Source organism: Zea mays, chromosome 2 (assembly GCF_902167145.1).
Source record: "Zea mays cultivar B73 chromosome 2, Zm-B73-REFERENCE-NAM-5.0, whole genome shotgun sequence".
In the NCBI taxonomy this organism is placed as follows: Eukaryota; Viridiplantae; Streptophyta; class Magnoliopsida; order Poales; family Poaceae; genus Zea; species Zea mays.
In genome coordinates, this window is record NC_050097.1 from 210,733,871 (window position 1) to 210,805,344 (window position 71,474).

At 47.6% G+C, this 71,474-nt stretch overlaps 4 protein-coding genes and 1 non-coding gene across 5 annotated transcripts; 3 read left to right on the forward strand and 2 right to left on the reverse strand.

Moving 5' to 3' along the window:
* The first annotated feature begins 11,972 nt into the window (after positions 1-11,972).
* Positions 11,973-14,726, forward strand: LOC103647733 (glucan endo-1,3-beta-glucosidase 7). Its single transcript, XM_008672248.3, has 5 exons — positions 11,973-12,095; positions 12,270-13,613; positions 13,709-13,966; positions 14,150-14,404; positions 14,494-14,726. Exons 1-5 carry the CDS (start codon positions 12,038-12,040, stop codon positions 14,526-14,528), a joined length of 1,950 nt encoding a protein of 649 aa, XP_008670470.1. The 5' UTR covers positions 11,973-12,037; the 3' UTR covers positions 14,529-14,726.
* Positions 14,727-16,225: 1,499 nt separating this feature from the next.
* On the forward strand, positions 16,226-19,112 carry LOC100382206 (beta-amylase). The gene is made up of 7 exons (NM_001174965.1): positions 16,226-16,477; positions 16,560-16,634; positions 16,731-17,132; positions 17,231-17,395; positions 17,501-17,767; positions 17,857-18,321; positions 18,456-19,112. Exons 1-7 carry the CDS (start codon positions 16,271-16,273, stop codon positions 18,660-18,662), a joined length of 1,788 nt encoding a protein of 595 aa, NP_001168436.1. The 5' UTR covers positions 16,226-16,270; the 3' UTR covers positions 18,663-19,112.
* Positions 19,113-20,115: 1,003 nt separating this feature from the next.
* LOC103647735 (oxygen-evolving enhancer protein 3-1, chloroplastic-like) lies at positions 20,116-21,122 on the forward strand. The gene is made up of 3 exons (NM_001397552.1): positions 20,116-20,435; positions 20,534-20,829; positions 20,909-21,122. Exons 1-3 carry the CDS (start codon positions 20,180-20,182, stop codon positions 21,005-21,007), a joined length of 651 nt encoding a protein of 216 aa, NP_001384481.1. The 5' UTR covers positions 20,116-20,179; the 3' UTR covers positions 21,008-21,122.
* A 231-nt stretch (positions 21,123-21,353) lies between these two features.
* LOC100382712 (50S ribosomal protein L28, chloroplastic) lies at positions 21,354-24,543 on the reverse strand. Its single transcript, NM_001175435.1, has 3 exons — positions 24,244-24,543; positions 21,798-22,249; positions 21,354-21,664 (listed from the first exon to the last, which is right to left on the reverse strand). Exons 1-2 carry the CDS (start codon positions 24,441-24,443, stop codon positions 21,826-21,828), a joined length of 624 nt encoding a protein of 207 aa, NP_001168906.1. The 5' UTR covers positions 24,444-24,543; the 3' UTR covers positions 21,354-21,664; positions 21,798-21,825.
* Positions 24,544-42,546: 18,003 nt separating this feature from the next.
* Positions 42,547-42,642, reverse strand: LOC111591072 (small nucleolar RNA snoR31). Its single transcript, XR_004856834.1, has one exon. It is a non-coding gene; the product is annotated as a small nucleolar RNA snoR31 (small nucleolar RNA).
* Positions 42,643-71,474: the final 28,832 nt, after the last annotated feature.

The following is a 71,474-nucleotide window of genomic DNA, read 5'->3' on the forward strand; positions in this document are numbered from 1 at the left end:
TTGAACTTGAGTAGGGTTAAGGAAAATAAGAGATCTTAGAATAACCTTAACCACCTCGTGGTCATCCCACTTTTTGCTCCCGAGGTTGCGCACTTGGTTCACCAAGGTTTTGAGCCGGTTGTACATGTCTTGTGCCTCCTCTCCTTGGCGAAGACGGAAGCGACCGAGCTCCCCCTTGATCGTTTCCCGCTTGGTGATCTTGGTGAGTTCATCACCCTCGTGCGCGGTCTTGAGTAAGTCCCAAATCTCCTTCGCACTCTTCAACCCTTGCACCTTGTTATATTCCTCTCTACTTAGAGAGGCAAGGAGTATGGTTGTGGCTTGGGAGTTGAAGTGCTCGATTTGGGCCACCTCATCCTCATCATAGTCTTCATCCCCTACGGATGGTGTTAGAAATATGCCCTAGAGATAATCATAGAGATGAGCATATTTCTTTGTATCCATGATATATATATTGCTTAATTGAATATCCATGGAAGGCACCTTGTATTGATTAGCAATTATGTGAATTGTTTGTGAGATTCTTTACTTATATGGTTATTCTAAATGATGTCCCTAGTCAGAGTCGATGACTAGCACATGTATTAGTTGATGACTACATTTCACAAGTCATGAACATGGAGATGTTAAACTAATAATGTGGGCGCATGTATGACATGAGGCTGGACCGACCCAACGTGAGATATTGTAATATAGTTCTCTTCTTGCAACATGAATATTGTATCCTTAGACCTGAGATTGTCGCATGTTCTCAAGATGTGAATTGACTTACTTAGGGACTATCAAACGCTATCCCGTAACTGAGTAGTTATAAAGGTAGTTTTGGGTTTGTCAGGAAGCATGCTATGAGGCATGGTCAGTCAAGATGGAATTTGTCCCTCTCTTTGTGAGAGAGATATCTCTGGGCCCCTCGAGTGATTGGATCAAGAAATGCATGGCCGTGCTAGGGTTAAGACTTAACCATTGAAAGGATTCCAATTCACAGTATCGAGAAAGAGAGGTCAGCTTAGAGCCAGACCAAATATCGTGAGACAAAGGGAACAGCATGTACATAATGTCGCAATGGTTCGTCTGATATGATCTTTACATACACATAGGAGTTGACATGTCTTGCTAGAGGCCGCTGTCAATTATTGGGCCAAGTAAGAGTACTCGGGCTATGTCTATTTGTACGTGAACCTATAGGGTCACACACTTAAGGGGAAGGAAGCCTAATTCGGATTAGATCCGAAATTAGACTGGGCTTTAGGGTTAATGATGGGCCTCGGCGTCAGAAGCCCACCATAACGCCTATATAATGAGGGGCGGGGGCGCGGTTAAGAGATAACCTAATTCGCCACCTGCAAACCAGCAGCCGCCGCTCACCTCTCGCCCTCGCCAAGCCGCCGTCGCGAACCTAGCAGTTCGGTACGCGGCGCTTCCTCCCTGTACGTGTGGATACCTCGGAGGTGCTGCATCTGGAGCACTTGGACGAACCGTGCGAGGACGTGAAGGACGCCGGCGACTGCACGGCACTGCTCGACGCGTTCGTCTACATCGAGACATCTTCCGCTGCTCTGCGCGTCTAGTGGTAATTCCATGACCTATAACCGCAGTAGTTCTTGGTATTATGGGGTTGAAAATTTTGTTTTGCGCTAGTGTAGCCTCCCCGTAATCCTACAGTGGTATCGGAGCCAGGTTCTGCGTAGTTTTAGGTCTGGATCTAGGTTCATGAGATGGATCTACTTGATGCACGGTTTGATTAGATCAATTGGTAATAAAGGGTTGAAGTAGATTATATCGGATATGACTGGAGAGATCAGTTCGTCCTTCTCTGTTGTATGTGCGACTTGCCCCTACCGGCTGGAATCACCATCGGGGCTAACTGCATACACAACCAGCAGATTGACGTAACAGATCAACGTCATGAGTGTAATCTTCTTCGGGTCGAAAGTCTCGGATTTGGGTTGATTTGATCAACCGCATGAGATTTCCAGTGGAATTTCCATACATACGATGCATGGAATCCTGTGAGGTGGCGAACGTGGCTATCTACTGAAGTGGCGAACGTATAGAAACGTGTTTGTCTAACCTGTTTTTTGCAGGACATCTTGTGATCGGTATGGCTATTGTGTATATGATGCATGTTAATAAATTATTCATGACCTGCGTGTCGTGACCAGGGCAATACGGCTGGAGCCACATGTATTGTCCAAATTTAATGTAATGACCTGCGTGTCAACATGTGATGATCCAAAGCGTATATGTAATTTGTTTACCAGCATACGTTAGATAGGTCTTGAAGGACTCATCACCTGGAGGATGGCATACCTATATCATGGAGATGGAGATCATCGTGATGGACAGATTATTGGAGATGGGGATCACCATGTGAAAGCAAGCCATACCGAATCACAACTGTTGTGTGAATGCCATTCTTTATGTTCTACTTGTTCATATTGCATATATGTCCTTGCGTGCAATGATATAAGTAGGATGATCCCTCATAAATGTTTAAGCTTTAATGCCTCTCCAAACCTTGCACTATCATAAGTCTTGTACAATTGGTGGTGGGTCTATGAAATTAGGGTGCCACCAGTTTTCCTTGACTAGATAGGTTTGTATCGGATACGAACTGCAGAAAGGGTTGGTTAACTTAAACAAAGTCAGCTTAATGGTTAAGGACTTTGGGGCATAAGGTTGGGAGCCGAGACATAGAGATGTCACCCAACAACAGAAGTCATATATATGATATGATTAGCAAGGAGTTGCTTACCGATCTACCTTGTCTTCTAGCGGTGATGCTAAAGCTCACTAGTAGACTTGTTAGTTGTGGATTTTGAATCACTAAGTATCAATAGAGGGATATTGATTTTAGTGGGAGTAGACTATTAAATGTTTAATATGATTTACTCTGTCATGGATATTTTTGTCTTAGTATTTTGCATTATTTTGTTGTAGATAAATGGCACCTAGCACACCAACATTTACTTTGCGATCGATTCTTGAAAAGGATAAGTTAAATGGAACAAACTATACGGATTGGATCCGTAACCTGAGAATTGTTCTCAGGGCTGAAAAAAAGGAAGACGTTCTAGACACCCCACTGCCAGAGGATCCTGGTGAAAATGCAACTGCTGCAGCTAAAACCGCTTACAAGAAAGCAATGGATGCTAATCTTGAAGTGAGTTGCCTAATGCTTGCTTGCATGGAGCCTGAGCTCCAGATGCAGTTTGAGACAAACCATGAGGTGCACGATATGATCGTGGCGCTCAAGGATATGTTCCAGACTCAGGCTAGGACTGAAAGGTTCAATGTGTCCAAAGCCTTTCTGGAATGCAAGCTAGCAGAAGGCGCAGCAGTTGGGCCACACGTAATCAAAATGGTTGGTTACAGTCAGAGGTTGGAGAAGCTAGGCTTCCCAATAAGCCAAGAGTTGGCCACTGACTTCATTTTGGCATCTCTTCCGCCCAGCTATGGAAACTTCATCATGAACTACCATATGCATGGGGCGGAGAGGGGCCTCAATGAACTATGTGGCATGCTGAAAACAGCAGAGGGGGACATAAAGAAAAGCGCTGGCAGCAGCGGCCATGTGATGGCGGTCCAAAACAAACCCAACTTTAAGAAGAAGGGTAAGTCTCAAAAGAAGAAGGGCAAGGCAAAGGATACAGTATCCAAGCCAAATCAAAAGCCCAAGGCTGGACCAGCTGCAGATGCAGAGTGCTTTTATTGCAAAGAACTTGGTCACTGGAAAAGGAATTGCAAGCAGTACTTGGCCTCTATTAAGGATCGCGGCGGTAAGGGTACAGCCGCAGCAGGTACACTTGCTATTCACATTACAGAAATTTTTCTTGCTGATTCTTATATTAATTCTTGGGTATTTGATACCGGATCGGTTGCCCATATTTGCAATTCGATGCAGGGAATGATAAGAAGTAGAAGCGTGAAAAGAGAAGTTGATTTCCGGGTAGGCAATAATGCAAGAGTTGCTGCGTTGACCGTCGGGACGATGCAACTCCACCTCCCATCAGGATTTATTTTGGAGTTAAATAATTGTTATCTAGTTCCTAGTATGAGTCGAAACATTATGTCTCCTTCATGTTTGATGAAGGATGGTTATTCATTTGCGAGTGAAAACAATGGTTGTGTGATCTCTAAGAATGGCATGTTTGTGGCTTTTGCATCCATTATGAATGGGTTATTCATTTTAAATCTTGATGATGCACCTATCTGTAATATTAGTGCTAAAAGGCCTCGGCCTAATGATTTAAGTCCTACCTACATGTGGCACTGTCGTTTGGGTCATATAAGTGAGAATCGCATGAAGAAGCTTCATTCTGATGGGCTTTTAACTTCGTTTGATTTTGAATCATACGAGACATGTGAAGCTTGCTTACTTGGTAAGATGACCAAGGTGCCTTTCACGGGTTTACCGGAGAGGACATTAGATTTATTGGAACTCATACATACTAATGTGTGCGGACCAATGAGTACGACAGCTAGGGGAGGATTCCAATACTTCATAACCTTCACTGATGATTTTAGTAGATATGGGTATGTCTACTTAATGAAACACAAGTCTGAATCCTTAGAAAAGTTCAAAGAGTTTCAGAATGAAGTAGAAAATCAGTGTGCCAAGAAAATTAAAGCACTGCGATCAGATCGTGGTGGTGAATATTTGAGTCATGAGTTTAGCAATCATCTAAAGAGTTGTGGAATTGTTCCACAACTTACGCCGCCTGGAACGCCTCAGAGGAATGGCGTGTCTGAGCGACGTAATCGGACTTTATTGGATATGGTTCGATCAATGATGAGCCAGTCGGACCTACCTTTGTCGTTTTGGGGATACGCTCTAGAAACAGCAGCTTTCACACTAAATAGGGTACCGTCTAAGTCCGTAGTTAAGACACCATATGAGATGTGGACTGGGAAGACTCCCAGTTTGTCTTTTCTGAAGATTTGGGGTTGTGAGGTTTACGTCAAGCGACTACAGTCGGATAAACTCACTCCAAAATCGGACAAGTGCATGTTCGTGGGATATCCAAAGGAAACTTTAGGATATTACTTTTACCACCGGTCAGAGGGAAAAGTGTTTGTCGCCCGGAACGGTGTGTTCTTAGATAAAGAGTTTCTCAAAAGAGAGAAAAGTAAACAAAAGGTGTATCTTGAAGAAGTTCAGGATGAGCCAGTGGGACAAGATTCAACAAGTGATGCTAATGTAGCAGAACAAGTTGAGACGTCTATGGCAAGAGAAACACCACCACAACCACGAAGGTCAGCAAGGCTTCGTGAGGCACGAGGAGAAGTGCTATTGTTGGGCAATGGGGAAGTGTTGTTGTTAGACAACGACGAACCTGCAACATATTCAGAAGCGATGATGGACCCAGATTCCGAGAAATGGCATGTCGCCATGAGATCCGAGATAGATTCCATGGGAGAAAATCAAGTTTGGAACTTGGTTGACCCGCCTGATGGTGTTAGACCTATAGAATGCAAATGGATCTATAAGAAGAAGAAAGACATGGATGGAAATGTTCACATCTATAAGGCTCGACTTGTTGCAAAGGGTTTTCGACAAGTTCAAGGAGTTGACTATGACGAGACATTCTCGCCAGTAGCGATGCTTAAATCTATTCGGATCATTCTAGCTATTGCCGCATATTTCGATTATGAGATTTGGCAGATGGATGTCAAAACAGCTTTCCTTAATGGAAACCTAGATGAGGACGTGTATATGATACAGCCCGAGGGTTTTGTCGATCCGATCAATGCTGGAAAGATATGCAAACTTCAGAAATCCATTTATGGGTTGAAGCAAGCATCTCAGAGTTGGAACATTCGTTTTGATGAAGTGATCAAAGGGCTTGGTTTTCATCAGAATGAAGAAGAAGCTTGTGTTTACAAGAAGGAAAGTGGGAGCGTTGTTGTATTTCTGATCTTGTATGTGGATGACATATTATTGATTGGGAATGACATTCCTATGCTGGAGTCCGTCAAGGCTTCACTGAAAAAGAGTTTTTCTATGAAGGACTTAGGGGAAGCAGCATATATTTTGGGCATAAGGATCTATAGAGATAGGTCGAAGAGGCTTATAGGATTAAGTCAAGATACGTACATTGACAAGGTTTTGAAACGGTTCAACATGGAACAGTCCAAGAAAGGGTTCATACCTATGTCACATGGTAAACACCTTAGCCAGATGCAATGTCCTGCAACGGCAAATGAGCGGGAGCGCATGAGTAAGGTACCATACGCCTCAGCAATTGGTTCAATCATGTATGCCATGATAAGTACACGCCCAGATGTTTCATACGCTATAAGTGCTACGAGTAGATACCAGGCTGATCCAGGTGAGGATCACTAGACAGCGGTAAAAGGCATTCTTAAGTACTTAAGAAGGACTAAAGATATGTTCCTAGTATATGGGGGTAAGGAGGAGCTCGTTGTAACTGGTTACACCGATGCTAGCTTCCAAACTGACCCAGACGAGTTAAAATCGCAATCAGGTTTTGTGTTCACAATAAATGGTGGTGCTGTTAGTTGGAAGAGTTCCAAACAGGAGACTGTGACTGATTCTACAACAGAAGCCGAGTACATTGCAGCTTCTGAATCTGCGAAGGAAGGTGTTTGGATAAGAAAGTTCCTCATCGAGCTTGGTGTGTTTCCTAATGCATCTAGCCCATTGAACCTCTACTGTGACAACAATGGGGCTATTGCGCAAGCTAAGGAGCCAAGGAACCACCAGAAAAACAAACATGTACTGCGGAAGTTTCACCTCATACGGGAATTCATTAGGCGGGGTGAGATAAAGATATGCAAAATACATACGGATTTGAATGTTGCTGATCCTTTGACAAAACCTCTTCCACATCCTAAGCATGAGGCACACGTGAGATCTATGGGTATTAGATATCTTCTAGATTAACTCTAGTGCAAGTGGGAGACTGTTAGAAATATGCCCTAGAGATAATCATAGAGATGAGCATATTTTTTTGTATCCATGATATATATATATATATATTGCTTAATTGAATATCCATGGAAGGCACCTTGTATTGATTAGCAATTATGTGAATTGTTTGTGAGATTCTTTACTTATATGGTTATTCTAAATGATGTCCCTAGTCAGAGTCGATGACTAGCACATGTATTAGTTGATGACTATATTTCACAAGTCATGAACATGGAGATGTTAAACTAATAATGTGGGCGCATGTATGACATGAGGCTGGACCGACCCAACGTGAGATATTGTAATATAGTTCTCTTCTTGCAACATGAATACTGTATCCTTAGACCTGAGATTGTCGCATGTTCTCAAGATGTGAATTGACTTACTTAGGGACTACCAAACGCTATCCCGTAACTGGGTAGTTATAAAGGTAGTTTTGGGTTTGTCAGGAAGCATGCTATGAGGCATGGTCAGTCAAGATGAAATTTGTCCCTCTCTTTGTGAGAGAGATATCTCTGGGCCCCTCGGGTGATTGGATCAAGAAATGCATGGTCGTGCTAGGGTTAAGAGTTAACCATTGAAAGGATTCCAATTCACAGTATCGAGAAAGAGAGGTCAGCTTAGAGCCAGACCAAATATCGTGAGACAAAGGGAACAGCATGTACGTAATGTCGCAATGGTTCCTCTGATATGATCTTTACGTACACATAGGAGTTGACATGTCTTGCTAGAGGCCGCTGTCAATTATTGGGCCAAGTAAGAGTACTCGGGCTATGTCTATTTGTACGTGAACCTATAGGGTCACACACTTAAGGGGAAGGAAGCCTAATTCGGATTAGATCCAAAATTAGACTGGGCTTTAGGGTTAATGATGGGCCTCGGCGTCAGAAGCCCACCATAACGCCTATATAATGAGGGGCGGGGGCGCGGTTAAGAGATAACCTAATTCGCCACCTGCAAACCAGCAGCCGCCGCTCACCTCTCGCCCTCGCCAAGCCGCCGTCGCGAACCTAGCAGTTCGGTACGCGGCGCTTCCTCCCTGTACGTGTGGATACCTCGGAGGTGTTGCATCTGGAGCACTTGGACGAACCGTGCGAGGACGTGAAGGACGCCGGCGACTGCACGGCACTGCTCGACGCGTTCGTCTACATCGAGACGTCTTCCGCTGCTCTGTGCGTCTAGTGGTAATTCCATGACCTATAACCACAGTAGTTCTTGGTATTATGGGGTTGAAAATTTTGTTTTGCGCTAGTGTAGCCTCCCCGTAATCCTACAGATGGTACCTGTGCACCAAACTCAACAACATCCCATATGCTTTTGTGGAGTGAGGTTAGATGAAATCGCATTAAATCACTCCACCTAGCGTAATCTTCACCATCAAATGTTGGTGGTTTGCCTAATGGGACGGAAAGTAAAGGTGTATGTTTAGAAATGCGAGGGTAGCGTAGGGGAATCTTACTATACTTCTTACGCTCTTGGCGTTTAGAAGTGACGGACGCCGCGTCGGAGCCGGAGGTGGATGTCGATGAAGAATCGGTCTCGTAGTAGACCACCTTCCTCATCCTCTTTTTCTTGTCCCCACTCCGATGCGGCTTGTGGGAAGAGGATTTCTCCTTCTTCTCTTTGTGGTGTGAAGAAGATTTCTTCTCCTTCCCTTTGGAGGAGTCCTTCTTCTCCTTCCTCTTGATGCGGGACTCTTCCGATGAAGTGCTCCCGTGGCTTGTAGTGGGCTTTTCGCCGGTCTCCATCTCCTTCTTGGCGTGATATCCCGACATCACTTCGAGCGGTTAGGCTCTAATGAAGCACCGGGCTCTGATACCAATTGATAGTCGCCTAGAGGGGGGTGAATAGGGCGAAACTGAAATTTTCAAAAATAATCACAACTACAAGCCGGGTTAGCGTTAGAAATATAAACGAGAGGGTGCAAAACAAATCGCAAGCAAATAAGAGGTGTGACACGCGGATTTGTTTTACCGAGGTTCGGTTCTTGCAAACCTACTCCCCGTTGAGGTGGTCACAAAGACCGGGTCTCTTTCAACCCTTTCCCTCTCTCAAACCCTCTCTCAAACGGTCCCTCCGACCGAGTGAGCTTCTCTTCTCAAATCAAAACCGGGAGCAAAACTTCCCCGCAAGGGCCACCACACAATTGGTGCCTCTTGCCTTGATTACAATGAAGTTTTGATCACAAGAACAAGTGAGAAAGAAAAGAAGCAATCCAAGCGCAAGAGCTCAAAAGAACACGGCAAATCTCTTTCGCTAATCACTAAAGCCTTGTGTGGAATTGGAGAGGATTTGATCACTTGGGTGTGTCTAGAATTGAATGCCTAGCTCTTGTAAGTGGTTGAGAAGTGGAAAACTTGGATGACTTGAATGTGGGGTGGTTGGGGGTATTTATAGCCCCAACCACCAAACTAGCCGTTTGGTGGGGCTGTCTGTCGTATGGTGCACCGGACAGTCTGGTGCACACCGGACATGTCCGGTGCGCCAGCCACGTCACCAAAGTCGTTGGGTTCCGACCGTTGGAGCGCTGACTTCTGGGCCCGCCTGGATGTCTGGTGGCGCACCGGACATGTACTGTAGAGTGTCCGGTGCGCCAGTATGGGCGTGCCTGACGCCTGCGCGCTCTGGCGCGCATTAATTGCTGTTGCAGGCGACCGTTGGCGCGAAGTAGTCGTTGCCCCGCAGCTACACCGGACAGTCCGGTGTGCACCGGACATGTCCGGTGAATTATAGCGGAGCAGCCGTCATGAATTCCCGAGGCTGCCAAGTTCCGGAGCCGCGTCCTCTTGGAGCACCGGACAGTCCGGTGAATTATAGCGCGCCGGCTCTGAAAATTCCCGAGGCTGAGGAGTTCTGCGCGAAGTTCCCTGGTGCACCGGACACTGTCCGGTGCACCACCGGACAGTCCGGTGCGCCAGACCAGGGAGCCTTGCGGGATGCCTTTAGCTCTCTATTTTGAACCCAACTTTGGTCTTTTTAATTGGCTTGTTGTGAACCTTTGACACCTGTATAACTTATACACTAGAGCAAACTAGTTAGTCCAATTATTTGTGTTGGGCAATTCAACCACCAAAATTATTTAGGAACTAGGTGTAAGCCTAATTCTCTTTCAATTAGGTCGTTTCTGAGACCACATTGGCGCAATGGACTACATGGTATTTGAGGTTGCTGAATTGGATGGAGCAACAATGATTTGTCACACTAACAGTAAAATGAAAGGTTATTTGTTGGTTTTAAACGTTAGTAATTGCTGTGAAGTAGCATAATTTATATGGAGCACATTCAATTTTTATTTATGTCTGACTTTAGGAATCACTCCATATTTTGATCTATCTTTTTTATAAGTTTGAGTTCACGTGACTTATTTTAGAAACTTGAGCTCACAAACTTTCTCTTATTTGGTCGTTGTATGGTGGAATTATGTCATTTTATAATCTCTATTTGTTCAGTCAGTCGTTGTGAACTGTCTTCTAATCGCTCACTTCATTGGTCGTGTTGTACCAAGACATATTGCATGGAATAAATAATAATATCTGTTAGCCAAATCAAAAAATATTATACGAAGAGCGGAGACAATCAATAAAAAATTTTGGTGGATAGTTTACATAGGTATTGTTGTAAGTCGTCGCAACGCACAGATAAGGACAACCGACTAGTTTTTAATTAAATGACAAATAAACAAAGATTACAGGTCTAATCGGCTATTTTAAAAGTTTATGCACCGGCTCGACACATCGGAATAAGTTTAGGACCACCAACCCACTTTAGTCAATTGTATCATATAACTCGGATTATATAATTCATATAAAATAAGTTGAATTGTATAATTCTAAAAAACCGTATTAATAACATATATAATCTAGATTACGTAATCTATAAGCTGAAACAAACAGACACTCATGTTTATTTCGAATTATAATTTGTTTAGAGATTATAATCTAACGTAAATAATCCGTGGGTAAATAAAATCGGTTGCCCAAGCAGCGCTGACTAGGTCGGTTTCCCGTGATCCCGTCCACTCCACTAAGCAGCCAAGAAGCATACCCGTGTAGACACGGACGTGCACGTGCCCAAGCAGCAAGCAGCAAATTGTTGGCCGTTCTCATTTGCCGGGCCGGGCCTACGGGGCTAGCGTCTTCGTTAGGCCGTCCTCAATAGCAACCATCACCCATTGTCACGGGAGCATTTTCAGAGACTAGTTAAATACTCCTCCGTTTTTTTTAGTTGTCGCTAGATAGTTCAATTTTACACTATCTAACGACAACTAAAACGAAACGGAGGGAGTACTTGTTAAGCTAAATTTTAGCTGTTTAATAACAAAATACAAATAACTCTTCAACAGCCGGCTCTCTAAATTGATTCTCACTAGCCAAATTTAGTTAGCAACTCTCGCAACCCGAGCTACATATTAAAGAGTCTGTTGAAATAAGATGTTACATATAGAGTTTAATATTTATAGAGATATAAATAAAAAGTTAAATAGAGAGTTAAAAATAAAGAGTCTCTTAGAGATGCTACGAGACCTTTTATTTTTGAAACATATATCATATGCACAAGATCTCCGTGCATAAATACACAAATTAAATTTAGACCCTTCTTTCGATAGAAAAAATTCAAATCATACCGGATGTGAATCTATTCCTATATAGCCTCTCGCATTTGCTAGGTGCAAACCAATACAAGAAGTCATAACCGTTTAGAACTCTATATAACTTTTGCCCATATAGCTAGAGACATGTACGTGGTAGATGTGAGAGGCTGTAACGGAATAGATTTACATCCAGTTAAAAATTCCATGCACCCGGAATACAAAACCAAGTTTGGTGGTGATGGATGTGATGGGCTGCAAAGGGGTGGTTTTGTCTCCTGGATCTGTAAACTTTTTTCCTTTGATATCCAGCGATTTTATTTAAAAAACTTGGCTTCCTCCCTCTTGCGTTCAGCTGTATATACTTATACTTTTGAGGGAACGACACTGAGGCTTGTTGCCAGTGCCGGCGTGCCGCCTATAAATCTGCACGGCACCCTTTCGCTTGTCCAGCACAGCACCAGCAGCACTCACCTTGCTCTGCCCTCTGCGCCCCTTAGCTGCTGCAGGAGAGCATGGCGCTCGCTCGCCTCCTCGGGACAGCATTTCTGCTGCTCCTGTTTTCTCATGCAGGTAATCCGACACGTGATGGGATTATATAAGTACACGTCAGTTCACTTTTGTGCATGTACACGTCTGTTTTCTCGTCAGTTCACCCACGCACACGTCATGCGAAAATATATGCTGATGCTGTGTCCACTACTCACTCACTTAACGGTACGCTGTGTATATATATAATTTCATCAGAGGCCGCTGGCGAGGTAGGCGTGAACTATGGGACGGTGGCGAACGACCTGCCGAACCCGGCGTCGGTGGTGCAGCTGCTGAAGCAGAACGGCATCACCATGGTGAAGATATACGACGCCAACGCAAACGCGCTGACGTCGCTGGCGAACACGGGCATCAAGGCGATGGTGATGATGCCCAACGCGAACCTGGCCCGCGCGGCCTCGGACCCAACCTACGCGGCGCAGTGGGTGCAGGACAACGTGATGCCCTACTACCCGGCCACGCAGATCAACGCCGTCGCCGTGGGGAACGAGGTGTTCGACGACCCCAGCGTCGACAAGATGGACCTCGTCCCGGCCATGACCAACGTGCAGGCGGGGCTGGCGGGGCTGGGCGTCGCCGGCGACATCAAGGTGTCCTCGCCGATCAAGTTCGACGCGCTCCAGGTGTCGTGGCCGCCGTCCTCGGGCAGGTTCCGCGACGACATCGCGCAGCCGGTGATGAAGCCCATGCTGGACCTCCTGCAGAGGACCGGCTCCTACCTCACCATCAACGCGTACCCGTTCTTCTCCTACTACAGCGATCCTCGCAGCATCTCCCTTGACTACGCCCTGGGGAACTCCAACCCTGGCGTCTCCGACGACAAAGCCAACCTCAGGTACGACAACCTCCTGGACGCCCAGGTCGACGCCACGCACTACGCGATGGAGGCTCTGGGGGTGAGCACCGTGGACGCGTATGTTGGGGAGAGCGGGTGGCCGACCAAAGGAGTTGTTGGAGGGAAGATACCGCCGGCCGCAAGGCGATTGTTGGGCGCCGCCGAAGGCTCGGCGAGGCGGCTTCTGGACACGGGTGACGACGCCGGCTCGCCGGCCTCCATTCCCAACGCTCGAGCATACAACAACAACCTCATCAACCGCATGCTGTCCGGCCGGACGGGCACCCCGCACCGCCCTAATGCCAACATGGACGTGTACATCTTCGCCCTCTTCAACGAGAACGACAAGGGCAGCAACGGTGCGGACGACGTCGAGCAGAACTTCGGCCTCTTCTACCCGAACGAGACGAAGGTGTACGAGTTCAGCTTTCAGGGCGGCGGCGGCCCGCCAGGCCCGTCCAGTGACAGCTGGTGCGTGGGGAACGCGGCGGCCGGGGGCAAGGCGCTGCAGGACGCGCTGGACTACGCGTGCGGCCACGGCGCCGACTGCAGCGCCATCCAGCCCACCGGGTCGTGCTACGAACCCAACACCGTCCTCGCGCACGCCTCCTACGCGTTCAACAGCTACTACAAGAAAAACAACCGGGCCGCCGGGACGTGCGACTTCAACGGCGCCGCCTCCGTCGTCTACCAGGCACCTGCAGGTCAGTGCTCCTGCTAGCACCGCGCGCATGCATGCAATAAACTGCTGCTCGACCCCCAACCCAACCACGATAAAAATTCCCTGCTGCCGTCGCAGACACCTGCAGCAGCGCACAGCCCACCTGGTGCGTGGCCAAGCCGGGGGTCGGCGACGCGCAGCTGCAGCCGGCCCTGGACTACGCGTGCGGCCACGGCGCGGACTGCAGCGCCATCCAGTCCGGCGGCGGGTGCTTCCAGCCGAACACCGTCGCCGCGCACGCGTCATACGCGTTCAATGACTACTACCAGCGCAACGGCCGGGCCGACGGGACGTGCGACTTCTCCGGCGCCGCCGCCGTCGTCAACCAGGATCCCGGTAAGTCAACAAGCAAGGTCGCTCGCGATTCGTTCTTCTGGGCTTTCTGGTCTACTTTGGTCGGCAGCAGCACGCACCGCACGCAGCAGAGACGCGAGCGACGATCCATCCCATTCTCTCATCCTCATCCCTGTACGTGTTCGCACCATTGATTGACTGTCACCGAGCTGTGTACGTACGTAGGCCTCTGCGCCGCGACGGCGAGCTGGTGCGTGGCGAAACAAGGGGTCGGGGACGACCAGCTGAAGCAGGCGCTGGACTACGCCTGCGGCCACGGCGCGGACTGCAGCGCCATCCAGCAAGGAGGGGCGTGCTTCCAGCCGGACAACATGCCGTCCCACGCCTCCTACGCGTTCAACAGCTACTACCAGCGCAACGGCCGGGCTAGCGTGGCGTGCGACTTCTCCGGCGCCGGCGTCGTTGTTTACCAGCAACCCAGTCAGTTCGACGACGGTGATTTGCGTTAGATATTTATAGTTTGAAAAGGATGAAGTATTTTATTGTTCTGTTGTTTGTTTGTTTTGCAGCGGTCGGAAACTGTGTGCTGCCATCGAACGGCTGATCAACCGGACAAACAAAGCTACAACAGTGACGTCTTGAGGCGATGGATGATGCATGCTACGTGCTAACATCTCGATCACGATCAGTATACAGGATATCTTATTGGGGTGGGCATAAAATGTACAGCATTCTGTACGGCAAAACTCTAATAAAATCCGGCACCTGCAAAGAAAAAAAACCGCGGGTGCTTCTTACTTCCTCTCAACCTGTGCAATAGCCAATAGTACAATACGACATGTTTCCATTAATCGGACTGGTATTTAGGCCCATGGGCCCTAGCCTCGTATGTTTCCAGTTCCTTGTCTCGTTCTTCTCGCACACATGTAGACACTAGAACGACGTAAAAAAAAGTTTGAGTATGAATTTAGGGATAAAAAATAAGCACACATGTAGACACTAGAACGACGTAAAAAAAAGTTTGAGTATGAATATAGGGATAAATAAGCTGCTAAAGATAGTTTTACTAGAGCTGAGCACCTATCATGAAGTCAGTGCTGAGCCTATTAGAGAATAGTACATTGGATAATAGCAGTCAAAAGATCTAGTTCGCAACACATGTTCAGCTTCTTGTAAAATTACCAGACCAAACGAACATGACGAATCACAGCAGTAATGTTAAAAATTTCCTACGGACTAAACCGCTACTGATCACAACTATTTTGCCGAGTGTATGAAGCACTCGGTAACGTCTATAAAGCACTTGACGAAGTCTTTGCTGAGTGTGACACTTGACAAAAAAGTCTCGGTGAAATGTACATCGATAACGGTTTTTTTGTCAAATTTTTTTGTCGGTCAATCGGTAAAAAAAATCACCGTCACGGCGGAGACTTTGTTGAGTGCCGCCGTGACATTCGACAAAGTATCCATCTTTGTCGAGTGTCTTCTGTACCAGTATTCGGTAAAGAAGTCTCTCGTGGATCTCTTTACCAGTTCCTTTGCCGGGTGTTTAGGAGGCACTCGGCAAAGTCTCTGTCGCCGTCACATGGTGTCGTGGCCGGTGACTTTTTTATAGGCAAGAGAGATAAAGCTCATGATACACGATTTTATAGGTAAGAGTGCAAGACTGATATAATATTTTTTTAAAGACTGTATAATAAAATTCTATATTGAAAATAGTCTTTGGATAAAAAAAAACGGCCTTGATTGCGCCCCTCGCTCGTTGTAGGGACTCTTCTAGGTCTTACCTCTTACGGCAACAAGTTTACAAGGTATAGCGTCAATCCACACCGTTGGTGGCGCTACCATCGCACCCAACACAAAAGAAAAAGAATGCCCGGCCGGGGGACCCAACGTTATTGTAACCACAAAAACAAAATGCGAAAAATGTACGGGAAGCGCGGGGAAGACCTCTCATGAGAAAGCAGAGGCACACACGCACACTGCACATGCGGCTCACACGAACCACACCCTTGCGAAATGCGAAGGTCGGAGTCACCAACATATCGCCGGCCTCTCGTCTCTTCCCCGATAGCATATCGATCGCCGAAACGGAACAAATTTGTGTGACAGAGAGTGGGTGAGTGAGTAAGTGTGTGTGTGTGTGTGTGTGTGTGTGAGAGAGAGAGAGAGAGAGAGAGAGAGAGAGAGAGAGAGAGAGAGAGAGAGAGAGAGAGAGAGAGAGAGAGAGAGAGAGTAATAGAGTATCAGTTCCAAACTCGCCAAAGTCACAAGGCATCCATTTCGAACTACGCTGAATTTGGCAGTTGAACATTTCAAGGACGAGACACAATTTCTCAGTACACCATGCTAACGGCCTCGCCGTCGTCTCAGGTGAAGCCGCAACAATGGGGTACATGCGGGGTCAGCGTGGCATCGACGCCGGCGCTTCTTCCGCCACCGGCCGCCGGACGGCTTGTCGCCGTCGATACCAGGAGGAGGACGAGGACGGTTGCCTCCGCCGCGCTTGGTCCTGTGGCCACCGAGCCCGCAGAAAGGTCTCCCGTGCCACAGGTACGTGTGCGTTCGAGCGTTAATTATACCGCAGTGTTTAATGCCTTCGAACGTTCACGGATCGCATTATTCTTGTCGGCAGCCCCCGCCACTGTCCAGCGACGAGGAGACGGTGCTCCGGCTCGGCAACTACGTCCCGGTCTTCGTCATGCTCCCAGTAAGCTAAAGCTAAACGTTCCACCAGAGACACGCCTGCAAAAAATCGATCAAGTTGCATCACTGTCCAATGTCCATGATGAACACGACGTGGCAGCTTGAAGTGGTGACCACCGAGAACGACCTGGAGGACGCGGGGAAGCTGCGGGAGCAGCTGCGGCGGCTGCGGGGGGCCGGCGTCGACGGCGTGATGGTGGACGTGTGGTGGGGCGCCGTGGAGGGCGCCGGGCCGGCGCTGTACGAGTGGCGCGCGTACCGGGACCTGTTCCGGGTCGTGCAGGGCGAGGGGCTCAAGCTGCAGGCCATCATGTCGTTCCACGCGTGCGGCGGCAACGTCGGCGACGACGCCGTCAGCATCCCGCTCCCGCGGTGGGTGCGGGAGGTCGGCGAGGCCGACCCCGACGTGTTCTACACGAGCTCCAGCGGGGCGCGGAACCAGGAGTGCCTCTCCATTGGCGTCGACGACGAGCCGCTGTTCCATGGCAGGACTGCCATCCAGGTGGGGCCACTCACGGTGCAGCTGTGGAAGCAGCTTCATGTCGCTGACGCTTACGCTGGCTAACCAATCAGATCGTGCATTGTTCGTGGCGCTGCTAGTTGTATGCCGATTTCATGAAGAGCTTCAGGGAGAACATGGCGGACTTCCTGGACTCCGGCCTGATCGTGGACATCGAAGTCGGGCTTGGCCCTGCGGGGGAGCTGAGGTACCCGTCGTATCCGGAGACGCAGGGGTGGGTGTTCCCCGGCATCGGACAGTTCCAGGTAAACTTACTCGTCGTTCAATCCCTCTGACCGTCTGCCGTAGCTGCACCGGTGGCTCAGAACTGTACTAGCAGTCTAGCAATACACTACTGCGCCTGCGCGCAGTGTTACGACAAGTACCTGGAGGCGGATTTCAAGGCGGCGGCGGCGGAGGCCGGGCACCCAGACTGGGAGCTACCAGACGACGCCGGGGAGATCAACGACACGCCGGAGGACACTGGGTTCTTCGCGGCGGAGCGAGGGACCTACCTCACCGAGCAGGGGAGGTTCTTCCTGACATGGTACTCCCGCAAGCTGATCCAGCACGGAGACAGGGTCTTGGACGAAGCCAACAAGGCCTTCCTGGGGTGCAAGGTCAAGCTCGCCGCAAAAGTGCGTGCCGGCCGCTCGCAGTGTTGTCTTGTGTCCGCTGAATTGCCTCGGGGAATTAATAAAGCGAACGGCTCGTTCTGGCGGTGCAGGTGTCCGGGATACACTGGTGGTACAGGCACCCGAGCCACGCCGCGGAGCTGACCTCGGGGTACTACAACCTCGGCGGCCGGGACGGGTACGCGCCGATCGCGCGCATGCTGGCGCGGCACGACGGCGCCGTCCTCAACTTCACCTGCGCGGAGATGCGGAACTCGGAGCAGGCCGAGGAGGCCCTGAGCGCCCCGGAGCAGCTCGTCCAGCAGGTGCTGAGCGCCGGGTGGAGGGAGGGGGTCGAGGTGGCGTGCGAGAACGCGCTGAGCCGGTACGACCGCCGCGGGTACAACCAGATGCTGCTCAACGCGCGGCCCAACGGCGTGGGTCTCTCCGGCGCCGGCGCCGGCGCCGCGCGGCGCAGGGTCGCGGCGGTGACGTTCCTCCGGCTCTCGGACGAGCTCCTGGCGAGCAACAACTTCCGGATCTTCCGGACCTTCGTCCGGAAAATGCACGCCGACCTGGTAAGCCTCTCGGGCTTGGCGTGTCTCGTTTTGGCCCATTTGAATACACAGGCTGGGCTTCTATGATGTGGGCTGCACCGGATATAACCATCTGTCTTTTTTTTTTCTCTCTCTCTCCTGCTTCATTCATGAAGGATTACTGCCCTGATGCGGACCGGTACGGTCGGCCCCTCAAGCCCCTAGAGCGGTCCGCGCCAGAGATGCCCATGGAGCGGCTGCTGGAAGCCACCGCGCCGGCGCCGGCGTTCCCGTTTGATCCGGAGACCGACATGAGCGTCGGCGGCGGGCTCGCAGAGGCTGTCGACTGGGTGCTCGACAAGATCGCGTGGCTATTTGGATAGGATCAGAATCAGATCACACTCAGGCGATCAGCATTTCCGTTGGACACGAACCATTGATCCGCAACAGGAATGGCATGGCCAGTGATACATGCAGTTGCGCTAGCAGCACCATGTCATGACACCGACATTGTACCTGTACACGCTTCTGCTTCGTCCTCCTTTTAGCGGAAGGCTATTTATGATATACTGATGAAATTTACAGCATCTTGGGTAAGATGTTTTAGATGTTGTTTGAATTTTCACGTATTCATGTTAATGTACGTGTATTAGGGGTGGTTTCGTGTAGAGTTTAGTTTAAATTTCACGTAAATTTGGCTACCATATAGATTGAGGTGGATACATGTCCTGAGCCAGGCTTACCGAAGAAATCGATGGTCTGTCCTACGAATTTTTTTCCCAGAAGCTTTATGTAAAAGGAATTAGTTAAATATATTTAAGAGTTGTGTCGTCATTTTAGTGTTGCGGGCATTACCGACACCCATTTGCACTAACATAACCCACACATGCATCAACATGCACAAATTTCGCCGGCTCGCTACCGTCACTCGCATGCACAATCGGGCGGGTGGGCGGTCGCCGCCGGTTGCCTACGAAGTCCTACCTCCGGTGCTCACTAATCACTATCGACCATGTAAGGCCCGCCTACAAAATGCAGTAGTTGTTTAAACTTTAGTTGTGTTTTGTTTTTAGGGACTAATTTGTAGTCTCTTTATTTTTATTCTATTTGAGACTAGCAATTTAGGGACTAAAAGGTAAAAATTACTCACTAGAATCCAAACACCCCCTTTCTTACCTGAAGCTTACAGTTTAAAATAACTAATTAGTTTGCCGCCGGTTATAGGAGGAGTTGTTTGGTTTAAAAAGCTCGAGGCCCCAACCCGAGCCCCATCAAAATCCAACACACTCGATGTTGCCCGGCTCAGACAACCTTTTGCAGCAGCTCTCACTCAAACGACCATATATAACTGTAATGCATATAAAGAAGACACGGACTTAAAGGTGATGGATCCTATGCTTGGACTTTGGCGGGACCAAGGTTATATATGCCACAGTTGGCAGTTGCTTGATCCTCAGCTTTAATATAGAGATATACACTAGTTTTCTCAAATATGGCGTTTAGTTCCATTTTGAACTATATATTTTTTTCCTAAATTTTGTACTTGTGTATATAAAAACAAGTGAGTACTCTCTCCTTCTCCAGCTCAAAAAAAATATTCATCTTGCATATCCAACGCACGCAGAGAGTGCGCTCTCTGGCACGTGTCAGCGCCCCATTGGCAGTGGCGCAATCCTGAATGGAGGCCGCGGCCCGCGAGCGATTCACGCGGCCACATGGCGCTCACACACTGGCCATCAACTTATCCAGTCAGATAAGGTGGGCTGGCGCCTGGAACTGCGATGCGAGCGACATATATTTTTTTGCCACGCTGCCACTCGGGCACGAGCACGAGACTGCTCGGCCGACGAAATAATAAAGCGCGCGCGCGCACGCGGAGAGGCTCGGAGAGCTGAGTGAGATGGCACAAGCCATGGCGTCCATGACCGGCCTCTCGCAGGGCGTTCTGCCCAGCAGGCGCGCCGCCAACAGGGCCAGGACGGCCGCCGTCGTCAGGGCGTCCGCCGAGGCGCAGGCGCAGGCGCAGGCGGGCCGCCGCGCCGTGCTCGGGCTGGTGGCCACTGGCATCGTCGGCGGCGCCTTGTCGCAGGCGGTGCACGCCGAGACCGTCAAGACCATCAAGATCGGAGCCCCGCCGCCGCCCTCCGGTGGACTCCGTGAGTGCCTGCCCGCCCGCGCCTCACATAGCTTTTTTTTTTTCTTTGGAACTACAGTATTCATCTGATGCGCCTACTTTTAATTTGCTATGGCACAGCCGGGACTCTGAACTCTGACCAGGCGAGGGACTTCGACCTCCCCTTGAAGGAGCGGTTCTACCTGCAGCCGCTGCCGCCGGCGGAGGCGGTGGCGAGGGTGAAGACGTCGGCGCAGGACATCATCAACCTCAAGCCACTCATCGACAAGAAGGCGTGGCCGTACGTCCAGAACGACCTCCGCCTCCGGGCCTCCTACCTGCGCTACGACCTCAAGACCGTCATCGCTTCCAAGCCCAAGGAGGAGAAGCAGAGCCTCAAGGAGCTCACCGGCAAGCTCTTCAGCACCATCGACGATGTAAGTGGACCCGAGCTCACTGCGGAATCTCCTTTCGGCATGGAAATAACACGTGAGCTTATCTTCTCGTTTTTGGCAGCTTGACCATGCCGCAAAGATCAAGAGCACCCCGGAGGCCGAGAAATACTTCGCAGCAACCAAAGATGCGCTCGGCGACGTCCTCGCCAAGCTAGCCTAGATGGAAGCTAATAGATGGGTTAACGATGGCCACGTAATTTCGGACTTGTGTTTGTTCATATGGAGCCGGCAAATGTACCGTTTCCTGTTCATATTATATCCCAAGTTCTTGACAAGTACCTTTGCGGGCGGATGGAACATCAGAAACATTTTCCAGCAGCCTTAACAAGTGATCCACGTAATATATCGGAAGGCGTCAAATTGGAAGTTCCGCGCCTGAGATGAACATTGGCCATGAGATGAGTTGAAGCATAATAGAAATCGTGTCACAGTTATCCGCAAAAACAAAATAACAACTGTACCCAGATCACTCGGCCCTACAAATTCAGTTAAGCAACATAGGAGTGGAACAAAAATGAGCTAGAATGTCAGACCTCTAGCTAATTTAGCATTATTATTTCGACAACTCAGTTAAGCTGCAGAAAATGATAGATTCTAAAAGACAAACTACCCCCACAATTCAGGCTTTTGAGATCTCAATAATTGTACGAAGTTTCCAACACATAAAAGCTGCTTTACAACGGCAAGACATTGATATACAAGATATGCTGGCTTAACATACACTGCTGCTCCCGAAAAGGGGGTACAGTTAGTGCGCAAGTAGCAAGCCTTCCATTATTTGCCCAGGTGCATCCAATGATTTGCCGCCTCCTTTGATCTGCAATAAAAGCAAGCATTGTCGTTTGGTCACATAGGTTTAGGCTCAGGCCTTAGCAGATCAAAGGAGGGATCCAATGGTTTGAGCTACTAAGTGATAATAATTTCAGAGAAAAGTCCAGAACCATATTTACCATTCAATACAGGCACATAGGTTTAGGCTCAGACTTTAGCGGCAAATACTTGCTTTGTATCTATGACTTCACTCGTTTGGTCATCACCAACACTACTTGCTTCTAGCTGGCTTTGCTTTGCCAAAGCTCGTCTTCCTTCCCTGCGAAAGTCCCTCTTCGCAGCTCGAACCTCGTCTAAGCCCTTTTTAATCTTAGCCTCAACCTCGGGAGGGAAGAAGCCTACTTCTATTTCAGCCAAATCTGAATACATCTTTTCGATATTTGCTTTCCACACTATCCCCATCTCGGTATCCATTTTATTGTAAGGTGTCTTCAGGAGGTATTCATCTATCCCACCAGCTTTGTCAATACATCGAAGTGCGTGTGTGGTAACCTTGACTCTAATGTGCTGATCATGAACATAGCTGAAAAGACGCTTCTCCTGAACATTTGGTTTCCATGATCGCCTTGATCTAAATAAGCAAAAGATAACCCAATAAAATGAAAACAATACCATAGCTTTTGATTGGCATGTTACAAATAAATATTTCCATCGCTGCCAAGAAATTCTTAGCGAATATTATTGTCGTGGAATTTTAACTAAAAGGGAATCATTATAATGTCATACTGCAGAAGTTCATAGCACACCGAAGATTTAAGAATCTGCCATTTTAAACAGATAAGGCAACACCACAGGTCTTAGCACTATCTCTATTAAGAAATAGTAGTGTAAAGGCAGAGTAACCCCCAGATATATCTAGTGTAGAATGGGTCCACAAACCCAAATCTATGTGCTTCGAGACATATTCAACCAGCTGAGTAATGGGACATATTCATCCAGCTGAGTACAGATACTGATTTAACATATCCTATCGAGATACATTCCTCCCAAAAACTATTGAAATGTAATTGGAGAAAAAAGTCAACAGATACAAACGGGACATGTTATTTATTTATAAGTAATGAGAAGTAGATGAACAATAATGTTGCACCAGTCCACCAGATGTGTTAAGATTGACGGTAAGATCATGAGATAATGAGTGCAAAGGCTATGGGGTTATTATTCTCGAGATGGCTGATGGCTTTAACTTAATTGGAGGAATCTATGAAATAATCGACTTATGTGGGTGTGGCGTTAAGGGTATGTTTTGTTCCTGGGCAATCCCCTTGCCACGCCTCTCTAAGCAAGGATCACTGTAGGGTAACGAGCGCGAGAGTCACTTTGCCTGACAATCTCACCCAGATGGGTGAGGAAATCCTTGCCAGTGCAGAAGAGCCCAATTTGCTCTCCTGCACGAGTGCCACACTTCATATGCTCCAGCATGATCTCGCAGCGGTGAAGCTCAGCCATCTCTCGAAATACCGAAGCAACAAAATTGAACTGTTACACAAGAGAAGCAAAAAAAAAGTGAAGCCATGTAACCCAGATTGAAACACACAAAAATGAACTGTTACACAAAAAGGAGCAAAAAGCGAAGCCATGTAGCCCAGATTGAAATGCAAAACAATGATCAGGTAAACAAATCGTAGAGACTGGAGAAGGTCTCTGCCCTGCTACCATTATGTGTGTCAGAATCAGTCTTTGGAGGGATGCATGAGAATCAGTGAAGAAGCACATGGGAAAGTTGAGGCCACGCAGATAGTGGAGGCATGCTGCTGGCCATGCTTGTCATCATTCCCATGCTCACATACCCATGGTCCGTTTTGGTGCTCCATTTAATTTGGGATTTAATTTGGTGGGAGGTTGAAGCAAAGGGAAAGAGATGTGAAAAGGGTTAGGAACCAAACATGAGAACGTTACTTGCCATGCCTTGCTCAGCTAGGTTGGGAAAAGCTTGCCAACAACCTGCCTAAGCTACACTAGCAAAAGATCCAAACACGCCCTAAATGGCAGGAAAAACATGCTGGCATGGTGGCACCTCATTCGCCATTCCAATAGTTTGCACTGATAGAAGGGAGTACAAAGTAGGCCCATTTTCTCTTGTGAGACAAGCTTGGAAATTGTAGCTCGCTATGCATTGGGCAGACCAGAAATTATGTTGGTTTGGACATTACAATCATCAAGAATATATATATCAATGACAAGTGTTCCCAAAAGTGCCTGAATCACTTTCAAATCTTCCATTGCACCAGGAAGTAATAAGGAAATTGGTTTGGGCAGACAAGTAAAACTTCCAAAAAATGGTAGGTCAGATGGGAGGGGGAAACTGGACAATGCATCCTTCTCTAGTGGTCACCCTTGATCATGCACAATTCCCTCTCTAGTTCTATGACATTTGTGCATATTACTTCAGAGACCAATTCTTTCGGATATTCCAGGTCGATGCATCATAAGTTTCACAAGCTGAAGCCGGAGCCTTCACCATCCAACCCACTAACTCCAAACACAAATCACAACATCTGAATCCTTCGCATAGATCAGGACAAGGAGAATGGATTACGGAGGTCAAGACGAGAGATAGCTCACTTGTTGCCGCCGTCCTCGGAGACCTTGTTCCCGAACCGGATGTGTCGCCCCGCGAAGATGCCGCGCTTGGCCCGCCCCATGACGACGTTGCTGTCCGGCAGTATGTCCTTCACCGACTTCATCAGCTCAGCCGGCAGCTTCCCCTCGCCACCCAAGCGCCGCACCACCTTCTTGTACATCTCCCGCGCGCGGAACGACATCTTCCCTCTCCTCTAGTCCTCAGCTCACCCTCTTGCTACGTCGGCGGCGCCGGCGGGCGGTTGCCTCGCGAGGTTTTGGTGCCTAGAGCGGCAGGGCGCTTGATTGCTAGACCAGGGACGGAGAGAAGATTCCACCCGGCTGGCCGCTACCGCTAGAGCTGCAGTATTGGGCTTTGGGCCGTTTGTATCAGTGCTGGCTGGGCCACGGGTGCAGGAAAATCAGTGAATGAGCCTGATAGGTTCCCGGATACTGGACGTCGTAAAGGAAAATTGGTGATAGGTTCCCAGCTGTCTAAATTTTAATCCGGTCATACTTAGATCCTGTTATATAATCTAGGTTAGATAAGTTAAAGACAAACAAACAATATAAATTATTAGATGGACTATATAATCTAGATATCTCTATCTCTATCTCTACTAATACTTAAGACAATAGTGTAGACTAGGCACAACCATGCCCCCGCCTCCATCCTAACCATCCGATTGCCGGATCAACCCCGCCTCCATCCCAACCGTCCGATTGCCTCGCTCTCGCTCCCGCTCCCGCATCCGCAGCCGCCCTCGCCCAACAGCCATGCGCTCCCGCTCCCGCTGCCATGCGCGCAGCCGCCCCCGACCATGCGGGATCCTCACCGCCGCGGGACGGGTCCCAGCGGAGGCGGAAATGGGTCCCCACGGGGAAGTCGTGCGCGTGGGCGAGCTTGGAGGTCGACACGAACGATAGGCGCAGGGCCGCATCGTCGTCATCGCGGATGGCGGCCGTCGGTACGGCGCGCGGGAAGGGGTTGTTGAGGCGCGCGTGATGCTTCTTGGCAGTCTTGGGCGACGCCATGGCGACGACGGTGATGGCGCGCACGGGCGAATGGGACAGACGGAGAGGTCGTGCAGTGCTCTCTGCTCGGTCCGAGGCCATCATTGGCTGAAATAGATTCTGGAATGACGGGGTGGGGTCAAATGGTGGGGCGGAGCGGTGGGCCCGGAGAGCGTGCGCTCGTTTTTGACTGACGTAGAGACGGGTGTACATAGGAGTAGTATTATGTTCGTAATTGCTAGAATTACCGATAAGAAGAAAGGTTTATGGCATGCCTAACAAGGCAACAAGTAGAATTTTGCGATATACCACTACCAAATCGCACCATATCGTATCATATTTCTAAGAAGTTTCTGCACTCCGAACTCATTGATGAACTTACCTGTTAAAATAGTTTTTGGTTGAATATTTAAATCGCAAGTTAAAGATTTATTTGAGTGATGCTTATGGTGGTTTGTTAAGACAGACGGACAATGTCTTTTTTTTGTTTCTAGCAAATTCAATAATATTGCGCTCACAACGGGTTTTATGATATTGTCATGTCACATATAGCTAATTAAAAGTATAATCATACAATAACATAACATGTATATTTAATATTTGACTCATCTTTTTCTTTTATAATCTGTCTTAGAGTCCTTGAGCAGCCCACTTCTATTCTCTCTATTTTTTTCACATCACCACAAATCTGATGCGGCATATCGTGTAGTCCACCTACATCATCTTATTATACTTGCTCTTATACTATCTCCAGTAGATTCTATAAAACATAGTCCAATGTAATTCGTTAGGGTGAGTGGAGTACGTTACTTTCATATTCAAACATACATTCCAGTTATATAATAAAAATTTGATGTTTAGTTCTCTTATATGTCTTATGTGTAGGATGCAAAGATTCTTCGGAGGAACTTTATTATTGAACTGTTAAGTTACGAGGACAATTCATGCAGATATGCCATCCCGGCAAATATACAACAGATAGTTAACAATATTGTTAAAAAAGATTAGATTAGTGTACAAGGTGTCAACATATTTACTTATGATTAAGCATTATATATTTACTCTTTAGAAATTATTTGTGCAATTCCATTTCAATCTATTTGAGTAGACATATTTATATCGTTCTGTATCTATGTTTAATCACATATTTTGCCGTCACTATTGTACTCACGCCACCCGTCGCCAGGGCCCTAAGTCCATTGGAGGGTCGCAATCTGTGTTCCGTGGCATCGCACGTGCACGGGCATAGTAAACCCCTTATAATCATGTTTGTATTGACCTACTATTCAAACATGTTCTTATTCACCAGTGTCTTTGGTTATTCTTAGCAAAAGTTTCTCATTGGTTGTTCTTGATAATATGAGTTTAATATTAAAAAAGGCACATATCTCTACTACTCCTATGAAGCACACAGAAGCTGCTGTGATTAATCCACTGATGAGTAACGTGATCGATCAGCATCTACGCAATAAATAATTTATGTATGACCCACTAATGAGCAACGAGGCCTGACTTCTCGTCAGATCGGTAGTAATAATTATAAGTAGTCAGTGAGTGAGCTGAGAGCCTGAGACGGAGTTAATCTGCCCGGAGTACAGTGCCGGTGAATAGGTCAGATATGTATGTAACGATAACGCCTCTTTTTGCTAATATATGTCGGGTACCGGACAGTCACTGTAGACGGTCTGGTGCCGATCTCCTTTCTATTCTGGCGCAGATGATTGTTGCACCTCCGGGCCAGTTGGCGCACCGAACACTGTCCGGTGCACACCGGACAGTCCGGTGCCCCCTGTCGACCGTTGGCACGGGCCACCCGTCGCCCGCGGATTGCGCGGCCGACCGTTGCGCGGTCGACCATTGCGCTGGCGACCGTTGGCTCACCAGACAGTCCAGTGCACCACCGGACAGTCCAGTGCACCACCGGACAGTCCGGTGAATTATAGTCGTACGCCGTCGATTTTTCCCGAGAGCGGCCTTATCACCGGAGTTCAGCCTGGCGCACCGGACACTGTTCGGTGTGCCAGACTGAGCTGGACTTCGGCTGCACACAGCCAAGTCACTTGCGATTCTTTTCTTTTCTTCTTTTTTCTGTTTCTAACACTTAGACAAATATATTAGTATACAAAACAAATTTACTAAGTCTAGAAACATACCTTGTTATATGATTTGCACTTTTTGCTTGTTTGGCACATAATCAACTCACTTACTATGTGTTTGACACTTAATCACCAAAACATTATAGAAATGTTCCAAGGGCACATTTCCCTTTCAAGCACCAGAAAAAGAGGGGGTCATGATTCCACAGTCTGTGCAGTGTGCTGGTTCAGAGACATAGAACCACCAGGCGGTTGTTCTGGACAGTTTGAAGACTAAATATCTTCAGTCATGTATACAATAATCTTACAGTCAGTGAGATAAATCACCACATGGATTTTACATATCATAGTGATATTTGTCGTTCCGTTTATATATTTCATACAAATTTTTTTACTTCCGTCGCAGCGCACGGGCACTCACCATTGTATTCACACCGCCCGTCGCCAGGGCTCTAAGTCCATTGAAGGCTCGCAATTTGTGTTCCATGGCATCGCACGGGCACCTACCTAGTCTAGATTATGATAATCTATAAGTAGCTCATTAGATGCTTATATATTATACTAGGTGTATGCCCGTGCGTTGCTACGGAGTCAACATGTACTGGCAAGATGCAATGAGATATAGAAGCGCTATGATAAAATACTTATATGCTACCTACCAGCACATAGTTTGCTACAGATTCACAGTATGTAGTATTGTAAGCCTGACTTGGCGACATTTCAGATAGGAGAAGCATAAAATTCCAAAAGGATTGGCACCTAAGTATCAACATATTTAATGGAACGTTATTTATCTCAACAGTATAAAATCTTTAGTGCAACCAAAAGTTTATTGCAAGTATGATCCCTAATCCTGCCGCCTTAGTGGCTGAAAGGTAAAGATTGTGTTCAACCAGTGTATGAATACCGCCACCAAGCACTTGAGAGATCTCCATCCCGAAACTCCCAACCTAAAATTGTACATAAATCCAATAATCCATATATCATCAGCGCATAATGAAAACAAATAAAGAACGAAATTCTTCAAGGAGTTCCCCATTAATTGAAATGCATGGAGACAAACAAAAGCGATAGCACGACCATCAGGATCAACGAATCGGAGCTTGCGTGCGACAGCATATGCATACTTTTGTACCTTTAATCTCTGTCGGGGTGGGGGCGAGAAACGCGCATGGGGACGCTAGGGACGCCTGCTCCGGCCTCTCTGTCAAGCACTCAGTTTTATTACTGAGATTACTCTGTATAGAGATTAAAATACATGTATAGAACTAACGCTATATACTGCTCCATCACAGGCATCCGCTTGCTGTGCAGCGACATCCGTTGAGTTGTTGCCTTGCCTTCGTAAGCTTCTCCATGCGGCGAAGGGGTTGTCTCCCTCCGTGAAACTGCAGTGTGAGAGCACTCATCAATGATTTAGCACAAGATAATAATCTTTCTATCTTCAAATTTCAACTTTAAGATATAACGCAACAAATGCTAAAATTATAAAGTATTCACCTCAGATCTGTGGCAGTTGCTATTCACCTCAGTCCTTGATTCCTCTCACTTCAATCCCAAAGTGCAAGGCGGCAGACTCGTCCTGAAGTCCAAGCTGACTATCTCGGATTCTCGGGGAGCGGCATCACCTGCTGCTGCTGCAGGAACGGTGGGACCCGTGAACGAAGGAGGCGAGCCGGAGGAGCTGCGAGTGAAAGTCGCCGAGGGTGACGAGGTCGATGCTCTCCCGGCGAAGGGCGGCCGAAGCGATCCTCTCCGACCTCCCTGCAGGGCGCAGCATAGCGGACCGCCGTCGCGCCGACGGGTGATGAGGAACGGCGGTGAGTAGGGCTGGGCAAAAAACCCGTAACCCGAAACCCGAACCCGGAATACCCGAACCCGAACCCGAAATACTTGAAACCCAAATTTTGTTCGGGAAGTTCGGGTATCAACTTGCAAAACCCGAATTTAGTTCGGGTAATTCGGGTATCACAATCGGGTACCCGAAATACCCGAATTACCTGAACTTTAATGTGTCATGTACTCATGTCATGCTTAATTATTAATTTGTACATTTATAATTATGTATATGTGTGTATAACTTGTGATTGTAGATTGCTTATGTTTTATATGTCCATGTGTATCATTATTCAAACTATATTTTTATACTAATTTAATAGGGTGTATGTGTTTTTATGAATCTAACACAATAGTTCGGGAATACCCGAACCCGAACCCGAAATTTTGGGTACCCGAAATTTCGGGTATTGCAAAACCCGTTGTAATTTCGGGTATCGATTCTCAAAACACGAAATTTTAAAAACCCGAATTACCCGACCTGAAATTTTCGGGTAACCCGAACGCCCACCCCTAGCGGTGAGGCGGGGGTACCCGAGGACCGGTGCAGGGTGTAGGGGGTGCTGGATCCGAACCGGGCGCTCGCGGCGGTGGGGGCGCAGTCAGGATGAGAGGGATCACGAGGTAAGGAATAGGGCCATGGCTGCCACAGATCTCGCACAAACAACACTACGGCCATGGCCACGAGATCCCGCCTACCATGGAAGGCCTCCTTCCGTCGTGCGGGCAGGGGGCAGGGGCTGGAGAGCGAGGGGCAGTGGCGGGGGCAAGAGAGGTAGCATGGGCTGTTGCGGCTCGCTCGCCGTGCGTGCCATGGTGGGCGCGCGGGGGCTGGAGAGCGAGGGGGCGGGGGCAGGAGAGCGTTGCTGCGGCTAGCGGCCCGCTCAGCATGCGTGCGTAGAAAGGAGGCGAGGGCTCGCGCAGCGCGCAGAGGAAGAGGATTGCGGGGGCGGATTGCGGCGGCGGAGGCGCTGATTGCGGCGACAGGAGCTACGGACGCGGACGCGGGAGGAGGCAGAACATGGTGCACGCTGTGAACGCCTACGGTAGTGTCTTAAGAAGTAGTATAGATGATGACCTGCTTGCTTTTGCCACAAGCCCCAAATCACCCAATTCCTACAATCACCAAGACAACTTATGCCTCCAATTCCATAGCAGTTGAACTGAGAACAAACATGTTAATAACTTAACAACCCTAAGGTCCTTCTTAACATGCTCCTCTTTGCGTCCATATACCTCTGCAAGTGCACGGATGACTGATGCATCCCCAATCCCAAGCTCAATCCCCTCATGAGGTGGCACAATCCGGTTGGCTGAGAGGTATACAGTTACAGAAGGGTTGTAGAATTTTCAGAAACTACGAGTCAATTCTCCTGTCACATTATCAGGGGCAGCATATAGTGCTATAATGTTCAAACGAGAATACATGAAGACAGCCAGCCATCAGTATATTTGTCAGTCAAACTGTACTGATCATCGCATACTTTGACCATGTGTCCGTCCAGAACCTTTTCCAAACCCTGGAAGCACAAAAATAACCCAATTTAGCAATCACGGGCATCCCATTGATATAAAAGTATTGTCACAAAAGCATTGGAATGACATAAGAACAATACAAAAGCAACAGAAAGGTTCTCATCTGATGATAATGTTGCTCCAAAAATATTTTCAGTACAGAATTTTTCTGATCCGATTACTTACCGTTACACACCGTGCTTATATAGTAGTAGGGATATATATTATATGGTCAAACCTGAAATGGTTTCAGCAGCAAAAATCCTAAAGCATGTTATGGTAAGAAAAATAAAAACAGAATAGTTTCTGAAGCAAGAACTGACAACCTACCTAATGTGCAACTTTCTGCCCTGGAGAACATACATTACATTCATATGGCCATATTTGATAATATCGAAGAACCCAAGTAAGTTACTAAGACAGATTTTGCACAAAAGAATTTTATTGTATGCAAACTAAAAGGATTTTCTTTTTAGGAAAATGCAGGAAAAATAGACAATATGAAACAAACACTGAATCGATGTGAAGCAAGGGATACTGTTAGTGACTACTGCTCAGAAACTGACACTGAAGGTGGTTGCACATCTGATAACACGCTTGATGCTGAGAATGACCATGGAGAGGCTACAAATAACTACGAGGAACCTGATGATGATGTTACGCTTGCTTCACTCGTTCAGAGGAGTGGGAGCTCATCCAAAATTAAGGTGCGAGATATGTGTTTTCTAAATTTACAAGAATGTCTGAAATCCAACATTCACCATCCCATAAGTAACATAAATACTAAAGTAGGTAATAACAAGGGTTTTAATGATTCAGTTGCAACAATGTTACATGTTTGGTTCCTCAGCTAAAACTGCAGTTCGTTTAGCTGACATAAACAGGTTGTGAAGCAGAATCTGAAGTTTAGCTTGTGTCAAACAATTGTGCACAGCATCATTAGTTTTACCTATGATTTTTCAGCCCATTGATCCCATAAGAGAACAGTACGGTCAAGTGAACCAAAGAGAATTTTCTTTCTCGGAGCAAAATGAGATGCAGACAACCCTGGACAAAACACATATGTGCAAGGTGAGAGCATATATACAAGTATTTTGCATATGTATCCTCAAAACAAATGCAATTTAAAAACCTCTTATAATACCACCAAGAGTAATCATGGAAGAATATGATGCTTCTCCTCAGAGCCCACAATAGCAGCCTTGTTAGCCCAAGATCTTGACCTTATTCATTCTTGCTTCTCCTCAGAGCCTATATGCTTTAGTTCCAATAGTTGGAAGCGAGGGGAGGGGAAATGGTTGTGAGAGCCGAGAAAGGAAGTAGAAGAAGCGTGCTTCAGTTCTGAGTTGGGAAAAATTAGATCTATACCATTAGAAAAATAGCATCGAAGATCCAATTTTAGAAAAAATGGCATGGAAATGTCACCCGGATACAGATTTCTACCATATGTTAAATGGAACTGGTTGATCACAAAAAAACACTATAAAAAATAGGGTTCATACTCAAGAAACGATAGCTCATATTTCTACCAGATGTTAAATGGTACTGACTCCTGACTGATCATGAAACAACATTATACAAATATATAGGGTTCATGCTCAAGAAACGATAGCTCAAGGAAAAAAGAGAAGGGGTGGAAGAGGCGTGCACCATCGATCAAAGGCTCAAAGAGCTACGCTAATGTCTTCATCTTTTGTTGCTTGAACTTCAGTGGCATTGCCTACAACGACAATAGTTGCAACACTAATAAGGTGCAGCAAAGTCATGAATTAACTCAGAATAATTTTAAATAGTCTAGAATCACAATGCAATTATAACTTATATGCTACCTACCAGCACATAGTTTGCTACAGATTCACAGTATGTAGTATTGTAAGCCTGACTTGGCGACATTTCAGATAGGAGAAGCATAAAATTCCAAAAGGATTGGCGCCTAAGTATCAGCATATTTAATGGAACATTATTTATCTCAACAGTATAAAATCTTTAGTGCGACCAAAAGTTTATTGCAAGTATGATCCCTGATCCTGCCGCCTTAGTGGCTGAAAGGTAAAGATTGTGTTCAACCAGTGTATGAATACCGCCACCAAGCACTTGAGAGATCTCCATCCTGAAACTCCCAACCTAAAATTGTACATAAATCCAATAATCCATATATCATCAGCGCATAATGAAAACAAATAAAGAACGAAATTCTTCAAGGAGTTCCCCATTAATTGAAATGCATGGAGACAAACAAAAGCGATAGCACGACCATCAGGATCAACGAATCGGAGCTTGCGTGCGACAGCATATGCATACTTTTGTACCTTTAATCTCTGTCGGGGTGGGGGCGAGAAACGCGCATGGGGACGCTGGGGACGCCTGCTCCGGCCTCTCTGTCAAGCACTCAGTTTTATTACTGAGATTACTCTGTATAGAGATTAAAATACATGTATAGAACTAACGCTATATACTGCTCCATCACAGGCATCCGCTTGCTGTGCAGCGACATCCGCTGAGTTGTTGCCTTGACTTTGTAAGCTTCTCCATGCGGCGAAGGGGTTGTCTCCCTCCGTGAAACTGCAGTGTGCGAGCACTCATCAATGATTTAGCACAAGATAATAATCTTTCTATCTTCAAATTTCAACTTTCAGATATAACGCAACAAATGCTGAAATTATAAAGTATTCACCTCAGATCTGTGGCAGCTGCTATTCACCTCAGTCCTTGATTCCTATCACCTCAATCCCAAAGTGCAAGGCGGCAGACTCGTCCTGAAGTCCAAGCTGACTATCTCGGATTCTCGGGGAGCAGCATCACCTGCTGCTGCTGCAGGAACGGTGGGACCCGTGAACGAAGGAGGCGAGCCGGAGGAGCTGCGAGTGAAAGTCGCCGAGGGTGACGAGGTCGATGCTCTCCCGGCGAAGGGCGGCCGAAGCGATCCTCTCCGACCTCCCTGCAGGGCGCAACATAGCGGACCGACGTCGCGCCGACGGGTGACGAGGAACGGCGGTGAGGCGGGGGTACCCGAGGACCGGTGCAGGGTGTAGGGGGTGCTGGATCCGAACCGGGCGCTCGCGGCGGTGGGGGCAGAGTCAGGATGAGAGGGATCACGAGGTAAGGAATAGGGCCATGGCTGCCACAGATCTCGCACAAACAACACTACGACCATGGCCACGAGATCCCGCCTACCATGGAAGGCCTCCTTCCGTCGTGTGGGCAGGGGGTAGGGGCTGGAGAGCGAGGGGCGGTGGCGGGGGCAAGAGAGGTAGCATGGGCTGTTGCGGCTCACTCGCCGTGCGTGCCATGGTGGGCGCGCGGGGGCTGGGGCTGGAGAGCGAGGGGGTTGTCACAGCCCGTGGCCGTCAACGAAGATCGCCGCGACGTGAGCACCAGGAATCGCCGCCAAGGGAACGACAACACCGAGTTTGAGATGGAATTTGTATTCTATTTTTTCCTGCCTCGTCTCTGTTTGATTACCGCTTATATCTTCACCCTCCCTGGGCTAGCCCATCTATAGTTCCACACAAAAATACGGCCCATGGCCCATTCGAAATACAACTCAACACCCACACAACGATGTCCTCCTTCTCTGTTACTATCACAGCTCCTGCCAACACTTCCCTGCATCATACGTATATGACATTACCGCCCCCTGAAGATTCAGCTTGTCCTCAAGCTGGCGTTGTTGTAGCGTTGGATATTTAGATACCTTGAACTGTGACCGCCTGGGTCCCATGGGAAGGTTAACCTCAGCTTCTCCATTGTGATGACTCCACCAAACTCTTCGTCATGTCGCTGCTTCTCTTGATTGCAGACAGCAAGGTTTAGATCAAATCCTTGTTGAACAAAATTTTGCGGAGAGAAGTGACCAGGGAGGCGATGATCTATCGAACCAAGAGGCCAGAATACGTGTGAGTTGCCAGCTATTATTTCGGAAGGTAGTGCACAGACATGATATCGTGACAAAATGGCTTTCATGATGTTGGACTCTTCGACGGCCAAGTGCTTAACCCGTGGAAACATTGAGCTCAGATCATCAAAGACTAATTTAATTCTTTGCGAGAAAGGGCACCATAATGCATGGAAAAGGATAGTCGTGTGCTCTTCCTTGGCACTCAACATCCTGAGAAGCTCCTCCCCATTAACATCCTTGTAGGGGGGCGAGTACCTATCACATATCTCAGGATTCAACGTGGCAGGATAGGATGATGATTCAGTCCAGCACCACCCATCATAGCCGTGCCCGTTCGTCTCTTTCACATGGTACCCCTTGTCTGTTGCCACCTGGAGGAGGTGGAATGAACTGTTACGCTTGCTTTTTAAGATTTCGCCAAAGGAATCAACGAGCTGCAGGCTGCTTGGTTTGTCACTCATTGTTTTGACAAATATTGTCATAGCCTTGCACTCCTGTTCTATCGATCTTAGACTATGCCCGGCTAATGATGTCATCCGAAAATTGTTTTCAATGTGCCCGTCGCACTCCATCAGCCTCCCTCCCTTTACACCATGCTCATAATTCCCTTCCAGTTGCCTTGTTGATCTAGAGAACATTTTCTCACGACAAATGACAGAAGCTCTAGATAACATTTTCTCATGACAAATGGCAGAAGCACCAGTTTGCTCACATATATTAACTTGTATGGTATTCACCTTGTTTACTGGCTGAGATGCAACGGCAAGCGGCTCTGTATTCTCGCCAACTGCGCAGGTCTCAGAGTCACCACTGTCATTTGACCTCGCCAGACCCTTCTTAGAATAATAATGCTTCTCAGTGGTGCAATCCGTGGGCATAGTGTCACTATCAGTAGCCTCCTCTGCCTGATCATTAACCTTAGTGTTCCATGCAGTAGAACCCCAAACATAGTCAATATCGTGGTCATCAAAGTTCCAGGAAGTTTCATCAACAAACTTGTCACCAAAAACAAATTCAGGACCACCATAGTCATTGTAGCTTTCGCTTTTGCTGAGAGATGAATCATGCACCCCAAAGCGGGAAGATTTAAATGGACTCCCTGAGGCACTTCTTCCAGCACTGCCAGGATTCCTTACAGATTCATCACCAAAACCATATGCTATTTCACTCTCAGTCACTTGATCACCTCCACGATAACACCCTTCTTCCTTGATATGACCATTAGAGGATGCAACAGGAGACATATCATTGCAATCATCCCAAAGAGAAGGCACTTTTCCATTTTCAGCAGAAACTGGGTTTTCATGTATCGTACCATTATCTTTAACAATACTAAACCCTTCATTTCCAAATTTATCCCAGTCTTCATCCCACTCAATGATTCCCTCTTGTGGCCCAGGTTCCCAACCAGAAGGAAGCTCAACTGATGCAGATGATTTGAATTTAAATCCAAAGTGTTTGCACCGTTCACCAATAGCTTTCTCCATCTCTTCTAAGTGATATTGGATTCGATCAGCTCGAACCTGAAGCAGACCATCAACACTTCCACCTTGTACCATTTTAATCAGCGCATCATGCAGCTCAACTTTTCTCTCCTGGACATCACGATATGCAGCTTCTTCAACTACTAGTTTGGAAGCTAACTCAGCTACTTGCTTGTACTTCTCTTCATCATCCTTTGTCACTATTGCGGCCTTATAAGAGCCCAACATAGGAAGCAAATGCTCATCCATGGCAATCTGACATTCCGCATGATCTACTAACTGTCATCTACTACCATGTGACTCAACCCCATGTACCAACTCCTCATCCCACGCCACCTGATTATACTCCAACAGATCATTCATCTCTCTATCTAAATGTTGTTGTTCATCATCCCAAATCACATTCTCAAGTGGCCTTTCATCGAACACCGGAAGGGTCATACCTCCATCACCTTGAGCATTAAGACCACACCGACGCCCTTGTTCTCCATATCTAATCTCAACTGGAGTAGGGTTGTCTCCTAGCCACCGGCGTGATCGTCGGGACATGAGCTCGTCAGACGCTGTGATGGACGCCGCCTCCTGCACGCACGCGAGAGGTAAGCTTTGTCTCCAATTTCTGTTCTCCAGATCGAGGATCCACCCAACTCAGTTCCTCAGGTTCCATCTCCATGTCCCTGGTCATGCACCGCACCTCCTCATGTGTTGTCTCCAAATTTTGCGCACCCTGGACCCTCTCCTCCTTGGCCTTCCATGCAACCCCCGTGGCCATGCCCGTTATCCCCAGCAACTGCTGTTGAACTCCTTCCACACCGGCCACCTTCTCTGCCAGTAGCTCCAACTTCGCCATCAACTCCTCCCACCGATCCCCTTCCTCCTTCGACTTTCCCACCATAGACTCCAGCAGGCACCGATATACACGGTTTCCAAATAGAGAAAATCGAACACCAACTCACAGTGCACGCGAAGCCCAGACTACAGGAAGGCACTTAGACCTTCTATCGAACAGGTCGTGAGCGTTGTTCTCTACCGCTGCCACATGCCAGTGGAATCCAAATCACCGCCACCACCACCACGCTTCCACTGTGCCGCCGTGAACACCAAGCCGACCTCCCGTCGAAGGTCGCCGAGTAGCGAAGACGCGACACCGAAATAGAGCGCCACGGAGGAAGCGCGTCCCGCTCCGCACGCCGCCGAGGACGCCTGACTCTAATACCAGTTGTCATAGCCCGTGGCCGTCGACGAAGATCGCCGCGACGTGAGCACCAGGAATCGCCGCCAAGGGAACGACAACACCGAGTTTGAGATGGAATTTGTATTCTATTTTTTCCTGCCTCGTCTCTGTTTGATTACCGCTTATATCTTCACCCTCCCTGGGCTAGCCCATCTACAGTTCCACACAAAAATACGGCCCATGGCCCATTCGAAATACAACTCAACACCCACACAACGACGTCCTCCTTCTCTGTTAGGTACCCGTGCGTTGCGACGGTTTCTATTACATAATAGGTATTGTGTCAACATCTTTTAATCCTTTCCAACAATGTCTACATTTGTTAACACAATCTGGAGAAGAAAGGAAAGGAGGAATAAGATAGAAAAGGAGAAAGAAGATGACATGTAGGGGCCACACATTAGTGATAGGAAGAGGATGGAGAACATAGAGATACCTGGACAATACGAAAATGCAGTGGTCTTCAAATGGGTTCAACAAAACATTCATATTGGCAGGTTCAAATACAGTAGCAAAGAATCCATGAGAAATCTTAGTGGGATCATTGCACATGCTACACCTCATGGGGAACAGAAAAGAGAAATAAGGAGATCAAACTGCATCTTTGCCAAGCCCCATCTGAAGCGAAGCTTCAACACTATCTCCTTGTCTCTTGCCTGTACATGGATATAATATGAGGTATATGTGTGAGTTTATCAGCATATATCTTATTCCACACGGTTAAGTTACAACAAATGTTGTGGTGCAAGATTGGCTTACAAAGATGGAACAATAATCAACATTAGTGTAACACTTATGTCTCTGTATACATCAACTGAAGAACAAATAATCACAAAAGGTTATTTGATGCAGATTGCATAGACTAACAAACTAACAAGATGGGAGAAAGAAGAATACATCACAATTATTTGGTGAGTGGGCTTTGCACTGAATATCTCCAATAAAAATAATATTTTCACAATGATCGTTAGTTGCTTACGTCCATGTCTTCTGGTTGTTTGGAGACATCTTTGAACTTCAGATTCAGAACGTGGGAATTATAACAAGTAAACAATAGTACCAAGAAATCAGGTTGACGTGGTAGCATACAGAACATGGGATGAACATCTGGGAAGCGACTTCAGTGGCATCAACTTCTCCTACAAAGGGAAATGAAGACGGTGTGAGTTGTATTAACAGAACATTATGAATAGTGTGCCTCTGAAACTACCTCAGAATTCTCCACATCTTCTGAGGGAAATGAAGCCCAATGGAACAATTTTCAAGCATTTCAGGACTCTTCAGCCAAGCTTTGTGAGCTTCGATTGCTTTCATATTAAAACGAAACATATGCAAGTGCCAATATCCAACCAATTTAGGTGCACACTTGTTTTACACTAAAGTAAATTGAAAAAAAAATTGCCTGGATAAAAAATCAGGGACTGACATGAGAAGATTGAATATGTGCACCAAACCTCAGATAAAGAAATGCTTGGCTTCTCAAGTTCATCTCCGCTGACTTGAATTCCAATACTCTAACATTCTAGGCAAACTATGGATGCTATTTTGCTTCTCCTAGGTGCATCCTTTGCCTTCCTTCCTCGATTGCTCTTCCCCTTGCTAGCTATTTGATCATTCAGCATCTCGTATAGCACAAAATAGTCTAGTGTAAAAGGAATGAAGTGTGAAATAGATGGTAACCCTACATAAAAGTGTAGAGAAGTCATTCCAGAACATTTGTAATTTGGTGGGGAAAATATAACTGATATATTTTCAGGTAAACTTCTTCAATCCATTAAAGAATCTACCGAAGTTTGTATGAATTTTGTCGCACTTGGTACCAAAAGGGTGGATGCTTCCTCAAGTTCCTATTGAAAGCATAGGAAAACATACAAGCAAGGAACAAAGAATGACCTTGATTTAGCACATAATATAAACACCTCGAAATATTTATTTATCATCATCAAGAAGTGATCTGAAGGGTTCCTTCTCATAGGACATGGGTAACCATTAAAATCAAAGAACTGTAGAAACCATATATATGTGTAAATATATTTCAATGGAAAGATGTCTTTGTTCATGGAGTAAGATAGCATTGATATGCACACATGATGTTTGCGACATGTGTGAAGATGGCTACATTTTGAAATAAGTATATGTAAACATTGAATTTCATGGTCAAGGTTCCTAACACACTCACGGTTTAGAAAAATCCCTATAACAGCTTGCTGAACGCCAAAATCAGAAACAATCGCCACAAACGAGATGAATTTGTATTGTCTAGAGTGCCTACGCACCGACCTGCTCGGATCGCACCGTGGCCTCGAAGATCATCTCATCCGACTTATCACAAACCAAAAACAAATCACTAACCATTAGCAAAACGAGAGAAGCTCCACAAAACTAACGAGCTGAACAACAAATTAGAAGACCTGATCAGCACCTTCATTGTCATGTTGGTTATAAAACCAAATACCATTTACTTCTTGATAGCATTTCGGTACAACAAATATGGTAACAGGATAAAAAAATTAATTTTAGTTTATATATAAATTGAGACAAATCTTACTACTATATTTGTGAGGACGAAATTGAAAATGGAACATAGCCCTAATTTTAGTTTTTTCTTTGTTTTTTAAGAAGTTATTCAGCCTTTCCCTGATTTCAGTTTTCTATAGTTTATTCTGCATGGTATAAAGTTTTGTTGTTAACTTTCAGTGCTGATGTTACTTGTGTAATTCCTTCCCATACTATTCAATTTTTTTCTATGCTTATTATCATGATAAGTTCAGTGAACCAACAGTAGTTCATTGTCCTCTAATGTTGCTATATCATATTGGCAGCTTGTTTGCTTGGCAACATTGCTCAAAGTACCTGAGAATGATAGGTTTGACCCCTATCAGGTATATTTACTACATTTTATTATACACACAAAGTACACTTTGATTCTAACTTGGTGTCCTCTTATCTATCCTGTTGTTTTCACTTGCAGGAGTTAATGAAAGTTTTTATTGGATTCATAGATGTAGCTGGACTGTATTTTGCTTTGACACAGCTGACCCACAGAAACATCTCTCAGAATCATAAGTTCCAGGCTGTTGGTCTTGGTAAGTACAGAGTTATCTCTAAAGTTTGATTCATGACAGATTATCAAACTGCATCCATGGTCATGGTGAAATTTATTCTCTCTTCGAATTTTGCATCTCCATTCTGGGCCTTTTCTATTTGTCCTTTTGTGTTATGTGCTGAAGATATATGCCTAGGTACTCTGTGCCCATCTTGAGTTGCACTGCACTTAGTTTTCCATGGCATGGTTTTGGCATGAATATATGGAAGCACACTTAGACCCTGTTTGGATCTCCTAAGAAAAATGAGAATGTGATCCAAACAATTGGGTCCTAGAATTAGATTCTAGAATCCAACTATGCAAAGGCAATAATCACTATGATAAAGATCCAAACACCCCTTATCCAGATTCTACATCCGCTGTTTAGAATCCAGAACCTCACTCTGAGAATGAGTTCTGAGTAGGCCCTTAGACTTACTGGTTACTGTTAGTGGTATCTGAAATCTGACAAGATCTTATTTTGATAGTTTCTCTGCATAAATTAGTGGAGAAATCTGAAATTACAGTAGTTTGCTCAGAAACGTGGACAATCTTTATGAACGAGAGGAGGCTCTAAACAAGTAATTTGTGTGTTAAACATTGTTTCGTTTAGTTAAAATATGTCCCATTCAGAAAACTATATATGACTTTCATGTTACAAGAATGAAACTTTAATAAGGTTAGAAACGATTCAACCTGCAAAGTATGCCCACCACATTGAGGTCCTCCTCCGTGCGAGCACCTCCTTTAGCAATATCTTGTCTGCACGAGCAGAGGTATATAAGCTAGACACTAAAAAAGAGTTATGCGACAGATAAGTAGATTGCAATAAATTGGGTATTCTAAATTAATGTCTATTGCTGAAGTTTAATCTAGTAAATAAGATCCTCAAAACTTAAATTCTAAGTAGACATCTACCGAAAAGTTGGAAGGTTCAGAATTGTGAATACATCCCAGAATTAAACTGTAGCAGTAAATAAGAGTTGCTTGTCTTCAGTAGATGTGGCTATAATGTTGCAAAAAACTTAAACTGTAGTAGTAATATGTGATGCCAGGATCCCTACTCCTATCTTCTAATATTGTGATTTTTACTGCTTGCAGGTCACTAATATGTACATTGAACTGTAAACTGTAATTTATGCAACTAAAAAGTAGCAGGATTGTATCAGTGAAAAAAGTGCAAAAACAGATCCAGGATTGTATCAGCTGACCTGTAACCTCTTGCGGCGGCCGCCGCCCGTCCTAGGAGCCCTTGGTGTTGGGCTTCCGCGCCGCTATATATTGTGGGTACCCAAAATTCATCAGCTCATCAAGCAACTCATATTGTAAGCACAAAATGGCGCCCTATTCTGTCAAGTCCCAGCCGCACATCAAACAGAACTACTTGAAATTTGCTTACCACAACAACAAAGTTATCTCTCAGCGACTCCTCTTCGAGCTCCTCGAAGTAGTGATTAAACACCTGTACTCACTCACAAGTCGCATGAATAATAGGATAAGCCATTGCAGCCACTATTCCCTCATCCATAAGCCCAACATTGCAGCCGCTGTGGAAGGGGATGTCACCTGTGGAAGAAGGGAGATAAAAAATCAACACAGTTATACAGGTCAATGACGCCAATCTATCACACACACACATACACGGGATCCCCACATACACAGAAGTTGTATCCATTGCACCGACCAAGGAGAGGCCCGCTAGGTCAACCAAGGAGAGCTTCCGGAGCAGCGCCCTGTTTTTTTTATAGGTAGCCACTGCTGTCCTAGAGAAACAATTCGAGGCAAATATCTAGAGAGAAGCTAAAGTATGCAAGTTAAAGCAGATCAGGGAGTTCGAACTAATGACTTTGCACATATTTCTATTTAATAGCATTACCTGATCATCAAGCAACTTTGAGAAATCCTTTAGAACCTGATGACGATCTTTCTCACCCTGCTGGAGCTGCTGGCCATATTGAACTACAAGTCAGCATGACCCGATCTTTCATCACCACGTTATCAATTTGAAAAGAACGTAATACAATTTAGAACCTGTTCTAAGATTGTTTCGAGGTTTCGCCATCAGATACTACAAAGAAAAATATAGAGATGCAATTCAACAGCACAAGAATAGAAAACAATGGTCAAAACCATTACAGGATGTTAAGGACTCATACAGATATGTCTGTGCATCAGTCGCTCGACAAAAGCCGGCCTCAGATCAAGTGCTGGATTATGCATCAGTTTATCTTCACTATCCAAAATCAAATCACGGAGCATAAAAAACAACTAAAATCAAATTACGGATCAGGGAAAAACAACGAAACAAGATTGGAGGGGGCCTGTAGTTATTCAGTGGTGGCAATAGGGTACCTCGCCCTTGGAGGACGGCGCAGACTTGAAGCAGCGAAGCGCGGCATCCTCGAGCACGAAGTAGCGCGGCGTCCTCGAGCACGAAGTAGCGCTTGCGCGAGTACTGCATCCCAAATAGGTTGGATCGGAACAGGTACAGCCAGCCTCCATCTGCAATGCATCCTCCCCGCCACCGGCCGTGGCATGCGCCGCCTCATCAGTCGGCGCCCCCACTGTCGTTTCCTCCACGACCGCTACCTCCGCCCCGGTAGCCATTCGCCTGCGCTGGCTCCCCCATCGAAAACAGATCTCCTGGCCCCCGCCCTCTCACCAAGGGCGACCCTGTAGCAGCGCCCTTCTAGCTCCGTGTCACCATGCCTCGCTTGGGTTAGGGGGGCGCAACGCATCTCGCGGGCGAGATTGTCGAACGGCAACCGCGAGCGGGGGTACGACGGGGCTGCGCGGGCTGGGGAAGATAGGATTGGATCCGCACACCACAGCCTGAGGGATGCGCCTGGGATGACGCAAGTATCTGGTTGGAGCAGAGCGGGTCCCTCGTCGTCGCGCACCCGGGCCACGAGGTGCTCGTGTTGCCCAGGCCCGATGTTCCTCCTCCTCATGACCGGGCGCGGATGGCGGGGGTGGGTGGTTCCATTGGCCGGCGAGCGAGGGAGGAGAGATGGCGCCCTCTTGGACTCCATCATCGACTCTGGCCCCGAATCTTCCTAGAGAAGAGGTCCTTACTGACGGTGTCGTGGAGGTAGATGCGGTTCTGGCTCTGCGACAGCTCCGGGCTGATGGTGACGCTCTTCCGCCTAGCATCCCGCCGGCGGCCGCTCATCCGATGCTGCCGTGCCGATACGGTCGACCACGCCACCACCACCATGGCCTTGCTAAGCATCTCATCCACCTTGAAGGGTAGCTCCCACTGTCGCGATGGAGCGCTGCAGTAGCACCATGGCCTCGAGCGAGGACTCGAACTCGGGGTCCAGATCTGGAGCCAGGTCAGCTGGTGGAGGCGCAGGAGGCAAGGCGAGCGCGCGCTTGTGGCCGGCGGCCCCGACGTTGGGTGAGGGGAGGAGGCACGGTGCACGACGACGGTGAGCTTGGGCGCGGTGGGGGCGAAAACTGTCGCGACGGGTACGCGTTCGGAGGGAACGAGCTCAGCGGAACCGAATGCGGTGGCAGATCGCGGAGCAGAGGTAATGGAGGGCGCGAGGGGGGCGTTGATGGCGGCGCCGATGACGGGGATCACGGAGGAGAGGGGAGGAGATCCTCGGCCACCTTCCGTTGATGGCGGAGCCGCGGAGGAGACGAGATCTGCGCGTATTGGCTGGGAGAATCGCTAGGGTTGAAAACGGACGGGTAAAATCCCGTCCCGACCCGTACCGTTTTCTACATTTGACCCGACCATTTTCGTATTTACGGAAAAATATGGAAACTGGACGGAAACGGGAGATGGTTTATTCCGTCCTTTTTTGCGGGATCCCGTTTTTATCCGGATTGAACCCGTATTTATTCCGTATTTGGTAAATACGAGACGAGCCTAATATGCATTAGTATATAAACTAAAGTCTTGTGTATTTAGGTGACAAATTATAGCACAAGTGGCCATTATAACCATCGTCTCTTTTTAATGACACGTGGTCTAAACTCTTAAACAACATCGGATGTAGCTAAATGTATACTATTATTAACAACCAAACAACAATACAATGTTGCGTCTCTATATCTATTTGTTTTATGTTATTGTCCTGTCAATCAATCACTAGTCAAACATTAATACCATATCTATTTGTATTAAATTATGAGTTTCCGTTAGTATTTCCGTTTCCGTTCGTTTTCGCAATTCCGTTTATCCCGCTCCCGTTTCCGTTCCCGACTATTCCGAACCCGATCCCGTTTCCGATGATACAATGCGGATACGGAAATGGGAGAGGGGTTTTTCCGTCCGTTTCCGTCCGTTTTCATCCCTAAGAATCGCGGAGCAGAGCGGGGGCAGAACCGTCCGCCACTTAGTTGTGGACGCCTACAGTACAACCTTATAGAGTAGTAGAGATAGATAGATAATCCCATGAAGTAGAGATAGATAGATAATCCCATGAGAAAACAAACAGGGCTATATATGAATATTAGTCACTCGTCCGCAGCACCGCGCATGTAAGCAATGTAATATTTATAGTAATACTATTGTAGAAATACCTTTTTAATAAAATAATTAAATAAAAAGGTGATAAACATGCAAATTTTCTTTAATAATTACCTGGTATATGTTGGCAATTGATAGGAACAAAAAACTATCTGATTGTAGGTTGTAACAATTCGGTATTGATAGTAGAAAGTTTATCGACATCTAAGATACTAGGTGAGTGTCTGTGCGTTGCAACGGGAATATATAATACCATAATAACTTATTTACAAATGTGTGTTATATTATTATGAAAAAAAGATTTCATAATTCATTTATGTTTATAGACATACATAAATTTTGTTATTTTAATCTAACTGTTTCACCACTACATTGCAACCAATCGGTATTATGCAACTATCTTTTATAAATATTCTAGATAAGTTTATGGAATGAACTTTGAAACAAGTTCTTTCATATGCAACCATCTAATTATAAATATTCTAGATAAGTTTATGGAATGAACTTTGAAACAAGTTCTTTCAGGTCGCATGTAGAAGCCTGATTGACCATAATCTCAACCATCCTGCGGTGAATCTGCACAGAGTACATGGAAAGTATAAAGATAACATGCAAACATAGCAGATGATTGTTTGATGTATAAGAAATTGCTACAGTTTTACGACTCTGCTACACATGTGAAAATGACTGAAATGTTACATGACAGACCCCTCATCTTTGGATTTTCCACCTATCATTGTCGAATGAGAAAGTATGCAAAAATAAAACCAATGTCACTAACCTTCCGAGTTGGTCTTCAGCTTTACATTGGGGGTAGATCACACAACCTAATTGCTAACTTAGCCCAGATGAGCTAACACCTTTGAAGGACTTAACAAATTAAGTATATACACTCACCACTTCATCTTCCTGCCCTCTTAATAATAGTAGGGAAGTAAACAAAAGAGATGAAGTTCTGCATGAAATATTTACCTGTTCTAGAACAGAAATTAGTTCCATGGCAATAGCTTTAAACCACCTAGAAAGAGCAATAAGTTCATTGGACAAATTACTGTGTGAAAAATATCTGCTCATTGTGAATATATATCAGCCATATTTTATCTCAAACAACTATAGGCTCACTTGTGTGGACACATGGCATACATAAGGTAAAATAAATAAAAAGGGCAACCATTTGCCTTCATCTATTATTCATGTTTATAGAATAGATCAATAGAATGCAGTATAAAACCCACTGTTATATCCACCAACCGTCAACTCTCACACTCGAATGTGTTTATGTCTATAAACTTGATCATGAATAAAATACAAGCTTTAGATGAGCAAAGATAGTGATGTCACACTTGTGCCAGTGAATGGGTTCCTTCCCATTTTTTGGGTGCTACTTTGATGACTCTCCTACAGAACCGACAACCTTATTGCCTCCTTCACCTGAATCACTGCTAAAATTTTTATTCTCTAAAGTAACGCCCATAATGGTGCTAAAACCCACCACCACAGCTACCCTTTAGCATTACGTGCAGGATGTTGTAAATCTAGATTATTATCTTTCTTGGCATCTGCAAACAGAAGCTCAAGCAGGATATTATTTTGGTAAAAGAGAGAAAACGACTATTTAGAGTAGCAATATATTTCAAATATAATGAAGATTAAGAACATAATTACCTTGCTAGAGAAAAGAAGGTTCACTCGGACATATGAACAAAACAGATCCGTAAAAGCATGAAGAATTAAAGGGTTCTGGTGTGGCTATGAAAATAATGCAAACATAATCAATTACGCAGACAATAATGACTGGCCATTTCAATCAAGACCAAGAGATCTCTTACCAGCAATGTTATGATTGTGCTACTCAAATCCAAAACAAGTCGCAAAGCTTGTTCACAAAAGCAACAAATCAAGAAGCAACTGATGGGATGAAATTTGAAAGGAAATAAGTAAAATGAAGAGAAAGAAAACAACATCAATGAAATGAAGGTAATTAACTAAACTAAGGAGTTGTTTGGTTCGGTGAAATGTAACATGATCTAATTATAGCGACAACTGATTACATTGTATTGTGTTTGTTTGAGCCACAACGTAATATGCTAACCTGTAATCGAATATAGACTTATAGAAAATGGAGCGTTACCCAATACCCCTCCAATCAGATGCTGTTGCTGGCAGTTGGCACATGGTAAGATAACATACACTAATCAAAGCTCATGTCAAATTACAATGTGATAATAATTCATGACATAACAAGGCATGTTAAACCTTTGATAGCAGGGATAAAAACTAAAATTTGTAGAGGACGACTGACATCACTGATGGGAAGATCAAAAGTTGTTCTAGAAAAAGCACCCTTACCTGCTTCAGTAGGTCCAAGAAGAGGAAAGCCTAAAGCACAAAAAGTCAGAAATTGAAGATTAGTGGAGACGATTACAATGTTAGTGTAGACGATCCGCACAACCACGTCTAAACACCAGACCAGAGGCATTCCCAAACAACCCATAGTCGATTTCATGATTAGATGTTCATGTAGATTACCTAGACACACAATTAACTTAATTTCTCTAGTAAAATGGGGCTGGCAGACTAAAACTCGACTGCTAAACAGAAGAGAGGTTCCTGCAACATTTAAAAGATGCATAATATATAGCATGGAAGCCACTGAAAGTTTATTCAATATAAGTAAAACCAACCATGCTCCCACAAATTATGCTTCAAGCCTTATTATGCAACCTGATCTATATAGTACCAGCGTCAAACATTAGAATTTAGGCAAACAAGTTAGCAAAAATAAATGTTGAAATTGTAAGTGCCAAACATATGTTTTTACAACTCTATCAAGGTTTGCAATGCTATATCACTATATTTGGTCATTCCTGCTGATGATGTAGATGAACTCTGGTTGAAGGCAGGACACAGGAGGAAACAGTTAGGTTGCTAACAAGTCCATCAGCCATTTTGTTTCATTACCTTCAGAGAAGCACACCAACAAGGAAACACATAAAAAACAATTTCTGGATAAACATATTGTGTGCAGAAAAAGAAATTTCAGAGTGTTTCTGTATACTGTAGTAACTAAATTTCAGAGTCTACAAAGTACCTAAGTTGCTCCAGATTGTCTAAGTTGCAGACACACTGTCCATTGTATGAAGTTTCACAACTATTAGTAAATAGTTTCTTTTTCGTCAATGACTTGGACTCTATACCAGACTCCTAGTATTCTTCTATCTGCTAGTTATTTAATTACCAACACTTGAATTTGTAGTTCCACATGCCGTCTCATAGTTCCATTTTAGATTAGAGAAACATAAATGTACTTAACCAAATGAAAATGAGAAACACACAAAAAAACATTTCCGGGATTGCGTGCAGAAAAAATAAATTTCAGAGTCTTTCTGTATACCTTAGTGACTAAAATTTTACTGATGTCAGTTCCAGTTCATTCATATTATTCTGAATGGATCCAACTCGTGAAACTGTGTGACAGCTGCAACAGCATGGTGCACATTCTTCATGGCTGTTTCATATGCTGCACCATCTTTCGTCTTACATTTTTTTCATTATTTTTCCTATGGCAGATGGTACAGAAACAACCATAACTTTGCATTCCTGTCGTGAGAGGTAATTGCAGATGGTACAGCAACAGCCATAAACTTGATGTGGCATTCAGATATAATAGAAAGAAATACATGATTGAATTATCATTGAGGGCAATGCAGCCATACAGAGAAGAGGCGATAGCCAATGAGCAGTTAGTATGTTACTATGATTATTCCTTTATGGCATTATTTGGAAATTTCCTTAAATGTTAGTCGTGCGGGTCTGTAGTCCATATGCCATTGACATATTAAATGCATATATGATGAATTAGGAAATAGTTGCAGTGACATATAAGGAATCACCAATAACAACATCGTGATGTTTCAGAGATTCCCAGATGTTGCGCTAACGTCTTGGTCCAGATGTGGTTAGACTTTTGCAGGTCTGCCTCTCTAGGATGTTAATGTCAAATGCCATAGATCTTGTATCTATCAGTTCTTCAGTACTTTCAAAGGTCAGTCTGTATGTCCTGCATGTTCGAATGAAGTGTATGAAGCTACCAAAGACTTCAGCTGCTTTGGCTTTGTTATGTGTAAAGAGATATACTGGGATGAAAGGTCATATGCTAAATTTCTTCTTTCTTCTCTGGTTATAGTCGACCAACATCACTACGATTAGTGTATGAAGTTACCATGGATCGTGGTAGGGATAGCGATGATGAAGACTTCTGAGATAGGGACTACGATGTGGCTGCACTTGCTAGTAATTTAAGCTAGGCAATTAAATCTGGTATTTACAGTAGTGAGGATATTGGTGAGGCCAGTTTCCCTTGGTTAGTGCAGTCGTTTCATGTTTGGTCTATTAGCATACTTTAGTGATTTATATATAGGAATATTAATTTAAATTAAAAGATTCAATAGTTATTTTTGGTTGCTTGTGTTCTGATCAAGCAGGAGACGAAGACAGTTCAACTGATATATAGATCAGAGTTGAACTTCATCCATAGATGTACTGATGATTGCTGCTTAAGTAATAAGACCATATAAATTACATTATTGAGCAGCGACAAAGTCATGCATATCTCTCATATTGATAAGAGTATTATCTCACAGAGGAAAATAAATAAGATAACAAATATAGTCTAGAGAACACGTCGATTCTGTCATTTGCGCCAAAGGCTATGTTTCCACAGACTGAAGCAGTGCTATAACTAACTGGTAATGACAAAGCACTAGAACTGCTTTTTTAAAAAAATAATGGCAAATCACATGACTATTATGTAATAACAACTTAAATTATGGTATTCCCAAACACAAACGAATAGAATCGAAACGAGCACATCGATGAACGAGCCATGGATGCTCACCTAGGGCGGGCAAATGAGATCTGGAGGGGACGAAGCCGGATGTCAAGGCCTACCTCTTCTTCAGATGGTTAAAGATCCATGACAAAACCCTGAAAAGAAGTCAAAGATGAAGTGATTAGTAAGAAACATTACATATCAGAGCATGAGTTGACCTGGTTTAATTGGATGATGAAGTGCTCCCAACTTATGCAAGGTAGATGAGTATCAATTGGCAGCTACACGTGTAAATATTTCCACTTATATTTAGGAAAATGAGAAGTATCAAGTGATACCTACACGCGCAAAATCTTTAGAAACAATAACAACTCAAATTAGCATATTAGGTGGCATAAGGTCCATCTAGTAATCAATTGTACATTAAGCGTAAGAAACACACCTGAGAACATTGTTGTCCTTGACTTTACTGACCTCTTCGTGCTTCTGAACACCCTACGAGACAATACATGAATACAAGGCAAATCACTCAGTATTTTCTACATATCTCAGCACAGAGTATGAAGCATGAAGAAGAAACAAGATGACCAACAATGTGTGCTAGTCATTTTTTTCAAATATTCAGAAGAATTGCGTTAGTTATTATAGCATGATGTCTCCCTTCTCATGATATCAAATATAAAGTATCAAGAGATTCTCATCTCTAGAATAACCATGTTCTTAAATTCGAACCGTGCATATACCCAAATTTGTGGAAGAACATATAGCCCATGGTGAAATTGTACTAATTATCGATGGTGTTAGTAATGTATTTCAATATTCAGAAGAAATGCAACAGAATATAGCAACATGACTTCTCTTTTGTCATGATATTAAGTACCAACTATCAAGCCAAGCCCTTCATATTTGAATTGTACTGCTCTCTGATTTTGAGGGAGAACATGTATCCCATAGTGATACTATACTAATCATTAACTGAATTGGTCATTTCTTCCTAACATCCAGAAGCCTGCCTAAATTTTATGCTATAAAGGAGTAATAACAAATTAACGATGCTACAACTTAGAAAAACGAAGACAGAAGCATAGCAGTTTAAAGGCAGTACAAGGATCAGCTTAACTTGATCAGGGCCATCAATCCTCATGCCTACACCGATGGAACTGTGTTTGTTCACGTAAGATTGTAATAGTATGCTATAAAGGAGTAATAACAAATTAAGGATGCTGCAACTTAGAAAAACGAACACACAAGCATAACGGTGGCATCCCAAGGCGGTAGAAGGATCAGCTTAACTTGACCCTTATTAATGCAATGGATACACTAATCACAAAGTTCTTACAATCTTACCTGAACAAACACAGTCTCATTGGGTAGGCGTGAGGATTGATGGCCCTGGTCGTACGCTGCCCGCACACGCTACAGGCGAAGGCCACCCGCATGTGCCACCGTGGTGATTTCGTCAAGAGCGACCAAGGTACTGTCTTAAGTAGTATAGATTTGACCCTTAGTGAAATATATTCAATAATATAAATATATGTGAGAATGTGAGATACACTAACCTCTACCCCAACAAACCCTGAGTGCACTTCTTGTTCCACAATGGATGATGTAGTTTGAACTCCAGATGAGACCTCCAACTTCATGGGCACCTTTTTGCCATCCTTACTCGAAATCTCAACTTGCTCACAGTTATTATTCTCCCCACTTGGCTCTAAGGATTCCTCCATCTTCTTATTGGTTTTAGCAGTTTCAGTGTGACCATCATCGCAAATGGAATCCTGTATCCCACAACCCTCACTCTGCTGACACCCATTCTTCCAACTATCAGGCTCTATAGCACATAGGAACCGAAAAAACAATGTATTAAAAAAAGAGTGTTCTTTGTGCAACAATTAAATAGGAAATCATACCCAAACTATTTACCTCTCTTCTTAGCCTTGGTTAGAGGAGTCATTGCTTGCTGATCGCTGTCAATCTTCTTGCCAAGACAACTCAGGCTTCGGACGTAATGCTTCTCCTTCTTCATTCCACTGTCAGTTACTCTGCAATAAGTTGTGAACCTAGCCTTGTAAGTGGACAAAACTCAATGACTCCTGACCCTTATTGTATAATATATCTGTTCTTCGGTTTGCACTTTGGATTCCTCATTTAACTCAACATTATCCATCAATTACATTGGCACCCATTCATTCATTTTGAATTTAAATCCCATTGAACTAATGCTGCTCACTGCTCCCCATTTATTCTCCACCGAAATCAGTCCAGAATCAACCCTCTGCTCCCCACCCTACTCTCCCGCTGGAATCACTATAATCACTTCACTAAAGAATCAATGTGCTAGGGTTCGAAAAGAAAAAGGTATTATGCAATACTATAAGAATAGCCATGATTATTGCTCAGAAAATAATGATCAAACAATCTGTCAATATTCTAGAAAGAAAAATCAGAATTGTCATATGCAATGAATTGCGTTTCAACATATTACTTGTACAACAACGAATGCATTGAAACAAAATTGGGTAAGGCCAGCCAATACAATCACACCATGGTTTCATCATACATAGTTTTACAGGACAACAAAGACATGTCAGTGTTAGTCTGATCACATACACAAGAAAACTGCTAATACTTAACAAAATAATTTACATTTTGTGGCTCCCCTTTGCCATCATTTTTTTTTGAGTTAGCATGTTTGAGAGCTATCTAACATAGAAAAAGCATGTCAAATAAGTAGTGGCCTATTATAGCGCAAGGCAGTAGTGAGCAGCATAATTGCTCATACAAACATACTCAACTTTCGTCAGGCTATTACTGAAAATGAGAAGGCCAACCTTCAAGAATTTGATATCTAGGCATCGTAGAAGGGGTAACTGGAATAGTATTATGGTATTTGGTATGATGTATCTAATTTAGATCATCTTTTTTTTTACTTCTAGGTACTATTTTAAACCAATGTGACTCTATTCTTTAGTCCTATTTTTTTTTGTTTTCTCCTTGCCAATAATTTTATTTATTCTCAAGCTAAATAACACATGCATTTTCGAGTGTAAGGATTTCATAGATAAAATGAGCATAATTCCTAATTCTTATGCTGGTTTACACATGTGCATAACAGATGTCCAATGTGTGAGTACGCAAGTGGATCTGAACTTGTAAAAAACAAATGAGTAAAGCACGGAGACGGACCTGGGGATCCGTGTCGGGAAAAGAGGGAGAGATGGGATTCGTCATCTATAGGAGTTTTGAATGCATTTCCCTCGGTATATATCTAGGCAAAAAGAACAAAAAACTCTGGGAGTATTCTGATGCCACTTCTGAGTTTATTACTGAACCTGCTGCACTTACATTGGAGATGTTGGTGAATTGTACGATGAGGGGGCCAGAGGGCAGCACGACCTAGGGGTTGAGGCAACGATAGTGCGGTCCAGAGATCGAGTCCATGGAACAAGAGCTTCTTATAGCTAATCAGGCCACTGCACATCGAGAAGAAACAATTAGGGAGCTTCAATGTGAAACAAAAAGAAAGGTGTCGGGGACCATAATTAGGGGTACCCTCAAGACTCCTAATCTCAGCTGGTAACCCCCATCAGCACAAAGCTGCAAAGGCCTGATGGGTGCGATTAAGTCAAGGATCGGTCCACTCAAGGGACACGATCTCGCCTCGCCCGAGCCCAGCCTCGGGCAAGGGCAGCCGACCCCGGAGGATTTACGTCTCGCCCGAGGACCCCCTCCAGCAACGGACACACCTTCGGCTCGCCCGAGGCCCAGTCTTCACCAAGAAGCAACCTTGGCCAAGTCGCCACGCCGACCGACCGTATCGCAGGAGCATTTAATGCAAAGGTGGCCTGACACCTTATCCTGACGCGCGCCCTTCAGTCGACAGAGCCGAAGTGACCGTAGTCACTTCGCCGCTCCACTGACCGGCCTGACAAGAGGACAGCGCCGCCTGCGCCGCTCCGACTGCTGTGCCACTCGACAGAGTGAGGCTGACAGCAGCCAAGTCCGGCCTCAGGCGCCATAGGAAACTCCGCGTCGCCCGACCCCAGGGCTCGGACTCAGGCTCAGCCCCGGAAGACGACGAACTCCGCTTCGCCCGACCCCAGGGCTTGGACTCGGGCTCAGCCCCGGAAGACGATGAACTCCGCTTCGCCCGACCTCAGGGCTCGGACTCGGGCTCAGCCCGGGAAGGCGACGAACTCTGCTTCGCCCGACCCTAGGGCTCGGACTCGGGCTCAGCCTCGGAAGACGATGAACTCCGCATCGCCCGACCCCAGGGCTCGGACTCGGGCTCAGCCCCGGAAGACGACGAACTCCGCATCGCCCGACCCCAGGGCTCGGACTCGGGCTCAGCCCCGGAAGACGACGAACTCTGCTTCGCCCGACCCCAGGGCTCGGACTCAACCCTGGCCTCAGCCGACGGTCTCCGCCTCGCCCGACCCAGGGGCTCGGACTCGACCTCGGCCTTGGAAGACAGACTCGACCTCGACCTCGGAGGAGCCCACCTCGCCCAACCCAAGGCTCGGACCGACCACGTCACAGGAGGCGCCATCATTACCCTACCCCAAGCTAACTCAGGCTACGGGGAACAACACCAACGTCCCATCTAGCTCACCCCGGTAAACAAGTAATGATGGCGCCCCGCATGCTCTATGACGACGGCGGCTCTCAGCCCCCTTACGGAAGCAAGGGGACGTCAGCAAGGACTCGACAGCCCCGACAGCTGTCCTTCCGCCAGGCTCCAGCGCTCCTCCGACGGCCATGACACCACACGAACCGGGTGCCAAAACCTCTCTGGCTGCCACGATGGCATGTACTTAGGGCACTAGCTCTCCTCCGCTAGACACGTTAGCACACTGCTACACCCCCCATTGTACACCTGGATCCTTTCCTTACACCTATAAAAGGAAGGTCCAGGGCCCTCTTACACAGGGTTGGCCGCGCGGGGAAGGACGGGACGGCGCTCGCGTAAGCCGCTCCCTCCCTCCCGCGTGGACGCTTGTAACCCCCTACTGCAAGCGCACCTGACCTGGGCGCGGGACAAACACGAAGGCCGCGGGTTTCCCCTTTTACGCCTGTCTCCCTCCGGCTTCTTCCCCCCTTCGCGCTCCGTCTCGCGCCGACCCATCTGGGCTGGGGCACGCGACGACAATTTACTCGTCGGTCCAGGGACCCCCCGGGTTCGAAACACTGACAATTGGCGCACCAGGTAGGGGCCTGTTGCGTGTTGACGAACAGCTTCCCGTTAAGCTCCAGATGGGCAGTCTCCAGCAACCTTTCCAGCCCGGGACGGTGCTCCGTTTCGGGAGTCTTGAGTTCATGTCCTTCGACGGCAGCTACGACATGATACTCCTTCCCCCGCCGCGTGACAGCGACAATGGCGGCCGACAACCTGCCCGCCGGCGGCGGAATCGACGACGTCTTCCCCACGTGGTGGAAGAACAACATTCGGGCTTGTCCCATCCCCTCCCCGCCGACGGAGGAGGAGGCGGGGCAACCAAGGCCAAGCAGGAGGCGGCACCTCATCGGCTGTCGAGCGAGTCGACGGCGCCGGTGCCCCAACGGGGGGCACGTCGGGCATCGACCTCGCGTCTAAGACGAAGACGAGCGCCGTCTCCCCGCAACACGCCAACCCCAAGCAAACGGACGACGCCAGCACGCTCGCAAAGGACTTGCTGGGCGTCACCCTCGTACTTGAGACGACGGTGCAGTCTGCCCCTGACGTGACTTCGTCACCGCCCGTCGACCAAGAGGTACCGACCGATTCCCATCTCGTGCCTTTTGGATTCAGCCTCGACCCACCAAGCGACTTCGCTTTGGTGGACGCTCTCATAGAGGTGAGTCCAAACCCTCTGGGGTATCGTATGCGGTCACCCTGGGACCGGCTGACGGCCGTCTCGACCTACGGGCCCTCGGGTTCCGAGGAAGATGACGAGCCCGACTTTGGTTGGGATTTCTCCGGACTTGGTAACCCCAGTGCCATGCGGGACTTTATGACCGCATGCGACTACTGCCTTTCCGACCGTTCCGACGGTAGCCGCAGCCTCGGTGATGAGGACTGCGACCCAAGTCGTGAATGTTTCCACGTCGATCTAGGGGGTCCCAACGAAGGCAACCATCTTGGTATGCCGGAGAACGATGATCCCCCTAGGTCTGTGCCTCGCGTTGACATCCTTCGGGAGCTAGCTGTGGTACCCGTCCCGGCGGAGGGTCATGACCCACAGCTCGAGCAAATCCGCGAGATGCAGGCCAGGCTCGATGAGGGAGCAGGAACACTTGAGCCGTTCCGCCGGGACATTGGGCAGGAATGGGCGGGCCAACCTCCGGCCGAAGAAGTGCTTCATCTACCCCAGGGCATCCAGCACCGCATCGCCGACGATGTCAGGGTAAGGCCGCCACCGGTTTCCAGTGGGGTCGGCCAGAACCTGGCTGCAGCGGCAATACTTCTCCGCGCGATGCCGGAGCCATCAACCACCGAGGGGCGGCGTATCCAGGGAGAGCTCAAGAATCTCCTGGAGGATGTCGCGGTCCGACGGGCCGAAAGCTCTGCCTCCCGAAGGCAGGGGTACCCCTCGGAACATCGCGCCGTGACTTCCCGATTCATGCGGGAAGCCTCGGTCCACACCGGGCGCACGCGCAACACAGCGCCTGCGGCCTTGGGTCGCCTCGGCAACGAACACCCTCACCGCAACCGTCAAACCCACCTCGACGAGAGGGTGCGCCGAGGCTACCACCCCAGGCGTGGGGGACGCTACGACAACGGGGAGGATCGGAGTCCCTCACCCGAACCACCCGGTCCACAAGCTTTCAGCCGCGCCATACGACGGGCACCGTTCCCGACCCGGTTCCGAACCCCGACTACTATCACAAAGTACTCGGGGGAGACGAGACCGAAACTGTGGCTCGCGGACTACCAGCTGGCCTGCCACCTGGGTGGAATGGACGATGACAACCTCATCATCCGCAACCTCCCCCTGTTCCTCTCCGACACCGCTCGAGCTTGGCTGGAGCACCTGCCTCCGGGGCAAATCTCCAACTGGGACGACCTGGTCCAAGCCTTCGCTGGCAATTTCCAGGGCACATACGTGCGCCCAAGGAACTCCTGGGATCTCCGAAGCTGTCGCCAGCAGCCAGGGGAGTCTCTCCGGGACTACATCCGGTGATTCTCGAAGCAGCGCACCGAGCTGCCCAACGTCACCGATTCGGATGTCATCGACGCGTTCCTCGCCGGCACCACTTGCCGCGACCTGGTGAGCAAGCTGGGTCGCAAGACCCCCACCAGGGCGAGCGAGCTGATGGACATCGCACCAAGTTCGCCTCTGGCCAGGAGGCAGTTGAGGCCATCTTCCGGAAGGACAAGCAGCCCCAGGGTCGCCTACCGGAAGATGTCCCCGAGGCGTCAACTCAGCGCGGCACCAAGAAGAAAGGCAAGAAGAAGTCGCAAGCGAAACGTGACGCCGCCGACGCGGACCTTGTCGCCGCCGCCGAGTACAAGAACCCTCGGAAACCTCCCGGAGGTGCCAATCTCTTCGACAAGATGCTCAAGGAGTCGTGCCCCTATCATCAGGTGCCCGTCAAACACACCCTTGAGGAGTGCGCCATGCTTCGGCGCCACTTTCACAAGGTCGGGCCACCCGCGGAGGGTGGCAGGGCTCGCGACGACGATAAGAGGGAAGATCACAAGGCAGGAGAGTTCCCCGAGGTCCACGACTGCTACATGATCTACGGTGGGCGAGTGGCGAACGCCTCGGCTCGGCACCGCAAGCAAGAGCTTCGGGAGGTCTGCTCGGTAAAGGTGGCCCGGGGAAGCGCGTCCGAGCCCCGACCAAGACGACCACCCCGACCGCGTGCCAAGCCCGGGGAAATACCCGCTCGTTGTCGACCCCGTCATCGGCAACGTCAGGCTCACCAAGGTCCTCATGGACAGAGGCAGCAGCCTCAACATCATCTACGCCGAGACCCTCGGGCTCCTGCGGATCGATCTGTCCTCGGTCCGGGCAGGCACTGTGCCTTTTCACGGGATCATCCCCGGGAAGCGCGTCCAACCCCTCGGACAACTCGATCTACCCGTCTGCTTTGGGACACCCTCCAATTTCCGAAGGGAGACCCTCACGTTTGAAGTGGTCGGGTTTCGAGGAACCTACTACGCAGTGCTGGGGAGGCCATGCTACGCCAAGTTCATGGTCGTCCCCAACTACACCTACCTCAAGCTCAAGATGTCGGGCCCCAACGGGGTCATCACCGTCGGGCCCACATACCGACACGCGTACGAATGCGACGTGGAGTGCGTGGAGTACGCCGAGGCCCTCGCCGAATCCAAGGCCCTCATCGCCGACCTGGAGAGCCTCTCTAAGGAGGCGCCAGACGTGAAGCGCCACGCCGGCAACTTCGAGGCAGCGGAGACGGTTAAATCCGTCCCTCTCGATCCCAGCAACGACGCCTCCAAGCAGATCTGGATCGGCTCTCAACTCGATCCCAAATAGGAAGCAGTGCTCGTCGACTTTCTCCGCGCAAACGCCGATGTCTTCGCGTGGAGTCCCTCGGACATGCCCGGCATACCGAGGGATGTCGCCGAGCACTCGCTGGATATCCGAGCTGGAGCCCGACCCATGAAGCAGCCTCTGCGCTGATTCAACGAAGAAAAGCGTAGAGCCATAGGCGAGGAGATCCACAAGCTAATGGTGGCAGGGTTCATCAAAGAGGTATTCCATCCCGAATGGCTTGCCAACCCTGTGCTTGTGAGAAAGAAAGGAGGGAAATGGCAGATGTGTGTAGACTACACTGGTCTAAACAAAGCATGTCCGAAAGTTCCCAACCCTCTGCCTCGCATCGATCAAATCGTGGATTCCATTGCTGGGTGCGAAACCCTGTCTTTTCTCGATGCCTACTCAGGGTATCACTAAATCAGGATGAAAGAGTCCGACCAGCTCGCGACTTCTTTCATCACACCTTTCGGCATGTACTACTATGTTACCATGTCGTTCGATTTGAGGAATGCGGGTGTGACATACCAAAGGTGCATGAACCACGTGTTCGGCGAACACATTGGCCGAACGGTCGAGGCCTACGTCGATGACATCGTAGTCAAGACGAGGAAAGCCTCCGACCTCCTTTCCGACCTTGGAGCGACATTCCGATGTCTCAAGACGAAAGGCGTAAAACTCAATCCCGAGAAGTGTGTCTTTGGGGTCCCCCGAGGCATGCTCTTGGGGTTCATCGTCTCCGAGCGGGGCATCGAGGCCAACCCGGAGAAGATCGCGGCCATCACCAGCATGGGGCCCATCAAGGACTTGAAAGGCGTACAGAGGGTCACGAGATGCCTTGCGGCTCTGAGCCGTTTCATCTCGCGCCTCGGCAAAAGAGGCCTGCCTCTGTACCGCCTCTTAAGGAAGGTCGAGTGCTTCACTTGGACCCCTAAGGCCGAGGAAGCCCTCGGGAACCTGAAGGCGCTCCTCACGAACGCGCCCATCTTGGTGCCCCCCGCTGCCGGAGAAGCCCTCTTGATCTAGGTCGCCGCTACCACTCAGGTGGTTAGCGCCGCGATTGTGGTGGAGAGACGAGAAGAGGGGCATGCATTGCCCGTCCAGAGGCCAGTCTACTTCATCAGTGAGGTACTGTCCGAGACCAAGATCCGCTACCCACAAATTCAGAAGCTGCTGTACGCGGTGATCCTGACGCGGCGGAAGTTGCGACACTACTTCGAGTCTCATTCGGTAACTGTGGTGTCATCCTTCCCCCTGGGGGAGATCATCCAGTGCCGAGAGGCCTCGGGTAGAATTGCAAAGTGGGCGGTGGAAATCATGGGCGAGACGATCTCGTTCGCCCCTCGGAAGGCCATCAAGTCCCAGGTCTTGGCGGACTTTGTGGCTGAATGGGTCGACACCCAGCTCCCAACAGCTCCGATCCAACCGGAACTCTGGACCATGTTTTTCGACGGGTCGCTGATGAAGACAGGAGCAGGTGCGGGCCTGCTCTTCATCTCGCCCCTCGGGAAGCACCTATGCTACGTGCTACGCCTCCATTTCCTGGCGTCCAACAATGTGGCCGAGTACGAGGCTCTGGTCAACGGGTTGTGCATCGCCATCGAGCTAGGGGTCTGACGCCTCGACGCTCGCGGTGACTCGCAGCTCGTCATCGACCAAGTCATGAAGAACTCCCACTGCCGCGACCCGAAGATGGAAGCCTACTGCGATGAGGTTCGGCGCCTGGAAGACAAGTTCTACGGGCTCGAGCTCAACCACATCGCCCGACGCTACAACGAGACTGCGGACGAGCTGGCTAAAATAGCCTCGGGGCGAACAACGGTTCCCCTGGACGTCTTCTCCCGAGACCTGCATCAACCCTCCGTCAAGACCGACGACACACCCGAGCCCGAGGCACCCTCGGCTCAGTCCGAGACACCCTCGGCTCGGCCCGAGGCACCCTCGGTTCGGCCCGAGGTACCCTCGGCCCCCGAGGGTGAGGCACTGCGCGTCGAGGAGGAGCGGAGCGGGGCCACGCCTAATCGAAACTAGCAGACCCTGTACCTGCAGTATCTCCACCGAGGAGAGCTACCCCTCGACCGAGCCGAAGCTCGGCGGTTGGCGCGGCGCACCAAGTCGTTCGTCTTGCTGGGAGACGGGAAGGAGCTCTACCACCGCAGCCCCTCAGGCATCCTCCAGCGATGCATTTCCATCGCCGAAGGCCAGGAGCTCTTACAAGAGATACACTCGGGGGCTTGCGGCCATCACGCAGCACCTCGAGCCCTTGTTGGAAACGCCTTCCGACAAGACTTCTACTGGCCGACCGCGGTGGCCGACGCCACTAGAATTGTCCGCACCTGCCAAGGGTGTCAATTCTATGCAAGGCAGACCCACCTGCCCGCTCAGGCTCTGCAGACCATACCCATCACCTGGCCGTTTGTTGTGTGGGGTCTGGACCTTGTCGACCCCTTGCAGAAGGCACCCGGGGGCTACACGCACCTGTTGGTCGTCATCGACAAATTCTCCAAGTGGATCGAGGTCCGACCCCTAAACAGCATCAGGTCCGAACAGGCGGTGGCGTTCTTCACCAACATCATCCATCGCTTTGGGGTCCCGAACTCCATCATCACCGACAACGGCACCCAGTTCACCGACAGAAAGTTCCTGGACTTCTGCGAGGATCACCACATCCGGGTGGACTGGGCCGCCGTGGCTCACCCCATGACGAATGGGCAAGTAGAGCGTGCCAACGGCATGATCCTGCAAGGGCTCAAGCCGCGGATCTACGACGACCTCAACAAGTTCGGCAAGCGATGGATGAAGGAGCTCCCCTCGGTGGTCTGGAGTCTGAGGACAACGCCGAGCCGAGCCACGGGCTTCACACCGTTCTTTCTAGTCTATGGGGCCGAGGCCATCTTGCCCACAGACTTAGAATACGGTTCCCCGAGGTCGAGGGCCTACGCCGACCAAAGCAATCGATCTAACCGAGAAGACTCACTGGACCAGCTGGAAGAGGCTCGGGACATGGCCTTACTACACTCGGCGCGGAACCAACAGTCCCTGCGACGCTACCACGCCCGAGGGGTTCGGTCCTGAGGCCTCCAGGTGGGCGACCTGGTGCTTCGACTGCGACAAGACACCCGAGGGCGGCACAAGCTCATGCCTCCCTGGGAAGGGCCATTCGTCGTCGCCAAGGTTCTGAAGCCCGGAACGTACAAGCTGGCCAACAGTCAAGGCGAGGTCTACAGCAATGCTTGGAACATCCGACAGCTACGTCGCTTCTACCCTTAAGATGCTTTCAAGTCGTTCATACACCTCGGTCACATACAAAGTCTAGTCATCAAGGAAGGGTCAGCCTTGCCTCGGCAAAGCCCGACCCTCCCTCGGGGGCTAAAAGGGGGAACCCCCTCTGCGTCAAAATTTTCCTCGGAAAAAGATCTTTTCTGCCAGAATGTCTTTCGTGCTCTTCGACTACTTCGAAAGTGGATCCTGAAAACGACGGCGTACACGTAAGCAGCCAAGGCTGACCGAGCCGAGGGACTCCTACGCCTCTGGGATACGGATACCTCACTCATCACCTTCTGCGATAAGTAACTCACGCTCGGATAAGTGATTCCGTGGACCGAACAAGTCTTCACGCTCGAAAACTCCTCTGCCGAAACGATTTTTCGGGCCTTCTCGACTACGTCGATGACAGAACCCTATGGACCAGTAAGAGTGCACGTAAGCGGCAAGGCCGACCGAGCCGAGGGATTCCTACGCCTCCGGGATACGGATACCTCACTCATCACCTTCCGTGAAAAGTAACTCTCGCTCGGACAAGCAATTCTGTTACCGACAAATAAGTCTAGATACTCGAAACAACAGGAAAAGGAACGCAGCTTTACAACACGACGACAGTATGTTTGGGCCTCGGCGGCCGCAGAAAACATACGCACACTACAAGATAACCCGATCCTGCAGGCTCGGATCTTGACAGTTGAAGGGAGCAGCAGCACCCTCGGCGTCAACTACACCTTCGGCGAGGTCCGGCCTAGCCTCGGACGGCGACGCGGTCGGAGGATCTCCACTCCGAAGGACGACATCAGCACCACGCCCGGGCCATCGCCGCCAGGGTCTTCTCCAGGAATCCGGCTCGAGCAAACGGCTCGGCCGGCCACCCTGAAGCCTCAGCCAGCTGTCCCCCGAGGACATCAGCCCGACTCGTGGCATCGGCGACTCAACTCCGGCGTCGGTCCCGCCAGTGGACGACTCGGTCAGGCTCCGGCCGACCAAGTCTTCTTTTCGAGCCAACTCCGCCTCTGTCCGTGCTAACACCGCTACCTCCGGCTTCGGCTCATCGAAGAGCGGCCGAGGGTCCCTTTAACTAGGCAAGAGAAGCCTCGGACAGCAAGGCCGACCGAGCTGAGGGACTCCTACGCCTCCGGGATACGGATACCTCACTCGTCACCTTCGCACGAGGCGACTCACGCTTGGTGAAGCGGTTCAGATAGCCGACAGGCGAGTCTTAGTGCTCGAAATGAGGAGAAAACACGACACCGTGCCAAAAATACATACATGTTCAGGCCCTGATAGCCATAATGAACAGACACCGGCACTCAAGGTGCCATTACAAACGGAACTCCGGTTCCGTCCCCGCGGGTACGAACAACCCCCCCCCACATTGGAGGGCCCGCGGGGCGATAAGGCTCCAGGTCGCCCACCGTCGCCCGCTCCAGCAGCAGCGACAACAACCTCCGCTCCGGGTGGCAGAACTGCAGCAGCGATGGCCTCAGGGCGGATGCCGCTGCAACAATGCCCTCGCCCACATCTACGCTCGAGGGGCGAGGACAAGTACAAAGAGCCAGAGGCCCGGAGCGCGGATGGTGGCGGTGATCCCGCCGGCGACGAGGACTTCTCCAATCGCCGCCACCTCAGCACCGACGATAGGAGCCGTCTGCCCACCGGCAGATCTCCACTCGGATCCTCCCGGACGAGTGGAGCACCGACCTCCGCGCAGAGGCGCCATACCAGGGCAAAGGCAGGACAGCCCCAGAACACGAACGCCGCCCTAGCAGCGCGCGACGTCTTGGGCGGTCCTCCAGTGCGCGCGGCGCAACAACCGCCCTTGCAGCGAGAGGAGGCACCGGGAGCCAAGCCAGAGCCAGCTGAGCCAGCGAGCCCGACGCGCTGAAGCTGACGACACTCGTCGCCGATCGGCCCCTGAAAGGGAATTAGGCTTACACCTAGTTCCTATATAATTTTGGTGGTTGAATTGCCCAACACAAATCTTTGGACTAACTAGTTTGTTCTAGTGTATAAGTTATACAGGTGCAAAAGGTTCACACTCAGCCAATAAAAAGACCAAGTATTGAGTTCAACAAAAGAGCAAAGGAGCAACCGAAGGCTCCTCTGGTCTGGCGCACCGGACTGTCCGGTGTGCCACCGGACAGTGTCCGGTGCACCAAAGGACTCCAACTCCAACTCGTCACCTTCGGGAAAATCCAGAGCCAGTGCGCTATAATTCACCGGACTGTCCGGTGTACACCGGACAGTGTCCGGTGCTCCAACGTGACGCGGCTCTGGAAGCTCGCCAGCCTCGGGATCTCACGAAGGCTGCTCCGCTATAATTAACCGGACATGTCCGGTGTGCACCGGACTGTCCGGTGCATCCTCGGAGCAACAGCTCCTTCGCGCCAACGGCTACCTGCAACACATTAAATGCGCGCGCAGCGCGCGCAGAAGGCAGGCGCGCCCATACCGGCGCACCGGACACTGCACAGTTCATGTCCGGTGCGCCACCGGACATCGAGGCGGGCCCAGAAATCAGAACTCCAACGGTCAGATTCCAACGGCACTGGTGACGTGGCTGGGGCACCGGACATGTCCGGTGTGCACCGGACTATCCGGTGCGCCATCAACAGACAGCCTCCACCAACGGTCAAGTTTGGTGGTTGAGGCTATAAATACCCCAACCACCCCACCATTCATTGCATCCAAGTTTTCCAGCTTCCAACCACTATACAAGAGCTAGCATTCATTGCAAAGCACACCAAAAGAGATCAAATCCTCTCCCAACTCCACACAAAGCATTAGTGATTAGAGAGAGTGATTTGTAGTGTTCATTTGAGCTCTTGCGCTTGGATCGCTTCTTTTCTTTCGCATTCTTTCTTGTGATCAAACACTCACTTGTAATTGAGGCAAGAGGCACCAATCGTGTGGTGGCCCTTGTGGGAAGTTTGATTCCCAAGTGGTTTGATAAGAGAAGCTCACTCGGTCCAAGGGACCGTTTGAGAGAGGGAAGGGTTGAAAGAGACCCGGCCTTTGTGGCCTCCTCAACGGGGAGTAGGTTTGAGAGAACCGAACCTCGGTAAAACAAATCCACGTGTCTCACTCCATTATTCGCTTGCGATTTGTTTTGCGCCCTCTCTCGCAGACTCGATTATATTTCTAACGCTAACCCGGCTTGTAGTTGTGATTATTTTTGAGAATTTCAGTTTCGCCCTATTCACCCCCCCCCCCTCTAGGCGACTTTCAATTGGTATCAAAGCCCGGTGCTTCATTAGAGCCTAACCGCTCGAAGTGATGTCGGGAGATCACGCCAAGAAGGAGATGGAGACCGGCGAAAAGCCCACTACAAGCCACGGGAGCACTTCATCGGAAGAGTCCCGCACCAAGAGGAAGGAGAAGAAGAAGAGCTCCTCCAACAAAGGGAAGGAGAAGAAATCTTCTTCTCACCACAAAGAGAAGAAGGAGAGATCTTCCTCTCACAAGCCACATCGGAGTGGGGACAAGCACAAGAGGATGAGGAAAGTGGTCTACTACGAGACCGACACTTCATCAACATCGACCTCCGACTCCGATGCGCCCTCCGTAACTTCTAAACGCCAAGAGCGTAAGAAGTTTAGTAAGATCCCCTTACACTATCCTCGTACATCTAGACATACTCCATTACTTTCCGTTCCATTAGGCAAACCGCCAACCTTTGACGGTGAAGATTATGCTAGGTGGAGTGATTTAATGAAATTTCATCTAACCTCACTCCACAAAAGTATATGGAATGTTGTTGAGTTTGGAGCACAGGTACCATCCGTAGGGGATGAGGATTATGATGAGGACGAGGTGGCCCAAATCGAGCACTTCAACTCCCAAGCCACAACCATACTCTTGGCCTCTCTAAATAGAGAGGAATACAACAAGGTGCAAGGGTTGAAGAATGCAAAGGAAATTTGGGACCTCCTCAAGACCGCGCACGAGGGTGATGAACTAACAAAGATCACCAAGCGGGAAACGATCGAGGGGGAGCTCGGTCGCTTCCGTCTTCGCCAAGGGGAGGAGCCACAAGATATGTACAATCGGCTCAAAACCTTGGTGAACCAAGTGCGCAACCTCGGGAGCAAGAAGTGGGACGACCACGAGGTGGTTAAGGTTATTCTAAGATCTCTCATTTTCCTTAACCCCACTCAAGTTCAATTAATTCATGGTAATCCTAGATATACTCAAATGACCCCCGAGGAAGTTATCGGGAATTTTGTGAGCTTTGAATGTATGATCAAGGGCTCCAAGAAGATCAACGAGCTTGATGAACCCTCCACGTCCGAAGCACAACCGGTGGCATTTAAGGCGACGGAGGAGAAGGAGGAGGAGTCTACACCGAGTAGACAACCAATTGACGCCTCCAAGCTCGACAATGAGGAAATGGCTTTAATCATCAAAAGCTTTCGCCAAATCCTCAAGCAACGGAAGGGGAAGGATTACAAATCCCGTTCCAAGAAGGTTTGCTACAAGTGTGGTAAGCCCGGTCACTTTATCGCTAAATGTCCATTATCAAGTGACAGTGACAGGGATAACGACAAGAAGGGAAAGAGGAAAGAAAAGAAGAGGTACCACAAGAAGAGGGGCGGCGATGCCCACATGTGCCGCGAGTGGGACTCCGACGAGAGCTCCACCGACTCCTCATCAGACGAGGACGCCGCCAACATCGCCGTCACCAAGGGACTCCTCTTCCCAAACGTCGGCCACAAGTGCCTCATGGCAAAGGACGGCAAAAGAAAGAAGGTTAAATCTAAATCCTCCACTAAATATGAATCCTCTAGTGATGATAATGCTAGTGATGAGGAGAATAATTTACGTACCCTTTTTGCCGACCTAAACATGCAACAAAAGGAAAAATTAAATGAATTGATTAGTGCTATTCATGAGAAGGATGATCTCTTGGCCTCTCAAGAGGACTTCCTTATTAAGGAAAACAAAAAGCATGTTAAGGTAAAAAATGCTTATGCTCTACAAGTTGAAAAATGTGAAAAATTGTCTAGTGAGCTAAGCACTTGCCATGAGACTATAGACAGCCTTAGAAATGAAAATGCTAGATTAATTGCTAAGGTTGATTCTCATGTTTGTGATGCTTCAATTCCCAATCTTAGAAATGATAATGATGATTTGCTTACTAAGATTAAGGAATTGAATGATTCTCTTGCTAGCCTTAGAGTAGAAAATGAAAATTTGATTGCTAAGGCTAAAGATTTTGATGTTTGCACTACTATTATTTCCGACCTTAGAACTAAGAATGATATGTTGCATGCTAAGGTTGTAGAATTAAAATCTTGCAAACCCTCTACATCTACCGTTGAGCACACTTCTATTTGTACTAGATGTAGAGATGTTGATATCAATGCTATTCATGATCACATGGCTTTAATTAAACAACAAAATGATCATATAGCAATATTAGATGCTAAAATTGCCGAGCATAACTTGGAAAATGAAAAGTTTAAATTTGCTAGAAGTATGCTCTATAATGGGAGACGCCCTGGCATCAAGGATGGCATTGGCTTCCAAAGGGGAGACAATGTCAAACTTAATGCCCCTCCTAAAAACTTGTCTAACTTTGTTAAGGGCAAGGCTCCCATGCCTCAGGATAATGAGGGTTACATTTTGTACCCTGCCAGTTATCCCGAGAGCAAAATTAAGAAAGTTCATTCTAGGAAGTCTCACTCTGGCCCTAACCATGCTTTTATATATAAGGGTGAGACATCTAGCTCTAGGCAACCAACCCGTGCTATGTTGCCTAGTAAGAAAACTCCTAATGCATCAAATGATCATGACATTTCGTTTAAGACTTTTGATGCATCTTATGTGCTTACTAACAAATCCGGCAAGGTAGTTGCCAAGTTTGTTGGGGGCAAACACAAGGGCTCCAAGACTTGTGTTTGGGTACCCAAAGTTCTTGTTTCTAATGCCAAAGGACCCAAAACCGTTTGGGTACCTAAAGTCAAGAACTAAAATTGTTTTGTAGGTTTATGCATCCGGGGGCTCAAGTTGGATACTCGACAGCGGGTGCACAAACCACATGACAGGGGAGAAGAAGATGTTCTCCTCTTATGAGAAAAACCAAGATCCCCAACGAGCTATCACATTCGGGGATGGAAATCAAGGTTTGGTCAAAGGATTGGGTAAAATTGCCATATCACCTGACCATACTATTTCAAATGTTTTTCTTGTAGATTCTTTAGATTACAATTTGCTTTCTGTATCCCAATTATGTCAAATGGGCTACAACTGTCTATTTACTGATGTAGGTGTTACTGTCTTTAGAAGAAGTGATGATTCAATAGCATTCAAGGGAGTGTTAGAGGGTCAGCTATACTTGGTAGATTTTGATAGAGCTGAACTCGACACTTGCTTGGTTGCTAAGACTAACTTGGGTTGGCTCTGGCACCGCCGACTAGCCCATGTTGGAATGAAGAATCTTCATAAGCTTCTAAAGGGAGAGCACATTTTAGGACTAACAAATGTTCATTTTGAGAAAGACAGGATTTGTAGCGCATGCCAAGCCGGGAAGCAAGTTGGGACTCATCATCCACACAAGAACATCATGACTAGTGACAGGCCACTGGAGCTCCTACACATGGACCTATTCGGCCCGATCGCTTACATAAGCATCGGCGGGAGTAAGTACTGTCTAGTTATTGTGGATGATTATTCTCGCTTCACTTGGGTATTCTTTTTACAGGAAAAATCTCAAACCCAAGAGACCTTAAAGGGATTCTTGAGACGGGCTCAAAATGAGTTCGGCTTAAGGATCAAGAAAATAAGAAGCGACAACGGGACGGAGTTCAAGAACTCTCAAATTGAAGGCTTCCTTGAGGAGGAGGGCATCAAGCATGAGTTTTCTTCTCCCTACACTCCACAACAAAATGGTGTAGTGGAAAGGAAGAATCGAACTCTATTGGACATGACAAGAACCATGCTTGATGAGTACAAGACACCGGATCGTTTTTGGGCCGAAACAGTCAACACCGCCTGCTACGCCATCAACCGGTTATATCTACACCGAATCCTCAAGAAGACATCCTATGAACTCCTAACCGGTAAAAAGCCAAATATTTCATATTTTAGAGTTTTTGGTAGCAAATGTTTTATTCTTGTCAAAAGAGGTAGAAAATCTAAATTTGCTCCTAAGACTGTAAAAGGCTTTTTACTAGGATATGATTCAAACACAAGGGCATATAGAGTCTTTAACAAGTCCTTAGGACTAGTTGAAGTTTCTTGTGACGTTGTGTTTGATGAAACTAACGGCTCTCAAGAAGAGCAAGTTGATCTTGATGAGATAGGTGATGAAGAGGCTCCGTGCATAGCGCTAAGGAACATGTCCATTGGGGATGTGTGTCCTAAGGAATCTGAAGAGCCTCCAAAAGCACAAGATCAACCATCCTCCTCCACGCAAGCATCTCCACCGACTCAAAATGAGGTTGAAGCTCAAATTGATGAAGTAGAAGATCAAGCAAATGAGCCACCTCAAGATGACGGCAATGATCAAGGGGGAGATGCAAATGATGAAGACAAGGAGGATGAACAACCAAGGCCGCCACACCCAAGAGTCCACCAAGCAATACAACGAGATCACCCTGTCGACACCATTCTCGGCGACATTCATAAGGGGGTAACTACTAGATCTCGTGTTGCACATTTTTGTGAGCATTACTCGTTTGTTTCCTCTATTGAGCCACACAGGGTAGAGGAAGCACTACAAGATTCGGATTGGGTGGTGGCGATGCAAGAGGAGCTCAACAACTTCACTAGAAATGAGGTATGGCATTTAGTTCCACGTCCTAACCAAAATGTTGTAGGAACCAAGTGGGTCTTCCGCAACAAGCAAGACGAGCATGGTGTGGTGACAAGGAACAAAGCTCGACTCGTGGCCAAGGGGTATTCACATGTCGAAGGTTTGGATTTTGGTGAAACCTATGCACCCGTAGCTAGGCTTGAATCAATTCGCATATTATTAGCCTATGCTACTTACCATGGCTTCAAGCTTTATCAAATGGACGTGAAGAGTGCCTTCCTCAATGGACCAATCAAGGAAGAGGTCTATGTTGAGCAACCTCTCGGCTTTGAAGACAGTGAGTACCCTAACCATGTCTATAGGCTCTCTAAGGCGCTTTATGGGCTCAAGCAAGCCCCAAGAGCATGGTATGAATGCCTTAGAGATTTCCTTATTGCTAATGGCTTCAAAGTCGGCAAGGCCGATCCTACTTTGTTCACTAAAACTCTTGACAATGATTTGTTCGTATGCCAAATTTATGTTGATGATATTATATTTGGGTCTACTAACGAATCTACATGTGAAGAATTTAGTAGGATCATGACACAGAAATTCGAGATGTCTATGATGGGGGAGTTGAAGTATTTTCTAGGATTTCAAGTCAAGCAACTCCAAGAGGGCACCTTCATTAGCCAAACGAAGTATACTCAAGACATCCTAAGCAAGTTTGGAATGAAGGATGCCAAGCCCATCAAGACTCCCATGGGAACAAATGGGCATCTCGACCTCGACACGGGGGGTAAGTCCGTGGATCAAAAGGTATACCGGTCGATGATAGGTTCTTTACTCTATTTATGTGCATCTCGACCGGATATTATGCTTTCTGTATGCATGTGTGCAAGATTCCAAGCCGACCCTAAGGAATCCCACCTTACGGCCGTAAAACGAATCTTGAGATATTTGGCTTATACTCCTAAGTTTGGGCTTTGGTACCCTCGGGGATCCACTTTTGATTTAATTGGTTATTCGGATGCCGATTGGGCGGGGTGTAAGATTAATAGAAAGAGCACATCGGGGACTTGCCAGTTCTTGGGAAGATCCTTGGTGTCTTGGGCTTCAAAGAAGCAAAATTCGGTCGCTCTTTCAACCGCCGAAGCCGAGTACATTGCCGCAGGTCATTGTTGCGCGCAATTGCTTTGGATGAGGCAAACCCTGCGGGACTACGGTTACAAATTAACCAAAGTCCCTTTGCTATGTGATAATGAGAGTGCAATCAAAATGGCCGACAATCCCGTCGAGCATAGCCGCACTAAGCACATAGCCATTCGGTATCATTTTCTTAGGGATCACCAACAAAAGGGAGATATCGAGATTTCATACATTAACACTAAAGATCAATTAGCCGATATCTTTACCAAGCCACTTGATGAACAAACTTTTACCAAACTTAGGCATGAGCTCAATATTCTTGATTCTAGAAATTTCCTTTGCTAACTTGCACACATAGCTCATAAAAATACCTTGATCATGTCTCTTTTATATATGCTATGACTAATGTGTTTTCAAGTTTATTTCAAACCAAGTCATAGGTGTATTAAAAGGGAATTGGAGTCTTCGGCAAAGACTAAGGCTTCCACTCCACTCCACAACTCATCCTTTGCCGTCACTCCGTGCCGCTCTCTATCCTTGGGGGAGAGAGCAAAGCAAAAGGCCTCCTACTTTGGTATAATCTTCACTCTTTTAGTTATGACCAAAGGAGGAGAAAGTAATTTGAAGGGCTCTAATGACTCCGTTTTTGGCGATTCATGCCAAAGGGGGAGAAAGTATTAGCCCAAAGCAAAAGGACCGCACCACCACCAATTTCAAAAACTTAGTGTTTTCAAAGAGTATTTTTCAATTGGTATCATATTGAGTTCAAAAGGGGAGAAAGTAGTATTTCAATATGAATCATCAAACCCCTCTTGAACACTAAGAGGATGATTTCATTTAGGGGGAGTTTTGTTTAGTCAAAGGAAAAGCATTTGAAACAGGGGGAGAAATTTCAAAACTTGAAAATGCTTTGCAAACTCTTATTCATTTACCCTTGACTATTTGCAAAAGAACTTTGAAAAGATTTACAAAAGATTTTTGCAAAAACAAAACATGTGGTGCAAGCGTGGTCCAAAATGTTAAAAAATGAAGAAACAACCCATGCATATCTTGTAAGTATTTATATTGGCTTAATTCCAAGCAACCTTTGCACTTATATTATGCAAACTAGTTCAATTATGCACTTCTAT

Bases quoted from the DNA above. Each gene is read 5' to 3' on its own strand.
- LOC103647733 (XM_008672248.3), top strand. From the start codon at position 12,038: ATGGCGCTCGCTCGCCTCCTCGGGACAGCATTTCTGCTGCTCCTGTTT. The intron at 12,096-12,269 runs GTAATCCGACAC...TAATTTCATCAG, and splicing joins GCTCCTGTTTTCTCATGCAG to AGGCCGCTGGCGAGGTAGGC. The intron at 13,614-13,708 runs GTCAGTGCTCCT...CTGCCGTCGCAG, and splicing joins CGTCTACCAGGCACCTGCAG to ACACCTGCAGCAGCGCACAG.
- LOC100382206 (NM_001174965.1), top strand. From the start codon at position 16,271: ATGCTAACGGCCTCGCCGTCGTCTCAGGTGAAGCCGCAACAATGGGGT. The intron at 17,133-17,230 runs GTGGGGCCACTC...TGGCGCTGCTAG, and splicing joins ATGGCAGGACTGCCATCCAG to TTGTATGCCGATTTCATGAA. The intron at 18,322-18,455 runs GTAAGCCTCTCG...TCATTCATGAAG, and splicing joins GGAAAATGCACGCCGACCTG to GATTACTGCCCTGATGCGGA.
- LOC103647735 (NM_001397552.1), top strand. From the start codon at position 20,180: ATGGCACAAGCCATGGCGTCCATGACCGGCCTCTCGCAGGGCGTTCTG. The intron at 20,436-20,533 runs GTGAGTGCCTGC...GCTATGGCACAG, and splicing joins GCCGCCCTCCGGTGGACTCC to CCGGGACTCTGAACTCTGAC. The intron at 20,830-20,908 runs GTAAGTGGACCC...CGTTTTTGGCAG, and splicing joins TCTTCAGCACCATCGACGAT to CTTGACCATGCCGCAAAGAT.
- LOC100382712 (NM_001175435.1), bottom strand. From the start codon at position 24,443: ATGTCGTTCCGCGCGCGGGAGATGTACAAGAAGGTGGTGCGGCGCTTG. The intron at 22,250-24,243 runs GTGAGCTATCTC...TTGCTTATTTAG, and splicing joins TCCGAGGACGGCGGCAACAA to ATCAAGGCGATCATGGAAAC.